Consider the following 72,089-nt stretch of genomic DNA (forward strand, 5'->3'; position numbering starts at 1 on the left):
ACTATGTTATTTAGGGTCTTATGTTAGTAATTGTGTGCCTCAGAAATTATTATACATTACTTTCAACCCAAAGCCTTAAAATCGACACTTTTCTACAAGATTCTACAAGGTACTTCCTCATTGAAGAGAGCAGTGCGCGAGGTGCTAAAATGCAGGAGCTTATGACGTCATAAGCTCTATATAACCTTTGTACACGCGCGCAACCCGCCCGTCCGTTCTTTGCCCCACAGTGCTCGCTCAGTGTCTGTCTGTCTCCCTCCCACTCTGTGTGCTGTGTGTCAAGCTCTCTCTCTCTTTCTCAGCATAGCGCTCGACACACAGCCTGGTGACGCGAGGTTACTCACACACACACACACAGTAGCGCTGTGCACTCGCAGAGCAGAGATCTCTTCCTCTCAGTACGCTATGCGCGGAGCAACGCGCGAACACACACACACACACACACACACACACACACACCCCCCATCTATCTTTCCTTCGGTCTCCTCCGAGAGAGAGAGGGAGAGAGGGAAATTTCCCTGCTGCAGATGGGACACGCCCACGCAGTCCGCGGGAGAAAATACACTCTAAAAACTAATTGATTCTCATGACTTTTGCCATGACTGTCGAACCTAAATTTATATACTTTGCAACGTTCATCATCGTTCAAATTTGGCTGGTGGCTTATTAACATAGGGTCCTGTGATGTGATGATCTCAAAATGCTAAATAATAAAGAAATATTTCTGGTTTCCAGGGACTTTAAGGACCTCTTCGGGGGAGAGGGGAGAGAAGGAGGTAAGCCCTGTAGCAGGGGTCAGAGAATTGGAGTCGGGAGTATTGCAGCTATTGACTGAAGAGCTGATGTCATCTACCTTCTTAGCAAAGAACGTTACAAAATCATCAGCAGAGAGGGAGGATGGTGGGGGGAGGTGAGGGAGGGTTGAGGAGAGAGGAGAAGGTGGAAAATAGTTTGCTGGGGTTGGAGGCAGAGGACTGGATTTCATAAATGAAGAAGGAGGTAATCCATGACATTACATGTATCTGACGGACAATGAATATTTGCAACTCTTGGTGGCTGCAAACAGAAGTGCACCTCCAATATGAAAATGAGAATTTCCCCCATCTCAATATAGTGTCACGTCCCTGCCAGGTGACGGGCGGTGTATAGGCAAAGCAGGGAATTACATCTGTATCAGTAGGATTTCAATGAAGATGCTTTTTTGTGTGGAGATGACCTCTGGTATGCACAGGCTGCATAACAAGATGGTCTGCTGGGACATAATGGCATGCTTGCAATGTGATGAGCATGCATGTGTGTTTTCCTCCATGGAAAAGTAGCCTACGACTGAATCACTATACAAAACCTATTTGTGCAGTGGCGTATGACTCCCTTGCCAGAGAGGAGGGCATCTGAATAGGCTAGGATAGAGAATCCCCCCCCCCCGTGGGGGATTGTTTGGGAGTCGAGACTCGTTGGTGGTGGACTGGGGAGGTGGGAGGGGCGAAACGACAGCTTCAGAGGACAGCTTCAGAGGAGATGATGAACAGCCGTGATGCCAGCTGCTGCTATGATCCGCCAGAGAGGGAGAACCCTTGCTATATGTACTAGGATGAACTGACATCATAACTGATGTCATACTTAAACTTGACTGACGTCACGGGCTGATCAGGTTATGCGAATATGGCGGCCTTCTGATTGAAATTTGGTATGAAACCTCACATGTAGGAATGGTGCAGTGAATCTGTAGTTTATACACTACTCACGACACACCAGTAGAGTTGTGTAGCAAAACAGTAGTGTTTTCAGTAGTACTCAAGCAGTGAATTTTGCTACTTGGTGTTAAAAATCTCGTGAAAAATCTGTTAAAACACTACTGCTTCACTACACAGGCATTTAAATAGTAATCATGTAGAGGTTTTACTACTTGCTCATATAGTGAATATGCAGTCACAACACTACAGCAACACTACAATATGTTAAATAGTAATCATGTAGAGGTTCTACTACTTGCTTGTATATTGAATATGTAGTCACAACCCTACAGCAATACTACACATTCCTGTATTTTAAAGCAGGACTAAACCTCACAGATTTCTGGCAGAACGACATGCTGCTTGATTTGAAATAAACTATGGAAAACCAAGAAATTAACGTCTCCTCTTGTCTCACTATACTCTTTGGCTGTGCTCAGGCAGGGCTGGTGACTGCGCCCGTTTTACTCGCATATGCGACTAAAAATAGAACAGTGCGAATTGTAAAATGCCTTTTGGGGCATGTGTGCGAGTACAGAATTCGACCTTCAATATATATGTTTTTTTTTTCAGAGCCTTAAAAATCAAAATCAGAACGGCATTAAAGTTGAGAGCCTGTGTCCCAGTTCACTTGAACGCAACACAGCGTTGCCTTGAACCAATGGCGACTGGTGAAAAAAAGCTCGTGATATCTCGTCAGCGGAAAAACAAGCAGCTTGCAGCTTGCTCCCAGTGCGCCACAGAAAAAATGTCTAATCGTCCTCATACGTCCAAAGTGTGGGAGCATTTCACGCACAATAATGTGAAGTGCAAAATCTGCTAAATAAGCTGAACTCGCTTATCATGGCAGAACGAGTATGATGCACGAGCATCTCAAAAGGAAGCACGTTGTGGCGAATGCAGATGAAGGCTAATTAGCTTGTTAGCTCACAGGCAACCGCAACGTTAAGTTTGAGCTGCTAACGTTAGCTATTGGCTAACGATATTAACGTTAAAAGCCTGCTGTAACGTTGTCATCATAGCAACGTTAAGCTCATGTGTTGCTGACGGGAATATCAGAATCAGAATCAGAATCAGAGTTTAATACATGTCCCAGAAGGGCACTTTGGTTCACATCAGACAGTAGTGGATAATTACAACATCATTACTAGTTTGAGATTAGTAATAACGGCACACTTCAGAATTGAGATACATTATTACTAGTTTTAAAGTAATAAAGGCGCACTTCAATATTATACAATACATAAACATTTGTTGCATTATGTACAGATTCCAAAGGACCATCTACTGCCCTCAGCCGGGTCGCCACGTGCGCAGCGCCACCGTTGCATTAGCTCCTCAAACAACGCAAGTGGCTCGCTGTGATCAGCGCCAGATGGATGTATATCGGAGGGAGAGGGAGAGGGGGTGGGGGGGGGGTGGATATGCAAGAGCTGAACAAGGCGGGGGGTTTGGGGGGGGAAGAGCTCAGTTGCAGACGAAAATATCAGGAGAGCTGCGTCCTTGGCAGTAGAGAGTCCAGATTAGGATGAAATGTTTTGGTTGCCTGGAATTCCTTTCCGTCACACAGACCAGGGTCACACAGACCAGAAAGTCAACAGCAGGTGTCAAGTCTCTGATTCCCAACATTAGTTCATATTCTCCTTATTGCAGATCAGTGGAATGTCTCTGATATATCCAGATATAATCCATTTTTCACAGTTCAAATTCACAGTTCAAATTCACTGACCACCCATCTCAATTTTCATGACGTCACAGCCTAGGGTCAATCGCTGTTGTCTTCCCGTGTCCCGCGGCGAAAGCAAGATCCGTCTGGGCAGAGGGTGGGGGTTCCCCGGACCCCAAAAAGTTTAGTTGATTTGCGTTGAGATACCAGCTTAGTAAATCCAATAAATCCATATTTGTCATTTCGAGTAGACGAATGCAAGTTTGCTCTGGGAGTTGTTGCAGGCAGGGGGAAAGAAGGGAGATAAGGGAGAGCGAGAAATAAAGCGACTGCCCTGTTCAAGTGCTGGATGCAAGTAGAATACTGGAAACCTCATTTTACTCCGCAGTTTGCACTCTACTTACGACATTTAAAAATGTGCTTGATGCCTGAGAAGACTGAAACAATTTATTTTTGTTGATATTTTGGTTGTGTTGCCCCCGTGGCCCTAGGGGTGGCCAGGAGGGTGTGGTGCGGATAAATCCTGTCCTGTAGTTATAAAACCAGAGAGACACGTTGTTTGGCTTGTTTCAGCTTTGCCGCAGGATTTATTCTACCAACGGTACACAATATGTTTTTTTCACAGTATCATTTTCTTGATCATGACTTTAAACTAATGACATTGACAAATGACTTCAGACTTTACTTCAGACTTTGACTTTGACTTCAGAGATATAACTATGAATGCTCTATAACAGTTCAAAACACACAATGTGAATACTTGTCACTTTTCCATTCAATAAACCATTCGGTCTTATACTCATGAAAATACATTCAGTATTAATATAAACATTGTATCAAAAATGAATATCTATAATCTGTAATGTCTGTAATAGTTTCTATTTATATTTTGAAATGTCCCTTTAAATAAAATATCAAAAATAATAAAGTACTTAGCAGTAAACTCTTCCATTAGATTCAATATAAAATAACATTCACACTATAAACAGAATACAAAAAGTGCAGCAATCCTGTCATCCCAACTAAACCCATAATGCATCCATCACAGTAACTTGTTAAAAGTACGGAATGCTCCTTTAATGAGCAAAGTCTCATTGTGCACTTCAGCAATGGTGTGTGAAACCTAACAGCTACTGTAGCAGCATCTCTAGCATGTAGCTCAGCACTAACTCCTCAGGTCCGCTTAGCTTAGCACATTAGCATTCAGTTCCTGACCAGACACAAACACAACACAGTCCCCACTACCACTACTTCGACTGGAACTGACACACTACCAAGACAAGCAACATGCTTAGCTACGAAATAACGTTGTGCTTTACATTTATGGAGGAATCTAAACCCACCTGTAGTTATAAAACCAGAGAGACACGTTGTTTGGCTTGTTTCAGCTTTGCCGCAGGATTTATTCTACGGCGATGTCTCCGTGTAGTTTTGATTACCTCTCAAGCGCTAGGCGCCCTCTAGTGACCTAATGAGTTATGTAAGCTAGATGACAGAAAGTAAAATGAAATGACAATGAAATGACATTTTCTTTGCTTATCAAACAAACAAAAATTAAGGGGTGTCTGTTTTTATCTTCACATTCTAATAATGCAAATAACATTAACTTTACACTCTATGCATTGTTTGATCTCTTTTTAACCCATTTTATACTACTATTTATACTACTACTATAAGCTATAATTACGTTTTTACCCCATTACACACTCCCCCGTTTTCTTTTTGAATGTCTCCTGACATTTGTCTGTCTTTTAGAGGTGGTCTTTCAATATACGTGTGTATAGAAGTTGTATGGATAAGGGTGGGGAATCTGGGGATATATTGGGTATGGGAATGGAAACATGTTATGAAGACTAGGGGCAGGCTGGTTGGGCAGTAGCATGTTCACCCCTGCATTCCATTGCTGAAATGACGGTTGTCCCAGTGTGCTGTAGGTGAACCTCTCTTTAGGCCTTGCCGCCCGCTGCGATCTCCTAAGCCCTTCTGCCTCACCTCGGCTCTCCTCTGCCTCAACTCGGTTTTCTTCCGCCTCAACTCGGTTTTCCTCCACTTCTTGAACTCCATTCTGAGTCTCTCCCTCGTCCTGAGCGTTCTCCGCTTGATCGTTCTCCGCTTCCATCCGGACAGGGAAGAATTCATTGGCTGAGGCCCGGAGCCGTGGCTGGGTTGGAGGATTCTGCAGGTTCCGGCTGTGTTTTGGCTGTTGAGATCTTGTCACCATTCTGTAGCATGGGATCTGGAAGTTATGGTCGTATGTAAACTCCTCTTCTTCAGAGCTGTCTGTAGATGGATCATTGACTTCTGGAACTGTATGTTTCTGTTTTCTAGGCTTTGGCTCTTTTCTGCAGTGTTCTGTGGGAAGGTCCTCTTCCAGGGGCAGTTCATTCACTGGCATGAGCAGATTTCTGTGGAGCACACGCAGAGTTTTGGGGCCTTTTTCGGACTGCACCTTGTAGACGGGTCCTTCTCCAACTCTCTCCACAACTCGGTGTACTACTTGCTCCCAGTAGGCACGCAACTTCCCTGGACCGCCTCTCTCCGACAGATTTCTTACCAGTACACGGTCACCTGGCTGAAGAGCAATGCCCCTGACACCTCTGTCGTATTGTTTCTTGCCTTTTAATGAGGACTTCTCACTGTTGTTGGCAGCTATTTCGTATGCAGAGCGCATTCTCTTTGCCCATTTCTGTGCATATGTTTGTCTGTCAAATGTTCCAGACTCTCTCTTGGGTGGGAACAGTAGGTCGACAGGTAACCGTGGACTTCGGCCATACAGAAGGAAAAACGGCGAGAAGCCAGTTGCATCATGTCTCGTGCAATTATAGGCATGCACGACGTGAGACAGGTGATCCTTCCACTGACTCTTTTTATCCTCTGCTAGAGTCCGAAGCATCTGTAGAAGAGTCCGGTTCAGCCTCTCTACGGGGTTGCCTTGAGGGTGATAATGCGTAGTCCGAGAATGAGCGATTCCAGCAAGTTGTTGTAGCCTACTGAACATGTTGTTCTCGAACTCCCTTCCCTGATCGTGGTATCACGATCAGGGAAGGGAGGGTATCCAAAGCGAGGAATGAAGTCCTGAAATATCTTATCAGCTGCTGTCTTGCCAGATTTATTCCTCGTTGGATACGCCTGAGCGAAGCGGGTGAAGTGGTCGACAATAACCAAGATGTACTCATAGCCCTGGCTCTGCTCCAGATGGAGATAGTCGATGCAGAGCAGTTCAAATGGAGCACTGGTGGTTATGTGTCCCATCGGGGCTCTCTGTGGCACATTCGGGCGTTTCTGTTTGATACAAGTGCATCTTTTGGTCACATAGTCCTCTATGTCATCCTGCATGTAGGGCCAATAGAACCTCTCTCGGGCCAGATGGGTGACCTTATCTGCACCTACATGGCCCATGTCATTGTGCAGGGTCTTCAGCACCTTGAGTTTCAGTTTTTCAGGGAGGACTAACTGTCTATGTTGTTCAGTCTGTCGATACAGAATCCCGTCCTCCACGATCAGCTTGTTCCACTCATAGAGTAGTCTTCTTGTCTGTCTTTCCATGTGTCGTTTGTCTTGTTCATTTGGAGTCCAGTTTCTTAGTTTTAAAGATATGATCTCTTTAATAGCTGGATCCTCCTGTTGAGCTGTTGCAATGTTTTCAGGAGTGACACAGGAAACACTGTTCAGTGGTACAGCGTCTTCACCCCCACTTTCGAGCTGCAATGCTGCTACCCAAGGCACGTCATTTTCCTGTGCTGCCTTGCTGCCATTCCATACTGCAGACACAACATCAGGCGTCATGGACTCAGTATGCTCTCTCATTCCTTCCTGCAGACTCAGAGGATACCTTGACAGTGTGTCTGCATCTGTGTTCATCTTTCCGGGCCTGTACTTTATATCAAAGTGAAAGTCAGCCAATTCACCGACCCATCTGTGCCCGACAGCATTGAGTCTGGCTGTGCTGAGAACATACGTTAGCGGATTGTTGTCCGTGTACACTGTAAAGGTTGGTGCGTAGTACAGGTAGTCTCGGAATTTGTCACAGATTGCCCACTTGAGTGCCAAGAACTCTAATTTTCCGGAGTGGAGATGGTAATTTCTCTCGGCAGGTGTTAGAGTTCTGGAGCCATAGGCGATCACACGCAGCTTGTTGTCTTGCCGTTGGTACAACACGGCACCAAGGCCCTCATTGGACGCATCGGTATGCAACACGAATGGGAGGTCAAAATTAGGAAAGGCCAAGATGGGAGGGTGAATCAGCATATCCACCAGTTTTTCCACCACACTCTGGTGCTCTGCTCTCCAGGTGATGGGCGTTTTGGTCGAAAGCTGTCCTCTGTCTCCTTTCTTGGCTCTACCTCTGTTTGTCTGAGGTTTGATGTTATTTTTGTCAGTCTCAGCAGGTTTATGTAGGAGCTCAAACAAGGGCCTCGCCAGCCGGGAAAAATCTTGGATATATGAGCGGTAATATCCAAGAAACCCCAGCAGCGAGTGGAGCTCTCCGACTGTGCGGGGTGTTCTTTCTTTCAAGGCCACAACGGCTTTCAAGTCCTCTGGATCGAGCTTGACCCCTTCTCCTGACACTAGACGGCCAAGGTAGCGAACCTCTTTCTTGAATAACTCGCACTTTGCTGGACGGAGTTTTATTCCGTGTGTTCTCATGCGACAGAGCACTTGTCTGAGATGTTTCAGGTGGTCTTCAAAGGTGACAGAGTAACAGAGCACGTCATCGAGGTAGGGTGCACAGCATTCATCTCTGATGTCTTCTAACACGCCCTCCATACATCGCTGAAATGCTGCAGGTGCGTTGGTTAATCCAAATGGAATCCGTATCCATTCATATAACCCCCACGGTGTACTGAAGGCTGTCAGGTGTCTGGACTCTTTGCTCACGAACCCTTGATGATACGCGCTTCCTTGATCAAGTATGGAGAACCATGTGTTGCCCCCCAAACTGTCAAGCAAGTTTTGGATTCGTGGCAGTGGATGACGATCTGGGATGGTTTTCTGGTTGAGACCTCTGAAATCCACGCACAGACGCAAACTCTGGTCTTTCTTTCTGACACATACAACCGGTGAGGAGTAGGATGAGACAGATTTACGGATCCAACCTCGGTCCAGGAGATTTTTCACATACTCTTTAACCTCCTTATACAAGGGCTTTGGTATGGAATTGTAGGATTTCTGAACGGGGTTGTTATCTACAACATTGATCTTTAGCTGTAAGTTGGCGATACAGCCAATGTCCCCGTCCTCTCTTGCAAAAACATCTGACTCGTCATGTAACATCTGGCGCACAGCCTCCTGTTGCTGCTCATCAAGATGTTCCAAAGTGACAGGAGGGTACCATTTTTCATTTGGGTGTGACTTTGTTGAGCTATCAACATCAGGTATCTCATCTGCACCACTAGATTGTCTAATCTGGGCGGAGCACAGTTGAGTGTCACTGGTAGCAGTGTTTGGTGACTGCTGGGGATTTGAACCAAATTGTACTGGCTTAGTGTCCATGATTTCCTCTATACAGCCTAAGATAGATCTTTGGGGCAGGAAAATGTCATGTTTTGTGGGATTGTGGACTGGGATCCTCACTGCTTTGGAGAAACCTGTGGGAACATCCACGAGTGCAGGAAACATGTCTAGTCCCTCTGGCAGAACACCCCACATGTCCGGTTCAAATACCATTGTCCCTCCCGCTGGCCAGGACCTGATATGACATTTCACTTGACAGATTTGACCACTTGGAATGGTGAGCCCTTTTTTTCCAACTTTGACGGTGATGCTCAAAGACTCCGTTTTGGTGCTCAAATACTCGGTTGGAGTCTCACTGACAACTGAGACGAGCGTTTCAGCTGTGTTTGGCTTGAGTTTCATTGTCTCTGCTAGTAAGTCACTTAAACTGACACTCCCTGGGTCTTCGAGACTTTCCAAGATGATCTCCTCGATCACGTTGAACCCAAGCAATAAGCCACTTACACAGCGCTGACTCACAAGCATGGGTGCCTGTATGGCTAAGCGTCCATATTTTGCACTTTTGATCTCGACCAGTATCTCTACCCACCCTTCAAAAGGTAGGTCAGTCCCATTTGCAGCAGTAACTCGGAGTGGGTTATCTGGAAGGAGATTGTCCAAGGACTGAATTGTCACATGTGGTAGGTGTGTTTCAATCCATGACTTTTCAAGGATGGTTACCTGTGCTCCACTATCGAGTAGCATATCAGTCTTCACACCATTAAGATAACATGCATCTCCTACCAATCAGTTTTGCCACACGACTTCCTCTTCTTACTCTAGGTTTTGTTGATGTTTTGCTACTGGTTAGAGTTTCATTTTCCAGACATGCTACTATGACAGGGGACTCTGGTTCGTTTGAGGTCACTGGTGGTCCCCCCCCCCAGCGGCCTCCTCCAGTTTCCCGAGGGCTTGCTCTTGAGTAGGCAGCCAACAGCTCTGTGACCCTCTTGGCCACACTTAAAGCAGTGGATGCAGCTGACAATCCCTTCGGCTATGCATTTCTGGCATCTCCCCTTAGGCACTAGTGTTGGTTGTACATGTGTTGGTTGGATGAGTCGTACAGGCTCTGGGCCGCTTACAGCAGGGTTGAGGGCTTTTTCCAGACTTTTCGTGAGGGCTGAGACTTGAGCTGTGAGTTCGTGGATAGCCATACGGTTGGCTGAAACTTCTGCTTGGGTCTGCAGAGCACTGGCTGGGGTCTCAGCTGGAGTCTGGGGTGTTTTTTGTTTCCCTCCCTGTTGTGTGGCATTAACTGTGACAGTTTTGTTTTTATTAGTCTGACCAAGGCATGTCTGTCTCTCAACCTCCTCACTGACTGACCGTGTCATTATCTCTAAGATGAAATCTTCAGTGACGCTCATGTTGACTATGTGAGGTTTAAGGTCTCGCCTTACGTAAGTGTACTTTTCGTTTAAGCCCTGATACAATGAGTGAAGGAACACTCCTTGGACTAATTTACTGTCATACTGAAACTCAGATTCGCTCTGCTGTGAAGCGAACAGGACACGCTGTTTTAACCCCATTAAACGGTACATGAACTGGTGTGGCATTTCTTTATCCTGTTGTTTCGCATGGCTAAGCTCCTGAAACAATTCGGCACTACTTTTATCTCTTAAGTGTGCTCTGAGAAACCGTTTAAGCTCGGCTACAGTCAATCCATCTTTGGTACTTAGCATGTCTTTAAATGTACCGGGTTTAATTATCTTTATGACAGTGCGAATCACTTCTGCATCTGTAAAATTCTCAGCTAACCCCTCGTCGATCTGTTTACACAGGGTGTTATAGCTTACATCCGAATCCGCATCAGAAATCTGCCCACAGTGTAACTTAAACTCTCGACGTGGTAGTAAGGCAGTAGCATCTCTCAACTTGATCACATCCGTGACTTCAGCTATCTGGTTAGCTTTTGGTGATGTCAGATTTATTGCCTCACTCACTACAGAGTCTCCAACAACTGACTCATCCTCTGCTACAACTGACTTAGCCCCTGCTCCCAACACATGCACCTCTTCATCAGAAGGTTGTGGTTGCAGATCCCTGATGAAGTCGTTGAGGGAGAGCATGCGACCCATGCCTTCGTCATCTTGACTTGCCACTTTGTCACTCCTCAGAGCATCCATGATGAAGTCAAAGAGTTCCATCTCTGTCGCATCTTCTCCGGGCACTTCTTCTTCTGCCACATCCTCCATGGCAGCTGCGAGCTTGTGAAGGGCATCTGTGTTGGCTGAGCGGGTCAGTTAGAGGAGCTGTTGCTGGATCCCTCTGCGCAGGGCTTTTAGGGCAGACATCTCCGGATCTCTGAAGTCTGTCGTCTCACTCGTTGGTTTAGGAACTGATGATCAGGTTCAGCTGTGGCGATTAGCATTGGAAGCTAATCCCGGACGAGCCCCCAAAATGTTGCCCCCGTGGCCCTAGGGGTGGCCAGGAGGGTGTGGTGCGGATAAATCCTGTCCTGTAGTTATAAAACCAGAGAGACACGTTGTTTGGCTTGTTTCAGCTTTGCCGCAGGATTTATTCTACCAACGGTACACAATATGTTTTTTTCACAGTATCATTTTCTTGATCATGACTTTAAACTAATGACATTGACAAATGACTTCAGACTTTACTTCAGACTTTGACTTTGACTTCAGAGATATAACTATGAATGCTCTATAACAGTTCAAAACACACAATGTGAATACTTGTCACTTTTCCATTCAATAAACCATTCGGTCTTATACTCATGAAAATACATTCAGTATTAATATAAACATTGTATCAAAAATGAATATCTATAATCTGTAATGTCTGTAATAGTTTCTATTTATATTTTGAAATGTCCCTTTAAATAAAATATCAAAAATAATAAAGTACTTAGCAGTAAACTCTTCCATTAGATTCAATATAAAATAACATTCACACTATAAACAGAATACAAAAAGTGCAGCAATCCTGTCATCCCAACTAAACCCATAATGCATCCATCACAGTAACTTGTTAAAAGTACGGAATGCTCCTTTAATGAGCAAAGTCTCATTGTGCACTTCAGCAATGGTGTGTGAAACCTAACAGCTACTGTAGCAGCATCTCTAGCATGTAGCTCAGCACTAACTCCTCAGGTCCGCTTAGCTTAGCACATTAGCATTCAGTTCCTGACCAGACACAAACACAACACAGTCCCCACTACCACTACTTCGACTGGAACTGACACACTACCAAGACAAGCAACATGCTTAGCTACGAAATAACGTTGTGCTTTACATTTATGGAGGAATCTAAACCCACCTGTAGTTATAAAACCAGAGAGACACGTTGTTTGGCTTGTTTCAGCTTTGCCGCAGGATTTATTCTACGGCGATGTCTCCGTGTAGTTTTGATTACCTCTCAAGCGCTAGGCGCCCTCTAGTGACCTAATGAGTTATGTAAGCTAGTTGACAGAAAGTAAAATGAAATGACAATGAAATGACATTTCCTTTGCTTATCAAACAAACAAAAATTAAGGGGTGTCTGTTTTTATCTTCACATTCTAATAATGCAAATAACATTAACTTTACACTCTATGCATTGTTTGATCTATTTTTAACCCATTTTATACTTAAGCAATATAGCATGAGAGCCAGTGTGTTGTGCCAAATATATCCCCCTGATCAGCTGTTATCCCACGAGGCCGCAGGCCGAGTGGGATAACTGCTGAGCAGGGGGATATATGCCACAACACACGCAGCTCGAGTGCTATATTGCTTTTATAAAACGGTTTCCAAGTATGATAATATAATAATAATAATAATACTATAAGTCCGACTCCGACTGGCATGTCATTCTGATAGAGTCAGTTGAAACACTACTGTAAGGCGGGACCGCAAGAACGTGCGGGTGATTTGATTGGATCGTTCTGGAGACTGAAGTTGACATTGGCCAATCCTGGCGCTTGCTGAGAAGCTGAGAGCTTTCTGGAAACCCCGACAGGCAGCTCGAGCGCAGCGTTGCATTCTCAGCGCTTGCTGAGAAGCTGGGTGCTTTCTGCAAAGCCCGACACCAACTAACGTTACGGGGTTAAATGCGGGGTTAAATGCGGGGTTAACAGCCTTTCTTTTGCAAAGAAGACATTAGCCCGCATCTATTCTTGTACAAAACATCATTTTCTGCGAAGTATTAGTAAAGTTATAAGCGAAGATCGATTCACAAGGATCTGACAGCTGTCTCCGCCATTTGTTTTTTTTTTAAACCAAAGGCTTTTAGTAAGAGAGTTGCCATGGCAACCAATAACCGAGTCCAATAACCCATGGCCATGGGTTATTGGACTCGGTTATTGGATTTATACAATGGCTGTGAACCAATCAGATTGCTTGATTTGAGAGAGCCGTTTTATAATACTATTTATACTACTACTATAAGCTATAATTACGTTTTTACCCCATTACAGTTGCATACATAGTGAATAGTTTTTGGTTCCATTTCCATTCCACTTAGTAGTGCCCTAATTTTATTTTGCATTATTCATTCAATGGATAGTACATATTTCATTGCACTATACGAGGGCCCTATCGTTGCAATCGGCGTAGAAACTGCGTTTAAGGCCTAGCGCTAGGCCGCCTAGCGCAGTAAGTGGGTGTGGACCAGCGCACTCGCTATCTTGGTATCGGCGCTACACGCAGCCTCAACCATTATAACCACGCCTTTTAAGCGTAAAATTATGCATAGTCCGCTCATTGGAGAATTGCAGTAAAGAGTCACACGCTTGCCTTTTAAGCTCCAATTCCTGGACAAATCCGGTAAAACCAGACAAAGCCAAGCGCTCTGCCCCCCCCCCCTCCCTTCATCCAGTCTGTCTGTCTCCATATATAGGCTATTATTCCATATTATTATGCTTCTCAAACCAATCTAACTGCAGTTTAAATACTGCAAGCATGTAAATACCCTACACTAAAGCAAGATCAAAGTGAAAAGAATGTTCTAAATGCATCAGCTAGAAAAAAATATATATATATATAATATATATAATATATTAGATTGGTGAAAGTTTGTCCAGAAAGATATCATTTTCTCTCGCCTGCTGCAGGAAGGATGATGCACATAAATATACCCTACATTATGTAAAGTCATTGCATAAATGTGTTTTTATTGTAAAACTAAATGTGAAGTAGGGCCAAGTTATTGGAGCGGACATCACAGTATAGCAGATGACAGTAGAAGCGCGTTCCGCTGTCACTTTTCTAAATCACGTTAAATCGACAAGAGATATATATAGGCCCAGGAGGACATATATGTTTCACATAGGGTGGTGTTTTCATTTCGATGTTTTATTTGGTTCAATATTGAAATGTTCTACAATTGCAGGTTGTGTTACCATTACACATTATTTAGATCTACCTTTATATAGGTTTTCGGCTCATTTGGTTGCTATTTAGTAGCGAAATGGAGTACCACAATGCATGCTGGGACATGCCAGGCAGTGAACTTACAACTTATTTTTCCTATGGGAAGTGTGTTGTGTCTGTCTGAGCGAGGGAGTCAGAGAGAGAGAGTCGTATTGTGCCTGTCAGACTGAGGAGGAGAGAGGGAGAGCGTGACACAGAGAAGGGTGACAGAGGGGAGCCAGAGGGGAGTGCTCCACGCAACCAGCGCACTGAATAGGCCTGGTTTTCAAAAGCGCAAAGCGCTAAATTTACGCCAGGTGGGAAGATATCATTAGGCCGATATTTAACGGCGAAACGCCCATTCCTGCCCATTCAGGGAGTGCGCCACGCCCATTCGGCCTAAAGCGCATTTGGCAGCGTAAAGCCATATTGATATCTTCCCGAGGCAGGCGCAAGGCACGCTTTTTAGCGCCGAAGGCCCGTTTTAGCGCCGAAGGCCTGTGGGAGAATAGGGGCCTATATGTTTTCAATTTCAATGTGTACTATTTTGCAGTTTTGCAATTTGCACTATATTACATTTATTACATGCAAGTACATTGATGCCAGAAATAAATATTCTGCTACATGCTCTAAACTTTAAAGTTCATGAAAATATTATTTTTGAGTGAATTATCATCTTAATTGTCTTTATTTTTATTTGGCACATGCTTAAAACAACTTGAAGCTAAATTCAGAAGCTGATGATAGCTAAATCAGAGCGATTGAGTAATTGTGCAATATGGTGACTAGTCAACTATCAAAATAATCGTTTGTGGCAGCCCTAATTTAAAGAGAGAGAGAGTAGTCATAGTGCCCACCCAGTGCCCACGGAAGTCCACAATGCTTGCGAGCCTGCGAGGTAATAACGTAGGCTACTAGCCTACTTTTTTATGAAAGACTTGGATGCGCAACACCAAACTTTTCAGGGGCAAGCTCCTGAAATGGACCAAGTGATGCTCGTAAGAATAGTGCTGCTCTGTTTATTCTCAACAGAAAAACTCCATGGCTCCGCCTACCTGCATCTAGCTCTTTCTCTCCCCCCCTCCCTCACGTGTCGGGGAGGGCAAGCTACAGCTGCATGTAAATGGAAATATTAGTGGATTATTAATTTAGTTGGAATATTGTCATTTTCCGAATATGGGCAAAAAGCGGAATATTATGTGCATGTAAACGTAGTCACTGAAGCCACATGTATTCTCCTCTCTAGATTACGCTCTCTGCACTCTCTCTGCAGCCCGCACACGTCTACAGTAGGATTTATTATTTTATTTTATTTGTATTCTCTCTGCACTCTTGTTCTACAGGTTTGTGAATTTAATTTGAGGAATGTAACTTGCCGTTTTGAAAATATACCTCAGTTGCACATGAATTCACTTTAAAACGTAGTGTACGTTTCATATTCAAATAAATCAGAGGTGTAGTGCTATCTAGAGAAGTGGGGGAACGCACACGCACAGGTCCCAACAAACCCCCCCCCCCCCCCCCCCCGCCGCGCACGCACACGCTAACGTTCATGTAGCCTATTCATTAATTAATCGTTCGGGCAATCGCTTATATCAACGAATTAAACGAGAAAACTCACGGATTCCTCAAGTGCTGCAAACCACTGTCACTGACACACGACTTCAGCAGTCAGTTATCAACACAAACCACTAAACAATCTCTCAACCAGCGATCACACAAGTTGCACAAGGCATTGATGATGCGTGATTAACGCTAACTTTTGATTCAACCGTGTTGAAAAGAAACACGCTTTTAGCATTGTTTCTTCATGCTTGTAAACGTACCTTTTTAGCAGCTGGTCCGAAAAATGAAAGGATGTTTGGCTGCCTTTTTCATCTTTACTTGTTATAGTGAGGTGGTACTGGGGGAAAAAAATATATTTTGATGCTGAAAAATCCAGTAGCCTAGCTGTTTCAGTATAGCTTTTATTAAACCGAGGTTTCCCCCGCGCTGTAGCTAGTTAAGGTGGAATGTGTCCTTTTCCTTCAAGCCGTGAGTTGATGCTGTGTGAATCATTCAGCCCACCTTAAATATAGTTAAGGTGGAATGTTTCTTCTTTCTTCAAGCCGCGAGTTGATGCTGTGTGAATAATTCAGCCCACCTTAAATATAGGACGAATGACAACGTTGCCAAGTTTCACTCGTTTTATTGGGTCGACATGCACACACACACTGACACACACAAAACACCCGTTGGAGAAGTATGGGAACGCCGTTCCCACGCGTTACACCGGGACTACACCTATGAAATAAATGTTGTTTAAAAATGTCTCCAAATATCCCTTTATTAAGGAGAAACGCATTATTTAATACATTTTTTATCATGCCCCTAAAATTCTTTGTGTGCTCCTAGTTTCCTAGTCCTTCTGAAAATGCTAAGTGACCAGCCCTGTGCTCAGGTCAGGAATTTTTTTCCGGAAATCGACGCCATGACAGTTTGATCACCGCCTAAAAAATAAGTTATATGAGAGCTACAAAATCTTTATAAATATCAACAACTAGCCAACGGTGGTGGCCTGTATGGAAACAGCGTTGCTCAAAATGGTTGAAAGTTATATCAAAAATAAAACCCAGGAAAAAAACTGGAAAATAGGCGATTGTAATCAATTAACAGGTGATTAACAGGTCAAGTGACACAAACAGCTAAAGAGCTGTGTGTATTGTAGCGCCATATTGGTAGGAAAATGCTTGTGACATCATGGGAATAGGCTTGGAGTTGTGAGGAGCCAGGAAAGGGTACGTCAGGTTGTACCACATTTTGTGCAGTTTTGAGGGCAAAAAAGAAAGCAGTGTTCAATCCATAGAGGGCACTTATGCAGCTGAAAATGATACAAATGGTACAATGGTTACAGTTTGGTCTCAAATGTGGAAATATTGACCAGAATTCTTCACACACCACCCCCAAAGTCATATATATTGGTTAAAAGCTGAAAAAAAGTGTTTTGGGGTTTAGTCCTGCTTTAAGTAGTGATCAAGTTGAGGTTCTATTACTTGGGCAGGACTAACGAGGCCAGATTGACGGCAGGTGTGGAGGGAAACAGCACAGTAGGAAATTACAAGACCAAACTAGACAGAGTTCACAACAACTGCAAAGGTAGCGTCACCGACACCATGCACAGACACTTTTTTGCCAATATTCTGTCAACATTCTGCACTTTCATAAGGTATTTGGACCTTTTATCATGCACATGAAACTTTACACATAGACTGTCAGATATCTGCAAATAAAAGCGACTTGCGGCAGGCAGTTGACAATTAACCCCTTGAATAGCCCGCAACGAAGGAGGAAGTATGTCACTCGCGTCCCCCAACTAGCTGTCCGGGTTTGGGGATATGCGTCGGTGCATGGCGTCGGCTCCGTTAAATGTTTCTTTTTCAATGTTGTAAACTAAATAGAGATGTCAAGCAGAGCAGTTTCAAAACACCCAAATACAACAAATCCAACTGTGACAGCGACAACATAATAACTGTAAGTAGAAGGCATTTTCCTAAACCACAATCAAGTCTAGCATGGCGTGTTAGCTAGTTAAAGCTAATGTTAGCCTGTTAGCCTGTGTTCACTTCATCAAATGAACTTACTTTATACACAATCAGATATGAGGGTGTGTAGGGTGGTTGTGGTTGACTCTGTGTGTGAGTGGAGGTCAGAATGTTGTTCAACTTATTTGCAGAGTGAAAGTAATGTGAGGCCAAGGCATCTGGTGCTTAGGAGGTCAAGTGCACCACCACCACCAGCAAACTGCAGGCGCTTGCTGGTAAGAATAAACTATTATTTTTCAAATCTTGTCTCATGAGGTTGGTCTGTTTGTAAATTCCCACATGTGATGTGTAAATAGGACTATATTCAATGTAATAAATGGATTTGAAATCAAGCTTGTTTAGGCTCATTCTTGTTTGATAAGAATAATTTATATGCACGATAATATAGCATGATACTGAATAGGCAATAGTGATTCAAAAGGGTTTGTGTAGAAATGAAAAGAAATGCAATAGTGATCAGTAGTGATAAAACACTACACATACAGAAAGATGTAGTAATTCCATAGGGATTGTGAAGGCATACAGTAGTAAATATGTAAGCATTGTGTAGTAATTAAATAAAACATGTGAAGGGATGAGTAGTGTTTATATAGTCATTTCCCAAAAGCCAAATAGTGAGACAGAAGTAATTAAGTAGTAATCATGCAGTGATTTAAATAGTCATTATGTAGTAATTGTCAGTAGTGAAAGGTCCTAATTCTCTACTCATTACTACTGAAATCACTAGATAAATCACTGCACATCTCAATAGCAATCAAGTAGTGGAACAGTAGGTTTTCTGTAGATATTGTATAGTAGTGATGATGAGTAATGATTCAGTAGTACTTTGTCATGAGGGTTAAATGTGATACTTGATCACTTTCAGGAACAGCAAGAGCTGGGAGGGATTCAGTGTCTTGCTCAAGGAAACTTCAGCACGGTGCAGAGGGTTTGTACACCACCCCTGCTGCCCTTGTGTGTATTTGTGTATGCTGCCGAGTGAAGGCTTGAGTTTACTGTAGCTGTCTCCAAGGTCAGTCAGTGTGGAGGCTCAGGGGCATACCATCTATGCTGCAACACCCTGGGTTCAAATCAGTCAGTGTGGAGGCTCAGGGCATACCATCTAACTACAACACCCTGGGTTCAAATCCAGCCAAGGGCCTGTGTCACATGTCCTCCTCCTGTCTCTCTTCACTGTGAGCTCTCTCATAAAGCCAAAGTGCCATAAGCAAAATCTGTAAAAATACAACTCTCAAGGTAATCATTCGACAGTAGCCTCGACAATTGACCATCTATCAACCAACACAGCTTGTTGCATTAATTCAGAAAGTTTAAATGTTCATTATAGTACGCTTTGTAAATATTAACCTTCTATAACACAAAACTGGACGATCAAACTAAGCATAGGGAGCTGTATGTGCTACCTAATATAGTATAGTATTACAACTGCACATTGGCATATGGAATCAATAGCCCATTATAAGGAATATCGATAGAACAAGGCAACCATTGGTGATGTGCTGTGGTGAGTAATTCCAGTATTCATTTAGCGGACAAATGGTTTTGCACAGCTATCACCACTTAAAATGTGAGGAAATTGACTCGAGCGACGACAACAAAAACAATTGAGTTAAGCACAAAAGCATTTTCTTCTTTGTACCAGAAGAAAGGTTGTCCCTCCTCTTCTGAATGTATTAATGTAATAAAACAATCTCAGCTGTATGAGCCCATCAATTTGACACATTATTGCCTTGTAGGGAGGAAAACAATTGTGGAATCACTATCTGTATCGCTGTGATAATACCAAGACGAGACATTATCCAGAATGAGTACCACTGTCATCACCCACCATAAATCCCGTTCCACATGGCTGGCAGAGGGCGGCCACGACCAGAACTATGGCTCCCTCCTGACACATCAAGCATATGGTGAATAATTCAATTAGGAATAAAGAGTTCCTTAACACATGTAAACGTAAAACTGGCGCACATCCACTTTATCCTCCTCTAAGGGTGGCAGGTGTGTGGTTATGATTGCATCAGCTTTAATTATGGATTTAATTAGAGAAAGAGATTGAGTTTGTGAGCCGGCACCAGGACAAAAGAGAGAGAGGCTGGAAATCACTATCACTCTTGTTGCCAAGCGCAATAAAAGTAGAGTACAGGAATATGACTAGGGGACACTGGCATAGAGACATAGCAACAATTTACGGAGCTCCTCAGGGCCACATGATACCGGGAGAATGCGAACTGAGGGGCAGTGCGCAATGGGCATTTTTCATAGATGACTGGATTATGAACGAGGTAGTGTGAGCCTGCTGCATTGGCGGCAAAGTACCAGCAGAGGGCCGACTTAGGTCCGACAGAGTGCGATTTATGAGGGCAAAAATAGTTTGTGAAGAAATCTGCCCATGGGCCGATATTTGTGCGAAGTTATCAATTCCATGGCCGATGTACGATGTCAAACTGACATCTGATCGATGTGTGTGTGCTATCTGGGTACCGTGTGGCTTTTGCAAACGTTTATTCTTCAGTAAACATCTTTAAAACTGGATTGCATCTTGTCATTCGTGTTGGACTTTAGTGGTTGTGCCGTGCCTGCAGCTCACTGGTGGCGTATCTTTTTTCTTTTTTGGTGACTCAGAACGAATGCCACTACAGTTGTTTTTTTCTTTTCCTGTGTCTGAGCCTGTTTGTCTGTTTTGTTTTGTTTGTGTATTATATATATATATTTTAAATACAATATTGGGGGGGGGACTTACAATACTGACATATTGTTGTGGCGTGGGCCTTGCTAGTGAACAGGGACTCACAGAGAGGGAACAGCCTGCAGCATAATAGGCTGTTTGACATTGTTTTAGTAGCATGATTAACTCATTGAGTGCCAAGGACGTCGATCGACGTCAAAGTAAATAGTGACGTAGAGTGCCAAGGACGTCGATCGACGTCAAATGCGTTTTTTGACGGTGGGACGTGGATCAAAGCCTCACGCATCTCCTGTACCAATATGGGAGCTATTGAAGGTGTATAACCTATTTTACGGACTCATTAGGTGGCGACAGTGCTCTCCAGATTAGAGAAAGGTCCGGAAAACAGCTGGAAAAACCCCCGTGATCAAAGAGAAACCACTCATGCTGCAGCCAGAGCCATATAGATTGCTCTGTCTGCAGCTGACGGCTGCGAACAGCAGTCAATCCGCGCACACAACTGAGCCCCCCCTCTGCCTCTGTCTGTCTGTCTGCATAGTTTATCCACACGATTAGCCGCCAGAAAGGCAGCACCCGACGCCGAAGGGCCAAACCTTCCCCTGCAGTCCGGTTTGGCATTTCCGTATCGCGCTGGGAACAAAAACGGAGCACTCCGAAAATAGAGTGGGTGCGTGTTGGCTGTGTGTTAGTGTGGGGAGGAGTTTGCAGCTGAGGGGGGGAGGGGGGGAGAGGGGGGTGGGGCACGCAGGGCATCCCACAACTACACCACGTCACTACATCAGAAAATATTATCTTCAGACTCAGTGAATGTGCTTGAAATGCTTCATTTCACAAAAGGCGGAATATCTCAGCTAATAATTTGAAACGCCTGTATTTGCTCAAAGCGACCTATCATCTCCGGCTCATAACTAAAGAACAGAAAATGGTATCAATAAACTTTTTTTTTGCTGATGATACAATAGAGCCAGCTCGTTCTTTGTGCGTGTTCGGTGTTTACATAGTAATATCACACAATATTCTGTGGGCCTCGAGAAATCACTGAAAACGCTCTGAAAACTCTGGCACTGGGAGCGTCCGTTCTCCAAAAGTGGCTGGCACTCAATGAGTTAATAGGGGTGCTCCAAAAAATCGATTCTGAAAGGATCGCGATTCTTAATGCCACGATTCCTGGATCGATTCCAAACTCCCAAGAATCGATTCTTAAAATCGTATTTTTTTTTTCTTTTCTTTTTTTACAGTGCACCTGAACGCAACATGCGAGATACCGGCTGAATAAGTGTCCAAATGTTCATGTCATTTGTGTACTGTACTGCCACGGTGCCACCACCTCTTGCACTTAAGAACTATGGTTAATGTATTCCGCCCAAAATCTATAAATCCTTCTCAAAGTCTACAGATCCCCCCCAGCCTATAAATCCATCTTATCTGAAGAACATAAGGGGGGAATTCCCCCCTAGTTTGCTAAATGAATTTAGGCCCTGACTGTAATACAGAAGTTGAATTTGAAGTTCAGCATTAATACATTTGTCATTTTTTGTCTTAATTGAGAATCGATTCTAGATTCTGGAATCGAGAATCATTGGAATCGAGAATCGTTGGAATCGAGAATCGATTCTGGAATCGGATCGTGACCCCAGGAATCGGAATCGGATCGGATCGTGGCTTAGCCGGATTGGAGCACCCCTAATGATAAATGCAATCGGTCAGAACTTGAACTGACTATTCTAACATGATGTTATTTTGTCCGCATTGCGTTGGCTAAGCCCACATTGCTGTGAGTGACCTAGGTCCACATCTATTATCATAATATTATTAAAATTATTAGGATAATGGTTCCCTTGATAAGGATGTGTCAAAAGGGTGCACAACACGTGTAGCTAACTGTGCTAAAATGTATGCCTGCTTGAGGAGGGAGGATCATTTCCAACAACAGCCACAAAGTTGTCCTATATTTCTTTTTCAATGCAAATCATATTGTCTGTAACTCAGCAAGAACAGCTGCCCCAACAAGTGATAGGCATAGAGCAGGGACTGCATGTAGAAAGTAGAGGTGAGAATTATAGAAATTATAGATTGAAGCAATAAGGTATGAAGAGCCATCAGTATATCACCATTATATCACGGCTAGTGTCTCATCCATCCCCCCAGCCACTACACAGTACCACCCCTCGAACCCTGACTCTCTATGACCTTTCCTGTCCCTATAGCTGTGGCCCCTTTCCCCTAGCCCTTCCCCTTTCCTTACAACACCCCCTCCCTCCACCCAGATACAGCTAGCCACTCCCCATACCCACCCCTCGAACCCCAACTATCTACGACCTTCATATCCCTAGCTACGCCCTCTTTTCCCTAGCCCCGTCCCCTCCCTTAGCTCGACCCGGATTGGATCCGCTTCAAAATGTAATGGGTTTCCTTGGTCCACCAAGTTTCATGAAAATTGGACAAGTCGTTTTTCCATAATCCTCCTAACAAACAAACAAACAAACAGACAAAGGGACAAACGGCACCGAAAACACAACCTCCTTTGCAGAGGTAATGAACTAAGTATTTGCGTCCTTATCTGACAAATACAATTTCATTCTGGTGGCATGAAATAATGTATTCTCCTGCTCACCTGTGATGCTTCGACTTCATAAGCTTACCGTATGTATTTGTGATGTCGGCGATTAAATAAAAGTTCACACATGAAGTGTGCGTGGTGCCAATTATAGTGCACAGCAACTGGTAAGAATAATTTGACAGTCTATTTGCCAACCACTCGTCAATCTTGATGTTATTAATGGGATTTTTGCAGCATATTATGTAGCCAAATAATGACTTCTGAGCACCCTATGAAGCCAGCAAATCCTGCCCCACCCCCTGCCAAATGGTGTAACCTTTCATCCTGCTGCAGCCCAGCGTGTAATTTTACCCACAATTCCCCTGGCTGGGCATTAACTGATTTCGACTGATGTTTTTTGAGCTACATACATCAAACCAGCCTCAAATCAGAATCCTGCTATGAGTTATCAAACCAGCCTCAAATCAGAATCCTGCTACGAGTTATCAAACCAGCCTCAAATCAGAATCCTGCTATGAGTTATCAAACCAGCCTCAAATCAGAATCCTGCTATGAGTTATCAAACCAGCCTCAAATCAGAATCCTGCTATGAGTTATCAAACCAGCCTCAAATCAGAATCCTGCTACGAGTTATCAAACCAGCCTCAAATCAGAATCCTGCTACGATTTATCAAACCAGTCTCAAATCAGAATCCTGCTATGAGTTATCAAACCAGCCTCAAATCAGAATCCTGCTATGAGTTATCAAACCAGCCTCAAATCAGAATACTGGTACCAAGTCTAAAGAATACTGTAGTTATCAAACCAGCCTCAAATCATAATCCTGCTACCAAGTCTAAAGAATAGAGTTATCAAACCAGCCTCAAATCAGAATACTGGTACCAAGTCTAAAGAATAGTTATCAAACCAGCCTCAAATCATAATCCTGTTACCAAGTCTAAAAAATAGTTATCAAACCAGCCTCAAATCAGAATCCTGCTACCAAGTCTAAAGAATAGAGTTATCAAACCAGCCTCAAATCATAATCCTGCTACCAAGTCTAAAGAATAGAGTTATCAAACCAGCCTCAAATCAGAATACTGGTACCAAGTCTAAAGAATAGTTATCAAACCAGCCTCAAATCATAATCCTGCTACCAAGTCTAAAAAATAGTTATCAAACCAGCCTCAAATCAGAATCCTGCTACCGAGTCTAAAGAATAGAGTTATCAAACCAGCCTCAAATCAGAATCCTGCTATGAGTTATCAAACCAGCCTCAAATCAGAATCCTGCTACGAGTTGTCAAACCAGCCTCAAATCAGAATCCTGCTATCAGTTATCAAACCAGCCTCAAATCAGAATCCTGCTACGAGTTGTCAAACCAGCCTCAAATCAGAATCCTGCTACCAAGTCTAAAGAATAGAGTTATCAAACCAGCCTCAAATCAGAATACTGGTAGCAAGTCTAAAGAATAGTTATCAAACCAGCCTCAAATCATAATCCTGCTACCAAGTCTAAAAAATAGTTATCAAACCAGCCTCAAATCAGAATCCTGCTACCAAGTCTAAAGAATAGAGTTATCAAACCAGCCTCAAATCATAATCCTGCTACCAAGTCTAAAGAATAGAGTTATCAAACCAGCCTCAAATCAGAATACTGGTACCAAGTCTAAAGAATAGTTATCAAACCAGCCTCAAATCATAATCCTGCTACCAAGTCTAAAAAATAGTTATCAAACCAGCCTCAAATCAGAATCCTGCTACCAAGTCTAAAGAATAGAGTTATCAAACCAGCCTCAAATCAGAATCCTGCTATGAGTTATCAAACCAGCCTCAAATCAGAATCCTGCTACGAGTTGTCAAACCAGCCTCAAATCAGAATCCTGCTATCAGTTATCAAACCAGCCTCAAATCAGAATCCTGCTACGAGTTGTCAAACCAGCCTCAAATCAGAATCCTGCTATCAGTTATCAAACCAGCCTCAAATCAGAATCCTGCTACGATTTGTCAAACCAGCCTCAAATCAGAATCCTGCTATGAGTTATCAAACCAGCCTCAAATCAGAATTCTGCTATGAGTTGTCAAACCAGCCTCAAATCAGAATCCTGCTATGAGTTATCAAACCAGCCTCAAATCATAATCCTGCTACCAAGTCTAAATAATAGTTATCAAACCAGCCTCAAATCATAATCCTGCTACCAAGTCTAAAGAATAGAGTTATCAAACCAGCCTCAAATCAGAATCCTGCTATGAGTTGTCAAACCAGCCTCAAATCAGAATCCTGCTATGAGTTATCAAACCAGCCTCAAATCATAATCCTGCTACCAAGTCTAAATAATAGTTATCAAACCAGCCTCAAATCATAATCCTGCTACCAAGTCTAAAGAATAGTTATCAAACCAGCCTCAAATCAGAATCCTGCTATGAGTTATCAAACTAGCCTCAAATCAGAATCCTGCTACGAGTTATCAAACCAGCCTCAAATCAGAATCCTGCTATGAGTTATCAAACCAGCCTCAAATCAGAATCCTGCTACGAGTTATCAAACCAGCCTCAAATCAGAATCCTGCTACGAGTTGTCAAACCAGCCTCAAATCAGAATCCTGCTATGAGTTATCAAACCAGCCTCAAATCAGAATCCTGCTATGAGTTATCAAACCAGCCTCAAATCAGAATCCTGCTACGAGTTGTCAAACCAGCCTCAAATCAGAATCCTGCTATGAGTTATCAAACCAGCCTCAAATCAGAATCCTGCTATGAGTTATCAAACCAGCCTCAAATCAGAATACTGGTACGAGTTATCAAACCAGCCTCAAATCAGAATCCTGCTACGAGTTGTCAAACCAGCCTCAAATCAGAATCCTGCTATGAGTTATCAAACCAGCCTCAAATCAGAATCCTGCTATGAGTTATCAAACCAGCCTCAAATCAGAATCCTGCTACGAGTTGTCAAACCAGCCTCAAATCAGAATCCTGCTATGAGTTATCAAACCAGCCTCAAATCAGAATCCTGCTATGAGTTATCAAACCAGCCTCAAATCAGAATACTGGTACGAAGTCTAAAGAATAGTTATCAAACCAGCCTCAAATCATAATCCTGCTACCAAGTCTAAAGAATAGTTATCAAACCAGCCTCAAATCACAATCCTGCTACCAAGTTTAAAGAATAGAGTTATCAAACCAGCCTCAAATCATAATCCTGCTACCAAGTCTAAAGAATAGTTATGAAACCAGCCTCAAATCATAATCCTGCTACCAAGTCTAAAGAATAGAGTTATCAAACCAGCCTCAAATCATAATCCTGCTACCAAGTCTAAAGAATAGTTATGAAACCAGCCTCAAATCATAATCCTGCTACCAAGTCTAAAGAATAGTTATGAAACCAGCCTCAAATCATAATCCTGCTACCAAGTCTAAAGAATAGAGTTAACAAACCAGCCTCAAATCATGATCCTGCTACCAAGTCTAAAGAATAGTTATCAAACCAGCCTCAAATCATAATCCTGCTACCAAGTCTAAAGAATATAGTTATCAAACCAGCCTCAAATCATAATCCTGCTACCAAGTCTAAAGAATAGAGTTATCAAACCAGCCTCAAATCATAATCCTGCTACCAAGTCTAAAGAATAGAGTTATCAAACCAGCCTCAAATCATAATCATGGGGACTTGTGACCTACACATTTAGGCGGTGTCTCGTCATAGACACGTGGTCAATGGGACAGCATGGGGGAAATCCTCCCGTTCTCCCCATTCAGCATAGTTAGCATTTAGCTGCTAGGCCAGCCCAGGCAGACAGGATCGTGGATTCAATCACCACAGTAAACACACATCTGAACAGGCATCTATGTACCTGCTTTTGAATGCCCAATGTAGTGTAAAGCCCATTGAGATATATGGGGGTTTTCCCCCACCATCTAGTCCCGCACGGCAGCCATAGTAACATTTTGTGGGCATTCCCACCAAGGGTGCAGCCCAGGTCCCATTTAGTGAAGCCGCTGCATGTTAGATCGCCGCACTGCGGCAGGTGCCAGTATAGGTCACAAGGCCGCCTCCCCCATGTTAGTGGATGGGAAAATGAACCAAATTAAACAATTATGGCTCTATTCTCCCCCTGGCCTTAGGCGCTAAACTGGCGTTAAACGCAAAAAACGCCTGCCTACCCGTGACTCGGGAAGATATCGTCATGTTTTTACGCCCGAAATGCGCTTCACGCTGGGGACATACCGGACGCGAAACTTGCACCTCCGCGCAGAAGTCGCTTAAAGTGTCCACACAGAGAGCGCAGCTCACTTTGCGTGCTCTGCTCGTCCGCTATATATTTTGCCCCAGATCTCCTGTCTTCGTTATCATGGCCAAGTAAATGACGACATAAATATCTAAAGTAATATGTTTGGGATAACAGTTAATGGCTACCTTCGTTATAAAATGCAATTGCATCATATTTGTCTGTTCTCCTCCCGTTTTCCCAGTGCGTGCTGTTGTAGAGAGAAGGCGAGTCCTAGCTCTCTACTTGTTGCTCCGCAGGCAACGAGCCCCTAGAAGCCGCTCCCCCTCTCCCACTGCTCTTTCTCTCTTTTCACACTTCCAAAGGGGCAATCAACAACGTAAATAAACATTATTTTACTTTGAAATTGGTTTTATTTGACGAATGTCCGGTTTCGGAGTTCCTGTCTGCCCTTATCTGATCTGTTCAGCTTGACAGAGTCGCTCACGGGTGCAGACGGCCGCGCAGGAAAATAGAACTCCAGGCTGGCCTGAACGGCCCTGAGCGGCCGCTGAGCTGAGCTGAGCGGCGCGCTGCGCGCAATTCGGTGTGGACTGACAGATCTGTTAACATGGTGTCCTAATGAAAACTGGCTGCGCACAAGGTCGCAAATGGTCGTCCCGCGCAGCTTACGTGCAGGAGACGCGTGCGGTGTCTTTTCACCGTTAGGCTGAAGAGGCATGGCGAAGTGCCAGAATAGGCCAGAATGGGCGTGTCGGCCTTAAAGGGATAGTTCGGTTTGTTTGAAGTTGGGTCCTATCAGCTAGTCACATACACTAACGTAATTCGGTACAGTGGTCTGGAAGCGAGGCGCAGTGTCTAACGAGATCCGGCACCCAGAGGAGCAGCCTCGCGCAGCCTCACCAGCATTTTCTCTCGCAGTACTGGGGGTCAACAACTAAAACGTAATTTAGCCACCAAAAAACAACGCCCACCTAAACAAATCGATATCAGTGTACATGCACGCTCTATTTGAGAATTTATCAGCGCTTTACTTTTCCGCCAAACAGTCATTTCATTCGGCACTACTTTTTCTCCCAAACCTATCACTACCGTATTCCTCCGCTCAACTCCTGCACAGAGCCGCGGTGCTGGATCACTCCGCAATCAGAATCCTGCTACGAGTTGTCAAACCAGCCTCAAATCAGAATCCTGCTATGAGTTATCAAACCAGCCTCAAATCAGAATCCTGCTATGAGTTATCAAACCAGCCTCAAATCACTCCGCAGATCCGCTGGGATCAGGCTAATTTTTCCTGTTTGTTGTTCAAGAAGACACAGCAAGTACGATAGCCTACACGAATGAAAATATGAGTGATTTTGATAGCGACGATGAGGCCATGGGGGCAAGAGGATACCTCTATGAACCAGAGTATACCGAGGAGGAACTTTTGCAGAGAGACATTGAACGGGCAGAAAGAGAAAGACAAGCTGATGTGGAAACAGCTGACCAAGATGAGGGGCCCGAAGAAAGAGAACGATTGCAATCTACCTGGTGGTGCAGATGTGGAAACTGTGAGGCCATGCCCACAGAGCCAGAGAGCTACTGCTGCTATGAGTGGAACCTGGTAGCAACGCAACTTGCCGATCTTTCAGAAGCAGAGGATCCTCCAGATACACTCTGCATCACCAACCACCCAGAGTATGCTGCCCTACTGAATCCCGGTGTCTTGCGGACTTTTTTCACCATTCCAAAGATAAATTGGGGGAAACGTCCCAGAGCAGAGGGGCCAGATGATGAGTTGTCTCCAAAGTAAGTCTTTTCTCCTTGTTCTAGGCCTGCCTATTTTGTTACTGGCAAGGCTACATCTCACCACCTCCAGCTGATATGAAACGTTACAATATAGACTACAATAGCCTATTTGGCCGACATGTTCCCACCCTAAACTTCTACACGTATTGTGGGAGCACAGCACATATCAGTCGAGTAATTCATATAATTTGATTGTTTTGTCATCCATATATATCACACTGTTATGACGATACTGTATATCGCATATAAATTATACATATATATCCCATATATTATGTGAAATCACACCACATTGTAGGAGGCATATGGGAAACCGTCCTATTATGTAGCCTAAACTTTTTATGACACAATAATGACAGTGGTATACTGTATATTATTTTTTGTAATAACAACTGTAAATATATAATAAATCATATAATTTGATTGTTTTGTCATCTATATATCACACTGTTCTTACGATACTGTATATCGCAAATAAATTAGACATATGTATCCCATATGTTATGGGAAATAACACCACATTGTAGGAGGCATATGGGAAACCATCCTATTATGTAGCCTAATATTTTTTTGACACTATGACAGTGGTATACTGCATATTATTTTTTGCAATAACAACCGTAAAACATTTCTGTTTGTTTTTATTCTGTTTCAGGCAATTCAGGCTGGTTGCTTACCGGGTAGTGCTGGAGTGGGCCCTGAGAGGAGAGCAGCTTGGAAAAGGCAACAGAGCGGTGTTACCATCATGTGTTGTGGATACAATTCGAAATGCATATCCATCCCCCAATGGACAGTACATTGGCTTCAAAGAAAACCAAGATGCACTGGATCTTTTTTAATTTTTGGACATCAATCAATCATGACATAGAAAACTTTTTCTCTGGTGCGACCAACCAAACATGTAAAGCAACAAGATGTAAATAAAGTGAAACTTGATGTGATCAAATCTGGATTTATTTATCAAATAACACTCATGCAACAGTGACCAAATATATGACTCTTAGGGGGATCAGTTTCATACATTTTATGTGAAAAAACACACATCTAAAAGCTAAAATGTGGTGTTCGAGAGGACCATGGGACAAAATGTTATCATGGGGGGGCTGAGGTCTGATTTGTTTCAGTGTAGGAGTCCTTGGTGTGAATGTCTTTTTTACATGCTGGAGGTAACAGGACAGTAGGTAGGCTCCAGAGGTGGATGGGCCGACTCTGGGTTGGGGGAGGGGGTGTTGAGGACTTGATAGTACAAACTGTAAATGCGATGATAATCTGAGATTTTGGGTCGGGGTTAGATACAGCCTCTTGACTGGTGTCTTCTTGGGGGTGGATTCTCTTGGGACAGAAAACATTTGCTGTTCTTCCTGCATTGGGCCCGGTGATGTACATGCCTGTGAAAGTAATATTGCGCATAAATAACGTGAAAACGTGCCGATTTCGTCATGCATTTAGACAAAAGAGAAGAAAAAAAATGCGATAGTAGCCTACAAGCATATTGTGATTCCTATTTCATATCTCACCTGTGGTCTAGGTACAGCATCGCTCTTCAGAAAGTGCTTGTCCTTCTTATCTGCTATGGGTTGTTGATAATCCTCTTCAGAAAAATGTGCACTGCAAACGCGAAGTTCTGCCAAACTTTCGGGAGGAGTGCTGATGTCTCTATTCAGTGCAACAAGCCACAACTGTGTAATACTTTGGTTCTTCAAAGGAATACGGTGAAACCGATAACCAGACCAGGATCTTTGTCTGTTTGAACAGCCAGGAAATACACAAACACGCACCATCGTTGAATTATTGATGGGAAAAATACTCCAGACGTGCTGTCGCGATGTAACTACTTTGTGAACTGAGATAACCTGTGATCTGTGGAGTGATCCAGCACCGCGGCTCTGTGCAGGAGTTGAGCGGAGGAATACGGTAGTGATAGGTTTGGGAGAAAAAGTAGTGCCGAATGAAATGACTGTTTGGCGGAAAAGTAAAGCGCTGATAAATTCTCAAATAGAGCGTGCATGTACACTGATATCGATTTGTTTAGGTGGGCGTTGTTTTTTGGTGGCTAAATTACGTTTTAGTTGTTGACCCCCAGTACTGCGAGAGAAAATGCTGGTGAGGCTGCGCGAGGCTGCTCCTCTGGGTGCCGGATCTCGTTAGACACTGCGCCTCGCTTCCAGACCACTGTACCGAATTACGTTAGTGTATGTGACTAGCTGATAGGACCCAACTTCAAACAAACCGAACTATCCCTTTAAATACCAGCCTGCGATCTTCCCAACTGTTAATTTTGCGGTTAACGCTTTTCAAAACCAGGCCTTATTCAGTGCACCGGCTCCCCTAACGCCACACACAGACATTCATTTGCATCTCTCCCAGCATGCATTGCAGCTTAATACATTTTGACAAGAAAAGGCAACAAATCAGCCTAAGTAGGCTACGTGGTAGATAGAAATAACATTTATGTTAACACAACATGCAATTCTAGAACATTTCAATATTGGACAAAATAAAACATAAAAATCAAAACACAACCCTATGGGAAACATACATGTAATCCAGGTCGTATATATATCCACAAACGCTACGGATTAGCCTCCTGAAAAGCTGTATAAAGATCGGCGCGGCCTGGAGTCCTTCAGGCTAGAGCGAGGTGCTCGCCGCAGGCGAATGACGTGCAGCGCACAGGCCTCCTTGAGGCATCCTCTCTGTCCATGGTACGCCATGATGGTACGGCATAGTAGGATTGCCTTTTGGAGGGTCTGGTGAGACGAAGGAAGAGCGCGGCCGGGAGAAACCCACAGAGCCTTAGCCCTCCATGCACCGAAGGGTCTTTCAATGCTGCGGTGTAGCACTAGCTCTATTGCAGCGGAGTGGGCATGATCAACCCTTCCGCGGGCAACGCTGCAGACAGAGTAGGAAGGCTGATCCGTGAGCGGCTGCTTCTGGGACGAGGGTCGGGGTCTTAATCGGCCTCGGCTGGGTCTACTGGGCGAGGGTGTATGATGTTCGATAGACCCGAAACACCTTACGACCCCAGGTAACATCACTGATGACGCGTCCCAGCGCATGCTGAAGCATTGTATTTTGAACCGTATGAGTATGGCTCCCATGGCCAGTGACACTTAGGAATAGTCTAGGTGACAACCAAGTATAGATTGGTGACAAGCTGGAGAGACAGTTGACGGCCGGAGAGACGGCACCCGGTACGGCATGGGTAAGCACCCCAGCCTGGCTCTCTCGTGAGGGAGAAATCCACAAACGCTACGGCTGTATAAAGATCGGCGCGGCCTGGGGTCCTTCAGGCTAGAGCGAGGTGCTCGCCGCAGGCGAATGACGTGCAGCGCACAGGCCTCCTTGAGGCATCCTCTCTGTCCATGGTACGCCATGATGGTACGGCATAGTAGGATTGCCTTTTGGAGGGTCTGGTGAGACGAAGGAGGAGCGCGGCCGGGAGAAACCCACAGAGCCTTAGCCCTCCATGCACCGAAGGGTCTTTCAATGCTGCGGTGTAGCACTAGCTCTATTGCAGCGGAGTGGGCATGATCAACCCTTCCGCAGGCAACGCTGCAGACAGAGTAGGAAGGCTGATCCGTGAGCGGCTGCTTCTGGGACGAGGGTCGGGGTCTTAATCGGCCTCGGCTGGGTCTACTGGGCGAGGGTGTATGATGTTCGATAGACCCGAAACACCTTACGACCCCAGGTAACATCACTGATGACGCGTCCCAGCGCATGCTGAAGCATTGTATTTTGAACCGTCGCAAATACACCATATTATACGAGGGATCAGACGAGCAGCATTTTGGTAAACAAACCGCGTCACTGGGTGGCAACGGCAATGAAACCCTATGGAGCCCAAGTGGCGCGAGGCTTGAGTGTGTGACTCTAGCCGGCTAACTCTGTTTACATTTTAAAAACTGCGACAGTTCACACAACACGACATGCATATATTATACATCAAACTCTTGAGCTACTTCTGCTCTCACTCAGAATGTCAAAATATTACACGATGTCATGTATAGTTTTTGAGATATTAACGTTTGTTTGGCACAACTTATACTATTAACTGCCGCGGGGTTCCGCATTTCTGGGTGGCAAGTGACGTCACGCTGATTCATCCTATAGTCGAGTGACAACCGTAACACGGTTGTACTGTGATGTCCGCTCCAACAAGATTTAGCTTACTTGACACATACTTTTTCAATAAAAACACATTTATGCCATGACTTTACATAGGCTATATTTATGTTGCATCATTTAGCCTGTGCTGTGATGTGCAGGAGCAGCAGGTAGCCTACAAGTTATAAAACTAAGCCTGCCCTGAATGAGCCGAGTGGGGGTGCTTGTTCACTATTGTGAAAGTTATGTGTTTACAACATATAAAGATCATGGAAGTGGATGGTATCAGGAATGTCACCGATAGTTAACGTTCTATATTGTACAGGGAGACCATCAGCCCTGCTGAACAGATCTGTATTTGCCTGTAGGTTGAATCGTTTTATTCAGGCTATGATCTGTGATGCGCTGAGATATCCAAATTGGCATGAAGAGATGACAGCATGCAGCCGCAACCGGACTGGAGTATCTCGGTGGATCGGGAACTTGGAAGGGGAGAATGTGATTGGTTTACTGGAGACGACCAATCCAACACTTGTGAATAATTCTACGCTTAACTCATTCATGGCCAGTTTAGGACTGCCAATATTTAGCACAGGCCAAATAGTGTTGTGACGTTCGCGAACGACCCGAATCTATTGAACGGCTCTTTGCTATGAACGAAGGGAACCGAGTCCTACTTGAGAGCCGTTCGTTTTAATGTTGTGCCCAAATTTCACTGCCTGCCGCTCCCCAGCACACACACAGGTTAGACCTCCCTCCCTCCCTCTGAGCAGGGAGCATGGGGCAGGGAGGATAGGTCGGGTGCACTCGTTAGGCGCATGCTGTAGCTGGCCTGGGTGGGCGGACTCAGCTTAATATCAAAACCGGAGTGACTCTGCCGACTTTCTGGGTAGCGAAGTGTTGCATGTGTTGCAGCCAACTTTCAGCTTAGTCAGTAAATTCACTGACTAAATAAGCAGATGATATGGTGTCACCTTGTGTAATGTTTACAATGCAGTTTATTGACATTAGGTCTGGAAATACTGTATGAGTAATTGAATGCTGCTGCAGTCCACTGATGCAAAATGAAATAGTGGTGGGTCTAATCAAATCTGATCCAAATCATACCATATCATTATATTAGTGATTTCTCAGAGAAACAGTAGTGCACGCCCCATTAAAAAAAAAGGAACGAGGAGCCGCTATTTTGAACGGCTCTCAGAAAGGAACAGAGCCATAAGATCCGGCTCCCTTCAAAGAGCCGTAATTCCCATCACTAAGGCCAAAGATTTTCATAATTGTTGGTCATCTTTCAAGACCCACAGTAAATTATCTATTAGCACCAAAGTGATTTGCAATACCTCAAAATGAAGATGTACGTCTCTGGGTTCACCAGGGAAAAAAAAGTGAGCTTTTAGCATGTTCTGTACTCTACTTATAGCCATTTATATACACCCTGTTTTCACCAAAAAGGTCTCTCTGAGAAGAGAAACAGCAGAAAAGGCCATTTTTGTAAAGGACACAATCTCAGGCAGAACTCGCTCTCAATTCTTTTATTTTGAACTGTATTGACATCAGACATGTAAATATTATTCGTTATGACACAAATGACAAAAAAAAAAAATATATATATATATATATATATACATGAAGTGCTTTTTTTACATTCAACAATACAGTTTACTCAGTGTGAGTGAGTGTGCAGACAGACACACAGACAGACAGACAGACAGACAGACACACAGACACACACACACACACACACACACACACACACACACAGAGAGAGTTCTGTCCACAGCTGCTGCTGGATCGCACCTCCTTCCCAGGGAACACTATTGATCGCCCCGCAAATTAGCATAGGAGGGGAACACCAAACTGGTCTGAGATCAGCGTCTAGCCTCCTCTGCCTCTGCATCGTTTTCCTCCTCTCGTTCGGGCTGGGACGAATGCTGCGACACAGGAACGGGTCCGGCTTGGCTTTGGGACCAGGCGCTGGAACCGGATCGATCATGTTCGTCACGGGTTTGACTACCGCGAACAACTCAATCCAGGTTCGCCCTGCAGCAAGGCGACCAGCGCAGCGCGCCGAGGGCCGTTTCAATGGGTTTCTCCTCTCTGCAACAGCAGGCAGCGTTTCTCCGTTTTCTCCTCCTCTTCCATTTCAAAACAACAGCTGCGTAGTTGTTTGATAACGTGTTGTCGGCTTGTCTTTGAGGCCAGGGACCTGATACCATGTCACAGGCTGGGGAAGTCTTTGAACTACGCGCTGCACTAATAAAAACAAAAACACGTCAAACACGTCATTGGCTGGGAGGGCAATTCCTGATAACACGTTAAAGACGTCTTTGGCCATGAATGAGTTAAAAAGGCGTGGTTAAATGGTTAGTGCCGCGGATTCTGCTGTTTAGAATTAGCGCCAAGGAAAAATTAGGGAATGCGCCTGACCACGCCCACTAATAGCGCCGGGCCAAGCCATAAACGCAAATTTAAGGCCAGGGGGAAGATAGAGCCCTTAAAGTACACATCAGAATTTTTTTTTCCAAAGGTAGTTTGTATCATTTTAGATAGTTCTTATCACGCTAATGCACATGGGCATTATCTTTCAATAATCTTTATGACTAAAAGGCTAAAAGTAATCTCATGTGTAAGAAATGACTGTTCTACAGTCATTTCTTGCAGCCCTGGGGCCGCATTGGCCGCATTTTGCCCATGTGTGCTCTAGAGATGCGACCCTAGAAATGCGCCCCTCTAGAGATGCGGCCCTAGAAATGTGGCCCCATGGCCGGACTCAAAGAAAAACGACCCCAAAACTCAATAAAAGGCAGAAGTATGTTAATAAATCTCATCCGCTACAGCCATTGGATTTGTATCACTATTATATCAGGAGATTAACAAGAAATTACCAATCACAATGGGAGAGAGGGTTAAAAATAGGGAGACTCCCGCGAAAATCAGGAGTGTTGGCAGGTATAATCTCCAAAGTGTGGCCCTTCGCTTACTTGATGTAAGTCAGTATGGCCCTCAGGAAGAAAGAAAAAAAGGCCACCCCTGCGCTAATGCCTGTGCATGTGGTCATTTTTCTGATCAGTTTGTTTTTAAGTTATTTGATGATATAAAAAGGGATGATTGACAGCTGTGGCAGCCAGTCTCAAGCCGTCACTGGCTGGACAGACTGTTCACGTTATAGACCTAGTTTACATAGACCAGACGCTGCTTCATACTCCATAGACTGTAGTGTATATATTATCAATGGACCGCAATAAAAAGGACATTGTTTTGAGAAAGGTGCGCGAGGAAGTAACGTTGGTTGGGGACTGAAGTGGTAAGTTCAGAAAATATGTGTTTTATTACTCCCGCTACTGTTATCGGTTCTTTTAATACATGGTTTGAAGGTGCTGCCTAGCTAGCTTAGCTTGTAGCGCTAGACTTTCTTTGTCGGCATACAAAAAAACAAAGGAACGACCGATAACATTGGCTGGAATAACGAAATACACATATTTTCAGAACTTACCAGGTTGTCCAACTGCCTGCGTATGCCAGGAAATGTGTTTCATAACGTTATAAATCATGGGTATAAAATGAGGCCCACAAAGGCTAACAGAGCTAACGTTAGTTAAAAAGCCCCCCATACAGAGGCAGCACACACCCAGCCATTAGCTCATGGGTTAGCTTAGCCTTTCGAGTCACAAAAACAGACACTGGAGGTTTTATTTGGGGTAAAGCATGAGAGTTTTGTATGGATATCTCAGGGAAGTGCTTTGACTGTGAGGATGTTGTTCACAAGCTCCTCTCGTAGCTGTTGTAAGGATATACAGAAGAGACCAGGCAGCCTGGCTAACGTTAGTTATCCCCAAACTCGGAGGCATCACTTGGCTCGGCAGCCCTAACCAGTAAACAACATAGCCTAAAGCTTCAAGTTTAGATTTCATCTGTTAAACCAACATTTGTTCCAAAGGGAAAATCATAACGTTAATCAAAATCCTACAACAATAGCCTATCAACAATAGCTAATCAACACAGAGCTGCAAAGATCAGTTCATCGGATAATGTGCCCCGTATGACGATTTAAGTTGCCCAGAGCAGCCCGGAGGTCTGGCTCGTCTGGCTGCTAGGAGCTCAATCTCCAACAATGAAAATCAGATTTCTGTACAGGCGTCATTCTGGTAAACTGACCTCATATTGGGAATCTCCATGGTTACTTTTGGCGAGACAAAAACTATTAGAACTTAAAGTGCCATATTTACAGAGCTAGAGAGGATTGACTGTATATAAATACACAACGCACTGTGCGCAAATCTAGAAGCAGCAGCTCTATAAGAAAGTTCAGAGGGGCGGGGACCTCACAGAGGTTCTAACTCAACGGAGCTACTGCGCAGAATTGGGTTCCCAACAAATCAGACGATTTTGGCATCAAGAGAGGATACTGCGATCAAATGGACACACACGGCCTCCACCTTTATTATAGCTCAGTGGTTCACTTCCCACACAGACCGACTGTATCTATACTGGGACCGATCACCAGGGTGGACATCTAAGGCTTCACTTAGAGAGCCCATATCCTATCCATTCTATACAGTCAATGGTACGTACAGTAAGTAGTGACCACATTTTGATTGTGTGTTACATTTCTGTGATGTGAAGCTAGCAACTATACTTTTTGCACCAACTACCATAGTTCTAAATAATTAATGGTGATGTGTGTGTGTGTGTGTGTGTGTGTGTGTGTGTGTGTGTGTGTGTGTGTGTGTGTGTGCGTGCGTGCGTGCGTGCGTGCGTGCGTGCGTGCGTGCGTGTGAAAATAAAAGCTAATAATTGGCTGGAGGCGAGCCGAAGCTTCTTGCTCACAGGTAGGAGGTGGATAATGAAAAGGAAAACAGCGGTGCACTCGGGTGGTGCTGCTGTACTTCCTCATAAAAAACACCTCAATGCGATAATGAACTCTCGAAGTGTGTGAGACTTTCTAACGAAGAACTACCCATCATTTCTTGGGTCCAGCCATGCTGAACAACTTTAATCCGCCTCCCATACCCATACAGTCAATGTGTTAGCACACACATTAGCATTGCAGGCTTCTTCTTTTAGACTTTGGAACATCCGTGAAGAGGGGTGGATAAAAACAGCTTGGACTAATCCCAATACCCAAGACAACAACAAAATAATTAATTGTGCCTAATTTGCAGCTGTCTAAATAGAGATTGGATTTTGTTTAATGCTAAACAAGCCAGTCCAGGAAATAAACACATTCCTAATTTAAAATGCTCCCCAATGTGTTTCTGTGCTTCTCTCTCCTCTCTCTGCAAGAAATATATGCAAATGAGAGCGTTTAGGTTTCATTCCCTGCACTGAGAGTAAATGGTGGAAGATCCCCGAGAGGGTTTCCAGTCTTAAGCGAGGCGGCTGCATTCTCTCTCTTCAAAGCCCGGGCCCTGAGCTGCCGCACTGCTCTGCCTTCTCTGTGAACTTGTTCCGAGGGCAGAGGTTAGGATGACTTTATGAACTCTGTTATGGATCGGGGCTGAACAGTGGCCTGAGTCCGCATAAGGTTCCCTCGCTTACATATTGTCTCGTTACATATTGCCCCCCGCCCGTGTTCAGTCAAATGTGAAGCTTGTGAGGAGAGCTGGTGAGATGCGGAGAGGCTCAACAGCTGCTGCCGCTGCTTGCCTGAAAGCAGGAGGGCAAAAAGATGAGAAGAGAAGATCGGAACCTTCTGATCAACGTGGAGCAAAAGGCAGAACTGGGAGAACTAGAGCATGGCAGTCTCGCTTGACAGGATCAAGATGATTTGCATGATCTCTTTATGGAGAGGTATACATGATGTCATTTGATTGACACCTTTAAATGGCATTTTCCATTATCTCTTATGATGAAATACCCCACTGAGGCAACGGATGTGAATGCGGTTTTCATAATGCTGTTCCAAAAGCATTTGACTGGTCATTGTTAAAGGTGCTACTTGTAGCCTTTTTTAACATGAACGTATCATTGGTAAATGAATTGTAATACTAATAATTAATTGTTGGTTTAAATAGGCTACATGAGCCCATGGTCACTAAGGTTCCACATTTCCTTAAACCCCATTGAATTTCCAGTAAAGGCTGAAACATACTTCTGCGTCCGCCTCAACTTGGAGCTGTGCCGGCGGCAGCTGGTCCTATACTCGAACGTCAGCTTGACGAGGGGTTGCAGGGAAGTCCTCAGCAAAATGAGTACATTGTGTGATTTCACTATAGGATTTCAATGACTTAGCCCAAGGAGAAAATGTAGTGCATATACTTGGTAATAGGGTTCCCTCTCTCCTGTTATCTCCCCATCTACAGTATATTATACCTATAATATAGGCTATTATAGACTTTTTTGTTTGTTTGCAAACAACGATTGCGTATTTTCGTGGGTGGAGCCGAACTGGTTGGGAGTGCCTTTGGGAAGAGTCCTGTCCAGGAAGGTGATCACCACAGACGGTGGGAGGCCCTTGGAGCCAAGGGCACCAGGGCGCCCACATCAATTTTCTGATACTCATGGCAGTTTCTCTCTCTCTGAAAACTTGCTCCTATCCCTCCAGGGACACCACGTTCTGGTGTTCCTATCCCTCCAGGGACACCACGTCCTGGTGTTCGGACAACACAACAACAGTGGCATACATAAACCGCCAAGGTGATCTGCGCTCACTGAAGTTGCACATGTGCACATGTTGGCTCGCAAACTGATCCTTTAGAGCAGTACATATTTCCTCTCCCTGAGGGCTACGCACGTACCGGGGATCCTGAACACAGGTGCAGACCTGAATGATGTCCAGGGGCCGGCCGATTTACAAGGAGTGGCATCTCCATAGCCGTGCGCGAGTTGGCAACCATTTTCAAAATAAAACGTCAGTATGAATGAAGTTTGGCAACATTCAGAATTAAGCTACACTGCGACCAACTTCAGTTACATGTTCATAACGTTACTGCTGCGAGGAGCCGATGGCTGTACCCGGTCGGCATTTAACGTTAGTTACAAAAAGCACGTCGACAGTGTTTTCTCACTGCCAGTAGCCTACAGTAGGGTTTGACAGATAGCACATTCAGCGCTCCCGGTCCTCGCTGCTCGTTAAAGATTTCCAATAGGCGTTATTCTGATAAACTGGTCACATATATGTTACATTCTCACCCGACAAATATTAAAACTTTAAAACAGTTTGGGGGTTTTTTTAGCTCGAAAAAAGCTTTTTGGCAAGTCTAAATGACTGCGGAAGGCGTACTCTACTTCCGTGTTTAAAACCGGAAAGCCGATTACGAAATGACGTCATGCAGAAGCGTCCTTGTATGGGCAAAGAATAAGGTGATCACACTGCCACCTAGCGACCTGGCATGTACATTACGGCATTTTAAAAATTCAACAGCGCTCATGTAAACAGGGAGAAGGTGTGAAGGAAAAGGTGTGAAGGAAACGCTATTGTGTCGTTTCTTCCAGAAACTGTCCTCGTGTAAAGGGCCCCTTATGGCCCATTTCCACCGCTGGTATCAACGCGGCCCCGCCCAGCTCGTCTCGCTTTTTTGTCTCATTCCACCGATCAAAAACGTGGACAGCCCGGGTTGAGTCGGTGTTGAGTCGTGCTGCTTTTGGTCCCTGCTCTGTTGAGGTTCTAGCGCTGTGAACCCCGGGTTCATACGGTGACGTGAAAACACTGCAGACGACTGATTGGTCAGGCAGAATCGTGTTTACTCTATCTACTGACTGTCAATGCATACCAGTTTAATGGGGCTTACCTTCTCTTCTGTTATGTTATTTCCATCAGTCTTTTGTGTTGCTGCCTTCGCCTCTGGTGAAATAAAATCGATCTCCTTACTCAGCTTTAATGGCGGTGGTTTTCAATTGTTTTGAGAGAGAAAAAGTCCGCTGCTCAGGAAGCTCCTGTAGTTGTGTGCAGTGTCGGCTGCGCTAGGCCGCAGGCGCGGGTAAGTGAAGCCGCGGTCTTGCCTGGTGAGAGGCCGCCGGGGTAGAGGCTTCACTCTGTAGCGCAACCCCCGTCCCTCGCGCAGCGCATGCTTGTGAGTTTGACTAACAACAAAGTGATATCCATTCTCCTGGCCGATTGTCACATTTGCCCATGTACACTGTAGGTCATTTAGAGGTAGCCTAGGTAAACCCAGCCCCCACGTGACCTGCTCTCTCAGTTCCCAGTCACATAGCGTCTAGAGGTTGAGCCATTCAAATCGATTTCTGGGGCGATTGAAAGACCCGCGCAGACCCGCAGCCAATGAGTGACGGCGTGACTGCCAACATCAGTCCTGCCGTGATCGGCCAATCAGAGAGTGCGTCTTTGTCAATGACGTGTAACAGCTGCAGCGGCTTAGCACTACCTAGCCGTTAGCATTTGGCCTCTCTAAAGCATAGCTCCTGAGCTAGCTACTAGCTATATGGCTATGCAACTACGTTGAGGAAATTCAAGTGAAAACAGCTGTTAATGTTAATGTGGGAATCATGGTGTTGCAGATCGGTGGGGAGAATGATAAAGATGAGGATTTACATGGACGCTGTGAGCTTGTGTATGCAAATCCAGAGAACTTGATGAAAACAAAGTGACAAAATATCCTGGCATCGGGTACACAAAAATTAACGTTATTAAATGCTGTAACGTTAACGGTAATTCTCATGTGTATTGTTTATTTAGCCTACTCAATCTCTCAGCCCATTTTGAGGCTGAACCAAATGACCAGTCCGGCTGCAATGATTGATTTGTGAGGTTAATGGCAGCCAACAGAACTTCATATTGTTTCCATACTGGATTTTAGCGGACCATACAAGCCGGGGCTTCAGAGATGATCACCTGGACACATTTTACGGCGAAATTATCTGATAAACTTGTCTGTGCAGCTCTGTGGTGATCAGCTAATGTCTTCATAGCATTGTGATTATGATTTAATGCATTATGGAAGATAAACGCTGGTTTAACATAATTAAAATAATTCCCTACCAAACATGTAAAGTGACGCTTCTGGGCAGTAGACCATTTGGGCATAACATTATGTAATGTGACATGAGATCACCACATTTCAATAAATATAACGTTTTTGCACATTTGAATGCTGCTGGTCGTTTGTTTAATGCTGTATATATTGGATATTTAAAGCTGATACACAACACAATTGTGTTTAGGTAATTCCGCAAAGCTCAGTTAAAAATATAACATGTAACACTTGACACAATCAAATGTAACTTTTTCACAGCAATACTGTACAGTCCAGCCCACCATGTGAGCTAATTGTTTGAATTAGATCGAAATATATTTGCATGGTGTAGCATGTAATGCAGTCTGTTAAGATACTGTAGCTAGATACTCTGTGACACAGAAAGGCAGACAAGCTAGCAGCAGGGATCTTGTCACACTGATTCCAGATAAACCCGTCTGTCTAGCCAGCTATACAATATTACTGTAATACCACAAGCTAAAGGCAGCATATGCCAATGGAAGGCTGGGTAGCATTATCTAACGTCATCCAGGCTACAGTAACATTAGGCTATTATAGTTATGAAACGCTGATTCAAACGTTACAATAAGACACAATAGGAGCCAGTTACCCTACTGTAGGTAGAGAGAGTAATTTCAGACCACCAGATATCACCATATTTAATTTCAATAAATATAAAGCATTCATTGATTGAAGCAGAGTGCTGGTCGGTTAAGTTTCTCTGTAGTCATGTATTCTGCTCCAATCTTCGGTTCGTAGTTTGTGTTCACTCGACATCAACAATCTTTATACATGATAATATACAACAAGGCTATCTTTGTTGACAATGTTTATTGACAAAAGCATTAAAACAAGCAAATATAACAATATTCTTCAAAGCAAATCTCTCATGTCAGCATTTGGCTTGTGTGTTATTGCAATATCCTATGTTGAATACATACATTGTAGTGTTGAAGTGTGCAGTGTCATGGGCGTCATAACTCACATTGATTGTTTTTAAGTGTAATCATAATAACTCATAAGCAGCAGCAGCATGCAGTGTGGTGACTGCGCATTTGGTTAAGTTTCACATTAAATAACTAGCGGCTGCAGCACAGGTCTTAAGGCGACACTGTTTTGTAGCGGTGGACAACAGGGAGAACAGCAATGGAGCCTGACGCTGGAGATCTGACTCCATCCGGTCAAACGAGAAGGCCTTCAAGTCCTGAGGCGAACAGCGCCGGAGGATGAAGTCTGCAGACTGGCAAAGGCTCTTGCATTCAGTGTCCAGCATAACAAGCACGCCTTCCTTTATTTTCTCCATCAGTCCATCGTGTTTCCTCATCAGGTTGGCAGCAGCTGACCAGTTGCCCTTCTCCACAATACCTGCGGCTGATGTAGGGCATGGCACTCTGGTCTGTTTGGAAGGGTATTGAATTAATACCTGAAAAAATAAACAGAGAGGACGTCAGTACTTACAGTGCAAGTTGTGATCAAATAAACAGATCATGACAGGAGTTCATAGCTGGTCTGCGGCTAGCTAGCTAGCAACGTAGCCATCGATTAAAACAGCGTTACATTTATGATCTTTTAGTGATGTTGGTAGACACACTTAACAGTATAGATCCCCAGCTTGTACAAGCTGGGGCTTCTCATCACCTGGACACATTTTACGGCGAAATTATCTGATAAACTGGCTGCGCATAACATTACTTATTTGCGGGAGTGCACGGGGGAAGTGTAGATTAATCGTGCAGCACTAGTACATTAGGTTACAAGTACATACCTCAGTCAGACTCTGGCAAATCCGACATGATTTGCTATCCTGTTGGTGTAGTTTCACACCAACCCTCTCCAGGCATAGAAATACCCCCTTCTCGAGTGGTTTGCAGCTGCCCAACTTGCCTTTAGAACGAAGGTTTCTCTTACACAACCTGCAAAAATCGTTCACATTGGTGGTAGCCATCGCGCTGCTGTTGTGGTCGCTAGCAGTAGCCTAGTTGAATGAAAGTGTAGTTAGCTCGCGTGCTAACAACAAAGGTCGCAGAGTGATGACGCCATCTGTTGCACTGCGCATGTGCTCTGTGCACTAAGCTGGTTGGATGACGGTTGGGTGATGGAGTGGTCTATCGGGGGGGGGGGGGCGCAACAACCGCTAGAAATCGATTACCATAGGTGGGGGACCAGACCCTTGTGACTGTAAGCAGGGTGAGCCTGAGAGCAGGTCACTGGGGGCTGGGTTTACCCAGGCTAATTTAGAGGCACCAGTATTTCATAAACAGTTTAAAAGTTCTGTGTATGGATTTAATTTTAACGTTATAAGTTATAGCCTACTTCGGTTATGGGCGGAGGGCAGATATGCGGTCGCTATGATGACCAGGTGTGGGCGGGGGTGGGCGGGGGCAGATTGAGTAGCGGTGGAAACAAAACATCCATCGGGTCGAAACAAATAGAGCCGAGTGGTGACGGGCTGTGCAGGGCTGTAAAATGTGGTGGAAATGAGCCAATAGTCACGCTATGGGAGGGCCACAGTGGACCTATTTGCGAGGAGGGAGAACACTCCATGCCAGTCTTTTTGTAAAGCGTCTTTGAGTCCTTGAAAAGCGCTATAGAAAACCCATGTTTATTATTTTTATTAATGTTCTTCTCAATAAGCAGCATGGATGCGCCCCTGGGCAGAGATGCACTAGCGCACGCCTGACCGCACAAGCTGATTTATGCATTCCCCCCACTATCACTGATTCCTCCCACTCCGTCCAGAGTCAAAGAGAATGGGCACACACTCATTCTGATCATATCTGATGCTGTGGAGGCTCTCCATGCACAGCAACCTGCTGTCTCAGGGAGGGGGACGGTGTTCCACCCATATACAGAGAGCCTAGCTTTCTGGGCCTGGCCCCTGAGTGGCTAGATCTTCCCCCTAGGGTTCTTGCCACTATCCGCAACCAAAGGGCTCCTTCCACCACCTTATAAGGTCGCAGGTGGAAGCTGTCCCAAAATTGTTGCCAAAAAAAATGGTCACAATCCTTATCTTGGTTCTGAGAAAGCCATTGCGGTTTTTTCTTCAGAACTTAATTGATAAGGGCAGTGCCTTTTCCACATTAAAGGTCTACCTGGCAGCCTTATCGGCTGGCCATTTGGGTTTTGCAGGTAAAGCGGTCGAGCAGAATGATCTGGTGCGCGCTTTTATGAGGGGGGCCCGCAGGGACCTCCCTATGTCCAAGACCCCGGTGCCTTCATGACCCTGGTGCCTTCATGACCCTGGTGCCTTCATGACCCTGGTGCCTTCATGGGATTTGGCTGTGGTCCTACAGGGGCTTAAGGGCCCCCCATTTGAACCACCACAGGAGGCGATCTTAAAACACCTCTCTTTTAAGACAGTGTTGTTACTGATGGATGGATGAGGGATAGAAAGGTGACTATGATCTCTAACCCGGCCTTTATGCCTAAGGTTATGGACTAGGGCTGCTGCGATTTGCGATTAAATCGTAAATTGAAGGGAGTGATCGTCAATTGGCTTTTCTACAGCGACATTTAAGGTGATTTGAACTAATTCTCTATCATAAGACGTTATAAAAAAATCTCTAGAAGCTGCGCCCTGCTGTACACGAGATGTTTCTGGTAGAGCTCTGTTAAAATCAGCACGAGTGAGGGGGAAAGCATCTGCTCTCTACGTCTCCCTCTCCAGTTTCCTTGCAGCACCGTCAAGTCAGCCAGAATGTAAAAGTATGTCTTCGGCCGCGAGCTTTCACGTTAACCTTAATATACATTTTGAGTAATGCGTTAGACTAGTTTCACTCCCTATGTAATCGCCAATGGAGGGAGGTGGCTTCAGAACGCATGGGGTCAGTCTCGAGTCTTTTCTCCTATAAATGCATAATCTACATTTATTCTTCTTCTACAGGCTGCATTCAATAATATATTATGATCAATTGTTTTTTTCCCTCGAAATTATTAATGCCATTAAATAGGAATAGGTCTCTTTGTCAAAAATAATAATAAATATAGCCGCAAGCAGCGATGACGGGGTCCAAGCATGGTCAGTAAGTGTGTAGTGGTCAGTAACGGTGTTAGGGTCAGTCAGGGTGTTGTGGTCACTAAGGGCGTTGTGGTCAGCCAGGGGGCTGTGGTCAGTCAGGGCGTTGTGGTCAGTCAGGGCGTTGGGGTCAGTCAGGGCATTGGGGTCAGTAGGGTGTTGTGGTCAGTAAGGGCATTGCTGTCAGTAAGGGTGTTGTGGTCAGTAAGGGCGTAGTCGTCAGTCAGGGCGTTGTGGTCAGTCAGGGTGTTGTGGTCACTAAGGGCGTTGTGGTCAGAAATAGCGTTGTGGTCAGTCAGGGTGTTGTGGTTAGTAATGGCATTGTGGTCAGTAGGGTGTTGTGGTCAGTAAGGGCATTACGGTCAGTCAGGGTGTTGTGGTCAGTAAGGGCGTTGTGGTCAGTAAGGCTGTAGTCATCAGTCAGGGCGTTGTGGTCATTCAGGGTGTTGTGGTCACTAAGGGCGTTGTGGTCAGAAATAGCGTTGTGGTCAGGGTGTTGTGGTCAGTCAGGGTGTTGTGGTTAGTAATGGCATTGTGGTCAGTAGGGTGTTGTGGTCAGTAAGGGCATTATGGTCAGTCAGGGTGTTGTGGTCAGTAAGGGCGTTGTGGTCAGTAAGGGCATTGTGGTCAGTCAGGGTGTTGTCGTCAGTCAGGGCGTTGTGGTCACTAAGGGTGTTGTGGCCAGGTCAGTATGGGTGTTGTGGTCAGTATGGGCATTGTGGTCAGTCAGGGGTGTTGTGGTCAGTAAGGGTGTTGTGGTCAGTAAGGACCTTGTATATACATATATAATGTACATGTATATATATATATTTATAAAATGGCTCTCTCAAATCAAGCAATCTGATTGGTTCACAGCCATTGTATAATTCCAGTAACCGAGTTCAATAACCCATGGCCATGGGTTATTGGTTGCCATGGCAACTCTCTTACTAAGAGAGTAATAATAAGGCTTACCTCAAATGACAACGTAGAAAAAAAAATGGCGGAGACAGCTGTCAGATCCTTGTGAATCGATCTTCGCTTATAACTTTACTAATACTTCGCAGAAAATGATGTTTTGTACAAGAATAGATGCGGGCTAATGTCTTCTTTGCAAAAGAAAGGCTGTTAACCCCGCATTTAACCCCGCATTTAACCCCGTAACGTTAGTTGGTGTCGGGGTTTGCAGAAAGCATTCAGCTTCTCAGCAAGCGCTGAGAATGCAATGCTGCGCTGGAGCTGCCTGTCAGGGTTTTCAGAAAGCTCTCAGCTACTCAGCAAGCGCCAGGATTGGCCAATGTCAACTTCAGTCTCCAGAACGATCCAATCAAATCACCCGCATGTTCTTGCGGTCCCGCCTTACAGTAGTGTTTCAACTGACTCTATCAGAATGACATGCCAGTCGGAGTCGGACTTATAGTATTATTATTATTATTATATTATCATACTTGGAAACCGTTTTATAAAAGCAATATAGCACTCGAGCTGCGTGTGTTGTGGAATATATCCCCCTGCTCAGCAGTTATCCCATAACAGCTGATCAGGGGGATATATTCTTCACAACACACTGGCTCTCATGCTATATTGCTTAAATATACACACACACACACACACACACACACACACACATATACAGTATATATATATATATATATATATATATATATATATATATATATATATATATATATATATATATACATATATATATATATATACATATATATACAAAAAACTTTTTTGGAGTGTCATGAATGAGCTAAATTAACAGTTAAATTTACCGGACTTCTTTCTACGGATTGATATGACTGGACTTGGTCCTCCACAGTGATCAGAACGGCGTGCAACTGTCTGCTACTACTACTAGCAGCCATCTGCTACTATAGAAATAACAGAGCGCAGAATGTTGTGATTGACCAATCAGAATTGACTATTCAACAAAGCCATGCAATAAACACTCACAGCAAACGGTTTACTCCTCAAATTGTCTCAAACATTGTTGAAAAGTTAATTTAAGATAAACAGGGGATTTAGCCAGGAACAAACAGGTCCACAGACATACTGTAGAGGGATATAATATCCCTTATTTATTGTTTCATGTCGAAGTGGCATTGTAGCTTTAACTCTGCTGGTGTCTGTGTTCCTAGTTATAGCCTTAGGTCTGTGTCAGGTGGGTGTGCCTCAGAGGGTAAAAGACGGGTTAAATCTCTTCACCTGTTGTCAGGGGAAAATACAGCGATGAGCTCAATGCTGGCTGAGAATGAGGAATTTATTACCACTGTTTCAAGTCCCGTATCAAGACGACGGGATCTGAAGAAGTTTTTAATGAAGAGGAGTGCTGGAGCGATGATGAAAACCAAGAGCAATTGAGGGAAGGAGTCAATAGGGTGGTGAGCAAAACAGTGTGGGGAGAAAATGAAGCTCTGTTCCACGGGGATTAAGCAGAAAGATAGCAAAAGCACAGATTGCTTTCTGTCCGATCTGTCCATGATATCAGGTTTGATCAGGAATTAGTTGGCAGGAGTCAAGTCGGTGGAAAAAATGACAGAACAGGAGTCAAATGTTGACTCAAGAGTAACAAGATTCCTGGAGTGTGTAGTGCTAAATATACATTTAAGAACAGCAAAAGAGAAGCACCGCATTGAGTGCATGTCAGTTCGTTGACCTATGAGAGAACAGGCAATGTAGCATCATCATTAAAATACATTTGCCAGAGAGAGACAGACTGGACATCAGAATGTTTTCATATATATTGTAGCGTATCGGGTAATTACGTGTATTGGGGTGTTTCCGTGCTTGGCTAGGAACTGATATGTGTGGGTGTGTTCTTAGGGGGAAGGGGATATATGTGACCAGCGGGCAGCGGCCGGGGCGGAGGCCAGTCAGGCCATGTGGGCGAGCTGACCGGGTGGTTGCAGAGCTAGCAGCGAAGCTAGCTGCTAGGAGCTATATTGTGAAGACAAGAATAAAAAGCCTGTACCAACTTCAAGTCTCCAGTTCCTTGGACAAATACTCACTTCGTTACATTGGTGTCAGCAAGTAAAGCGGTAACGCCTCTGATTCGGCCGAGAGGGGAGAGGGTGAGAAGGAACGGCAAAAGAGACTGGGTGGTGCGGCTTTTTGGCTCTAGATCTAGCGCTAGTAAGTTAGCTACCAAGGGTGCTAACTGCTAACTGCTAGCTGCTAAAACCACGTGCGATGGTGCGCGGAGAATGGCCATCGGTGAACGGGAGGAAAGGAGAGCTGACGGCGGGGATCAGCTCGATGCTGGCGGGCATGGAGGCCCGTGTGTTGAGAGAGGTCGGACGGCTGGTGGAAGAGACTCCTGCCTGGGCAGTAGAGGTGATGCGGGCGCTGCGAGAAGTCATGCAGCGGGTGGACTTGATGAGCGCGGAGGTAATGCAGCGGGAAGAGCGGCCGGAGGAGCCACGGAAGAGACTGTGTTGGACCTGCAGAGAGCCGGGCCACGTGGCGAGGTGGTGCCGAGGCGGTCCCGGGAGACGGACCGGGTATGCGGGACAACGACATGGACAGCAGGGAGCCTGCTGGGCATGCGGCGAGATTGGACACCTGGCTAGAGAGTGTCAAAAGGCTGTCGGAGATCGGGGGACAGCGGGAGAAGAGAGACGTGCAGGCGGCGGACAGGTGAGACTCTGCTGGACTTGCCAGTCGCCGGAGCACTTGGCCAGGGACTGCACTGAGAGTGTGGAGGCCGGAGGTGAGACGCAGGCTGGGAAGAGCGTGAGCAGCCGGGGAGAAGAGAACGTGGTGACGGATAAGAGAACGGTGCTGCAGGGGAACAGCCAGAGGGAAGAGAGGGACATCGTCTGCAGCGTTGTTACAGTCGGGAGAGCGACACTCGTGTCTCCGGGTGAGCGAGGGGGGTTACCGCCGGGGGAACCGGCCCAGCCTAACCGCTATACACCCCCTAACGTTGCACTGCGGAGAGCCGAGGGGAAGATCGACGCCGGTGGTGTTCGCTCTGCTGTCCTCAACCCTGGAGGAGGGGGACGGAAAAACGAGCGGAGAGCCGAGGGGAAGATCGACGCCGGTGGTGTTCGCTCTGCTGTCCTCAACCCTGGAGGAGGGGGACGGAAAAACGAGCGAGTGCGAGGCCGGGAGGACGACGCCAGGGTCATCTGGAGAGTCGACGGGCGCGAGTGGAGACCGGAGGACGAGGATGTCGATCCGGTGCTCGTTCGTGCGTTTGGCTACTGGGACAAACAAAAGGGGGGCTTGTGTTTAAAAGAAAAAGAAAGTTAAGGAAAATGTGGGGGGCTTGTGTTTAATTGAGATGTGGGGGTTATTGTTGAATGGGAAATGTGGGTTGAATTTAAATGTGTGAAAAAGAAAGGAAATAATGAAAAACTAGACATTATGGAGTGCCTAATGGGAAACTAGACATTATGGGGGTACCTAATGGAAAACTAGACATTACGGAGTACCTAATGAAAACTGGACATTATGACGGGGGTGCTGAAAAGAAAAGACTGTTTGTTGGGGAATTAGAATTTGATGTGGTGATGGGATGGGAAAAAAATATTGTGTTGGGTGTGTTTTGGTACAGGGGGATGTGTGTGGGTTGTGCATGTCGCGTGGAAGCGACATTAAATTTGTGTGGGGGAAATGTAGCGTATCGGGTAATTACGTGTATTGGGGTGTTTCCATGCTTGGCTAGGAACTGATATGTGTGGGTGTGTTCCTAGGGGGAAGGGGATATATGTGACCAGCGGGCAGCGGCCGGGGCGGAGGCCAGTCAGGCCATGTGGGCGAGCTGACCGGGTGGTTGTAGAGCTAGCAGCGAAGCTAGCTGCTAGGAGCTATATTGTGAAGACAAGAATAAAAAGCCTGTACCAACTTCAAGTCTCCAGTTCCTTGGACAAATACTCACTTTGTTACAATATATTTTTGTCTGTGTGAATGTTTTCATCACTTTTATCATTTTTTATTAAGTCGAACTGAATGTTTTTTTATATCATATATACAGTATATATATATATATATATATATATATATATATATATATATATATATATATATATTACTTTTTTTTTTTATAAAGTCGGTCTGAATGTTTTTATGATTTTTATAATAGTTTCTAACATTTTTATCATTGGTTCTACATTTTTTATCATTGGTTTTTATCATTGAATAAACTAAAAACTAAATCAAACGCTTACTGTGTGGTTTTGTGGTAAAAGTGTCTCTCCTCTTGACTTTGACTGGCTAGTGTGGCTCTCATGGAGAAAATAGTGGGGATCACTGCCTTAAAAGATGGAATGAATTGGGAGGAAATGACAGTGGAGCTAATTCAGGGAGTTAGTTATGCAAAGGCTGCTAAAAGAGCCGACCTTTGACATATGGAACAAAGGGAGCAACATGATCAGGAAAGGCAGTGCTGTGGACCCACAGAGAGCCTCATATTGATCGAGTTAGATTTGTAATGCTACTAGCATTGGATGTAAAGGCAGGGAATTGTGGATCTAGAGTAGGATGAAAGGAGTGTCCGGCCTAGGATATTCAGGATCCATACCTTTTAAAGGTAAATAAATACTACACGTTTGATTGAGTCCTATTGAGTTTAGTTCATTTAGAATTGAGTTGAAGATGGAGACCAGCTGTCCATTTTATGCACTGTCCAATTGGTGGCAGTAATGTAACATTCTGAATGCCAGTTGCCACACAGCTCCAGAGGAGGGGAAGAGTCCTGAGCTGTGTTATGGACCTTAAAGCAATGCTTTGCAGGTGCTGTTTACACTCTGTGTGCATAGCAGAATACAGTACGTGATATTTACACCATTCAGGTGCATTTACTTGTATTTATGTGAATAGCAACTAATCTACATTAGGGGTGGGGGAAAAAATCGATACACCATAGTATCGCGATATTTTGCCTGACGATATTGTATCGATATTTGGACACCAAGTATCGATATTTATTTTATTTTATTTTATTTTATTTTTTGCAGGCCATGCCATGCCAGGCCACCGGGCATCTGCCCAAAGTGCCCGATGTTGCAGTCCGCGCCTGCAGTGGCGTATTGAGTCCAGAGAAGCTTACTGTAACTCATTGAGTGCCAGCCACTTTTGGAGAACGGACGCTCCCAGTGCCAGAGTTTCAAAGCGTTTTCAGTGATTTCTCGAGGCCCACAGAATATTGTGTGATATTACTATGTAAACACCGAACACGCACAAAGAACGATGAGACTCTATTGTATCAGCAGCAAAAAAAAGTTTATTGATATCATTTTCCTTTCTTTAGTTATCAGCCGGAGAAGATAGGTCAAAAACAGCAAAAACAGGCGTTTCCATCTAGAAAGCTGAGATATTGAGCCTTTTGTGAAATTAAGCATTTCAAGCAAATCACTGACTCTGAAACTAATATTTTCTGACCTGAAACATCTGAACAGTAATTTCCTTCAACATAACAGCACCCCCACCCCCCTCAACTCCAAACTCCTCCTCCGTGGGTGTGTCTCTGGTGGCTTTGCTCGCTCTGCTGCTTGTCAGGCGAGTCTCTGCTGCTTGCGGATCCACGGTCGGATGGCCGCCGCTCGTCTGGGGAGTCTGGATCGGGCTCGCTCGTTTCTGGGGTTTCGGTTGTGAGCTGGGATGAAGCTGCGTCCGATTCTGGGCTTTCTGGGCTTTCTGCTGCGCGTTTCAAAGTGTGCTGCACCCAGAGTCTATTTTCGGAGCCCCCCACCGTTGTGCGCCGGCTCCCAGCGGGACAGCGAAAAGCCAAACCATTCAATGGTTTCATCACGGCTTTTTCTACTGTTTTTACTCAACTTTCTCTAATCTGGAGAGCACTGTCGCCACCTAATGGTTCGGTAAAATAGGTTATACACATTCAACATGCCCCAAAATTTTACAGGAGATGTATTAGGCATTGATCCACGTCCCACCGTCAAAAAACGCAATTGACGAACATACTCGTCCTTGGCACTCTACGTTACTAAACGAATTGACGAACATACTCGTCCTTGGCACTCAATGAGTTAATAATGTAGCCTACATGTGGGGCAAAAACAAAACAAAACTAAAAAACACTGCATGTTTTACTTCCGGTGAGGTCAAGGAAAAGGTAGGAAAAGGAGTTAGACAATATATCGAAATATCGCAATATTCAGTATATCGCAATATTCCATATATCGCAATATCGGCGATATCGCAATATCGCAATACTATCGTATCGTGACTCAAGTATCATTTTAGTATCGTATCGTGGGCATCTGGTGATTCCCACCCCTAATCCACGTGGTCGATAAAATGTCATCACTCAACTGGATTTGGGCAGCATCATATTGTGATGGTTAGATCTATGTCAATGTGACAAAGATGGAGGGCATGAGCCAGGGCCCCAAATTTGGGCCACCGGTGCCATCTTGGGAGATTAAATTTCATAGTGATCTTTGGCAAGGTATACACTTAGAAAATCTGCGATAGCATTGCAGTGGTGGCCTCCTAATGTACAGTATGTTGTCACTTGCTTTATAACCCCATGCAAAACACACTTTTCAAACCTATTAGTCAAGGGACTTGGAGATACAGTATATGAGGCTAAGTTCGTGCGAATCAAGTATAAAAGCACCGACAGTATGTTTGACAGCTTCCCGCTTGACACGGCCAGGGTGAAGAAGAAGCAGCTGATGCTCGAGAGCCAGGGATTTGACACCTCCCCGTTGTGGAACCGACGGTGGCCTCCCACCTCGGCTGCCAAAAGGGAGCTGGAGCGGCGACTGCCTGCTTCGCCCCTAAGCTTAGTGCCTTGCCTAACAAGTCTGTGCCCGTTTCCAGTCCAGCCTGGCACAGCGGATTTACTGTGCAAAGCGGACGCCACCTCGGCCAGGGTGCTCAATGTCACCACCATGCTGGGCGTCCACCAGATCAAGCTCTGTGCCCAGTTTGAGTTGACGAAGGATGCAGCTACATTGCGTGAAATTCAGCAATGCACTGGATTGTCCCTCTGCATGCAACAAACAACAAACATGGCTGTGTCCAAAACCCAAGGGCTCCTACAGGTGTAATCACTGCACACATGTAATACAGACCCAGATATGTATGGATTTTGCAACTCAGAAGGAGTTCACTATTAATCATTTCATTAACTGTAAAACCTATTTTGTTATTTACAGACTAGAACGTCCTATAGGTGCAAAGTGTTTTACATTGGAAGAACAAAAAGACAGTTACAGGACACGCTAGCAGAACACATGTATTATGCCATTGGCACAGATAATGTAAACTACTATGGTTAGACATTATCTAAACTACTCTATGGTTAGACATGATCTAAACTTCTCTATGGTGAGACATGATCTAAACTACTCTATGGTTAGACATGATCTGAGGTTCCATAGCAGCAAACAGCAATTACAGAGAAAACAACAAAAACATTACAGGCTTTTACCATTGATTTGACCATATTCCATCTTCCATCCGAAAAGGTGACAAACAAAGGAAACTTGTTCACCAACGTGAACAGCATAGAGCCCATGTTTTTAAGACATTGTGCTCAGACTCATTTTTCCTAATGAATAAACTTGTATCATCATTCCATGCTCATTTTCATATGCTGTGCCCTGCTTTCTCTGCCTTTGCTGTCCTGCACCGTTGCTAAGAGAAAGGCTTGACCTCATGAAAGTGGCCACTATTAACCATTCCACTTATCTACCACAGCTTTGTTTGCACTTAGAAATCACATTCAGTCTCTGTTGATTAACGGTGCACTTCCAGGTCTGTTTTCAGCCATGTGTTTCGTGGAGGAAGAATTTGAAATTAAATGCTGTCGACATGGGAACGTGGGTAGATACAAACTCTTGTTTGTAGAGCCTTGGTGATGGAGAGATTCCCTGTGATAGGCCAGCGCAGTTCAATAGCAAAGCAAGTGAGGCCACTCTTCAAACACACTCTGCCTGACTGGATATGTTAAAATCACTGCAGTGTAGTTATCCATGTACGCTGACAGATTGACAGCTTTTTTCCCAGCACAATTGATTTTCCCAAATCCCTCTCGTTTTCATTCCTGCCACTTTTCTCTTTGCACTGAATGTTAAAGTAGACCTCACAGCTCCATAGGATTTGGGAATGTTAAAGTAGACCTCTCATCTTCATAGGATTTGGGAAAGACAGTCAAAGCAGGACATTGAACTTCTCATGGAACGTCAAGGGGTTAGGCCACATTATAAAAAGAGAAAAAGTCTTCAGGCACCTCAGATCCTTATCTGCCGATGTGGTCTTCCTGCAGGAGACCCACATCGCAGCAACACAGCAGCACAGGCTGAGGTGCAGCTGGATATCGCAGGTTTTTCAGGCACCATTCTCCTCGCACGCCCGTGGCGTGGCGATTCTTTTTAAGAAAAATATTTCATTTAAGCTTACCTCAATGACCGCGGACCCGTTTGGCAGGTAGGTTTTAGTCATCGGCACCATTCATTCAATTCCATTGACCCTACTCAACATTTACGGTCAAAATATATATATATATATTTTTTTTTCAAGGAAGTTTTTAATTTACTCCCTGACGCAAATAATTCAAATATAATAATCGGTGGTGACCTGAATTGTTACCTAGACCCATACTTAGATATACTATCCTCGCGCGCACCCCCAAACATCTCATCGGTGCAGGACAGGTCCTGAACAATCTGATTAAGTCCAGGAATTTAGTGGACATCTGGAGGGTTCCACACCCCACTGACAAAGATTATTCGTTCTACTCACATGTTCACAAATCCTACAGCAGAATAGACTACTTTCTAATAGATTCTCAGTTAATCTCCCATGTCACCAATACGAAATACCACAACATATTGATCTCTGACCATAGCCCCATGACGATGTCCCTAAGTCTCTCTCTTCCAAAACACACCTACTCTTGGCGTTTCAACCCCTCCTTACTCGTGGAAGAAAAATTCATAGAATATCTTACCACCAAATTAAAGCATTTTATGGAATTTAATGACAGCGGGGAAGTATCAGACTCCATACTATGGGAAACATTAAAGGTTGTCATTCGCGGGGACATAATCTCATATGAATAGGCTGCCAAGAAATAGAGAGAAAGGCGACTATTGGAGATTGAAAATGCTCTTCCCACCCTTGAGGCTGCATACCAGGTCTCAAAATGCTCTGAAGATTATAACAAGATATTGAAACTAAAATATGAATATAACTGCATCCTGGGTAGTCAAATAAACACTCTCTTTTTAAAACTGAGACAAAAGCAATTTGAACTGGGAGATAAGCCCGAGAGACTCCTGGCGCTGCAGCTTAAGGGCGCTCAGGCCTCCAGATCAATCCTCTCCATTAAATCGAAGAGTGGCACCCTGCTGACTGACCATAAGGAGATAAACAACTCCTTAACCCTTTTTCTTGTCTAGCACTCTACTAAATATAGTTTTGAAGCTCATAGGTAGGGTGATAAGCATGTACTTTTGACATATTTTGAGTCCTGCCGTCCACAAAGCTTCAGTTTTTGCTTAGATCGACCTGTCCGCCGGCCAGGGCCGGTCAGTGCGCGAGCTCCGTTTGAAGTCGGCAATGGTTTAAACATACAAGTTGAGACTTTTTATAGAAACATGCAGACGTTTTATGAATACTTGTAAGCCTGTCTCTAATTCGGCATACACATACTTCAATAAGAAGCACACATTCCAAGTATATTTAAATATTTCGCCAATGATTCACACACAGTCCAATACACAGTGGACGGCGGTAGTTTAGCAGCAGAGCGAACCACTTGATTTTAGATGGGTAATTATTTCCGATGTATCTTGCGCATTCTGTTGCTGGCCGAGTTGTATATTGTCATGGTGTCTTTGTGTCATTAATAAACAAGATTGATTGTTATTTTTCTATAATTTTTTTGGTACTGCTATTTTACATTGAAGTCAACGGCGAGAGTCTTGTGTTTTCCCACCACTCTGCACTCTGGCTGCCTTCCATGTGGGCATAACGGCATGTGTGATGTATGTGTGTCTCTAAGAACAGGTGCGCTCCGGTATAACAAATAGCGCTACAACCCTGCGAATACGAGAAAGGAGCCAACGGGAGTAATCCATGTGGGTAGGCTATTGTGGATGTCCTCCAGAGCCCAACCCCAGACACACTGGGAGAACTAGAGCATAAGTTTGACCAAATGGGGAGAAACCATTTGTGGGGGGTGGGGGGATATAAAACATAGGCTACATAGCGAAACACAATGCAAACAAATGCAAAACCGAAAAGAAAAGAAAAAATGACATGCCCTCCCCCTCCTGTCTCAAAATACCTTGCCCTCCCCAGTACTCAAAATAAAATCAAAAAGCCACCCTTTTTTACCCCCCCCACCCCACCCCACCTAATATCGGACAGTCCTATAGTGAAACGTGTGAAAGTGTGTCTTACGGTTTTAATGATAACCGTGATAAAATTCCTTATGATAACCGTACGCTTTGAAAAACATGGTAAGTAACTGTCCATCATCAACCAAAGTTGGCAACCGTCTCCGAGATGCAGACGCGCAGCCTTGGAGAAATGATTTCAGTGAGTATATCAATCCTTTTTGGGTCTGAGTTTTGAATAGCTATAAAACTTGGTGAAATTATTTCTGTGAGTGTATTAGTACTTTTTGAACATTTTCATCGCATTTTAACAATAATGATAATACTGATAACCGTGAGAATTTTGGTCACTATAATCGTGATATGAAATTTTCATATCGTTTCATCTCTATTCCCAGCCCATCAAAAACGCATGGGGTCATTGTGTGTGACCACCGACTTGGTCCAGTAGCGAGTTGTGGGAGCCTTGAATGGCATTGCAAAACAGAAAGCTTTGTCATGAAGTGAAAGGAAGTTGAAGCTTTTCCAGCAGATGACATAGAATATGAGCACTTCACAGACTATGAAATGCACCGAGGCCTGGCACTCATCTCTGAGCGACTCATCTCTTCAGTTCACTGCTTCCTTGCACTTCTTAAGCTGCACCACAACTCTTTGTCTTGACACTTAAAGGAGAACTTCACCGAAAAACAATGTTTATTTTGCACATGATCTCACACGTCCGAAAACTGTAAACCGTTTTGGAGGCATTAATTTAGTTTGACAGTTCATTCAAGAACACTCTCGTCATAGGTTTAACCATTTATTGCATAAATGGAAATAGTTATGTTTGGCGTTGAAGGCTCCGCTCTTTACAGAAGATGCTCCTCCCCGAACAGGCCCAGCAGCATGCTACACCGAGCAGGGAGGGCCGCAAAAGTCCCCCATGGGGATAGAAGATTCCAGAAAAATGTAAAGCCATAGTGCGTTCAGAGACGGAGCCTAAGCAAGACATGGAAACATGTTCACTTTTTGAGACAGCGCTAGAATATATGATTGGCCTTTGAGCCAAGCAGACTGAGCAATAAAGGTGGAGGCTGGGGTGGTGGAGGCAAATCATTGCCAGCAGCAGCAGTGTGAGGCAGCATGGGTGGAGCAGATCAGAGTGAGAGAGGAGGCCGTATTTAAACGGACCGCCTTATTGTGAGAATGGCTGTGGTTGGTGAATGAATGATCCAATCAGCGGCTGACAGCTGGATACAGCTGGGGCATAGCGTATGACTTCTGTGTCTCAAATGAACTAATGCGAGGCTTCATTTATAGGAATGAGTCTAGAAGTAGCATGTTGGATCCTCAGGGGAAAAGGCTATGGGGTTTTAGAATGGGGAATTCGGTTATATGCATGAAATAAGGTCTACTCTGTGGTTAACCAAAGTTTATGGGAGTGGTAATTTGTGTTCAGCAGGATAATCTTCACAAACGTGCACCACTTTTATGAATTTTGAAACGTAAATGTTTTTTTAAGCTATTTTCAGAAAATGTCAAGTTTCAGTGTGTCACATTTGGAGGTTCTTCTAGTTTCCAGTTTCCACACATGATGTCACTGAGCCAGAAACATTGCTACAGTACAACCTGCTTTAGGAGCGTGGTTGAAACTATATCTCAGGGTCAAAAGCGCAATCTTATGAAAAACAACATACAAAGTAAGTAATAATAATGAAGAACTGTGTGGATAGCGTTCTGGCTTTCACTTAGCCTACTACAGAACCGTGCAAGATGCAGTCACCAAACTTTACAGGTGTGTAGTTGACCTCAAAATGATGGTCAAGTTCAAAAATGGGCGTGATCCGAGCAAGGGGGCCGGCCTCCCCACCAGAGTTGGGGTCTGTTACTCAAAAAAGTAATGTATTACACATTACACATTACTTTCAAAAAAAGTAATGCCTTACTTTACTTGATTACTCCCTGGAGAAAGTCATTTGTTACACTACTCGTTACATTACTTTTGCGTTACTCCGTAACATCGCCTGAGATGCATTGTCACATAATTTGCCAGTTAAAAATACATTAAACCTTACATATGCCCATATATTAGCACAAATCTCTATCGTAATAAGGTAGGTTGCAAAACCTTTCCTGTCTGATGGTGGCTGTGTGTTCCCTGACATCTGTATTTTGCTCAATATGTTTCTGAAAAATGGCGATTTCATTCTACTGTTGAAACTGGCAACATTTCCTCTACTATGTACGAGGCAACAAGCCTGTCCATCTCTGATTTTGATGTTACCTGGTGAAACGCAAGCTTTTGCTGCTTGCTTGGGGTCAAGGCAGGCGACTCAGCTTGGCTCTGCAACCAGCTTTGTGTTAGCATGTTTCCACTGCAGATGCTTTGAGAGGTTTGATGTTGTACAGTAGCTAGCTGCTTCTGTCCAGGGCAACGTTTGCAGTGTCACATTCTTGTCCTTCCGCGCAACAAATTCGAAGTAATGTGCGTATCTCTACCCCTCAAAAGTTGTTGTAGATGGCGCGCTTGCAATCCAATTATTGGCGCATACCGCACTGCGCCCACTTCACTATAAGACGTTGTATTTGCGAGGGGTATGTGGGTTTCTCTTATGGTTTACATTTCATTTCATTTTATTTTGTCCAATATTCAGATAGGCTATTCTAGAATTGCATGTTGTGTTAAAATAAATATTATTATTTCTATCTAACAGGTTTTAGCCTGATTTAATTGTAAAACAGAGTGTAAAAAGTTATGCAAAGCCTTCTGGGAAATTTAACCTGTGGAAGAGGAAAGTGGATGGAGTTCCCAGCATGCCCTGGGGTACTGTGTTTTTGTGTCAATTGTTTGTTTGTCAATGTGTTTTGGAGGTTAAAATGATTTCTTGTTCTATATGCATGATGTTAGTTATCTGCAAAGTTATGTGTCGACTAATAGTGCTGTTCTGCATGCTAATACAAAGTTGAAATATTGGAACCATGGGTGATTCTGCTGTGCAGTTAAGTGACCCCGTCTGATGGGGCACAGGATCTGCTATTACAACGGAGATCTTTTCTCTCTATACTTATCTTGCTAGTACGCAAGCGTTTGATTAGTAACTGTAATGTGATTACTGAACTTAGGGACAGTAGTGCCTTACACTACTTGTTACTGACAAAAGTAATGTGATTACAGACTTTGTAACGCGTTACCCCCAACACTGCTCCCCACATTGCCCCCCCCAAACACACACACTTTCTTTATGCCCCTAGCTCACATTTGTTGGTAACGCTTTATATTAAAGGAGAATTTTGGTTTTTTTTAACCTGGATCCATCTCCTGCCATTAATTATGAATTGTCCACTCACCCGGCGATCCCCGCGGCGTATCTGGGCGTCCTAGCGTTGTTTTGAGATCAATAGTGTCCAAGTCAGTCGTAAAGTGGAGTTGATTTGGGGCCAAGTGTGAGCCTGTATTTCCTGCATCTAAATAGCTATTTTTCTTCCCTTTTTCGCCAAATATCGCCATAATCTGATCCGTCAACATCCAGCAGAGTGTTATTTCCCCCCAGGCTGTTTCCTAGAGTCGCACAGGGATCAAATTACCTCAAACGTGATCTCTGTCACCAAGTCTCGTGAAGTCCCGCGGTACTTTCCTGCTGGCTGGCCAACTACAGGTACACGCTTTGCGGTGGTGGTTTTAGCGTAACCTATGTGGGGTTTGGCGTAACCTATGTGGGATTCGAAATAACGAAGGTTATGCGTTATGATGCGTTAGCGCCCGTTTTGCGCTGGAATAGCGCCGCGCAAAGCCCTAATTGTGGGCGTGTCGGTCCCCTGCGCTTCACGTCATCTCGGCGGAAACCTCCATAGGCGTGTTTATGCCCATAACAGGATTCACAAGGTGAGATCACTCCCCTTCAGGGTTCGAGTTATAGTCAGATAGCTATGGGGTCCCCCTAAATCGGTGGCCCCCGGAGGGGGTCGCCGAAAAAAAATTGGGCCGTTTTTTCCTCAAATTGTGGCCGTTTGAAGCCAGATTTAGAGGAATATCTAATTTTAAATTAACATTCAGTTTAGACTGTTGTATGATGTTATTATTCAGTCTTACACTTGCATCTGATAAAATACAACAATTTAATTTTACAAATGAGACAAAATTGCTTAACTTAAATTAACATTTATTTAACTCTGTCTCTGCACTTATAAATCAAAAACTACAAAAATAAATACATAATGCTCATACAATTTGCTTTCCGAGCAGTTCTCTGCACTCAGCAAGAAACGCTATCTAAAAACAACAACAAGAAGAAAACAGATGAATGGGGCAGCCATCCCCTACGCTACCGTTGCATAGCAACAACAGACCGGAAGTTACCAGAGTAGGCTAACCTTACGAACAAACCCCTTGTGCACAGGTAATCAAGAACTTGTGAATGAAAAACAAATTGCAACAAACAGCAGCATATTTCAGCAGATACAGTAGCAGCATCTTGTTAGAACAAAAACAACTGTAGGCGTAATACTTACAAAATGAAAAATCTCAGACTCCTCTCCTCTCCTCTCATCATCAGACCATAACGTTAGCTTACCTACTAGCTAGTAGCAACCTAGCTGTTGCACTAACAGGTCGTTGTCCCTTGTCTGAAGTCGTTCTTTGTTTCTTTCTGAAACCGAAGCTATCCAGGCTTGTACACCCCGTTGGCAGCTTCAGCCTTTTCTTCAGTGGCATGATAACGCTATACTAAAGATTAATAAGATCTTGTTGGCTCAGGCGGCTGTTTACATCACGTGATGGTTGCATGTTGTGGCTTCTTCTCCCTGCAACTCGGTTGTAGCAGTAGAACACGCGCTCATGGGCGGCACATGGTGGCTTGGAGGTGAAATGCAGCCTATTTCACACAACAATTCAAACGGTTGTTTTGGGAAAACTGAAAACATGTTTCTTATTTAGCCTATTTATCTAGTTAACATAAATAATAATAATTCTTCCATCGAAAAATGTGTTATTTGGAACACAAAAAAGGAAAAAATAAATAAAAATAAAAAAGTTATATTTGTGGGGGTCCCACAGGTGTTCTGGACTATGGGGTCCCAGACTCTAGCTATGGGGTCCAAGACCCCATAGGTCCCCCCATAACTCGAACCCTGCTCCCCTTAAAAGCCACAGCGTCACCGCCATCACATCTGTCACAGCAGCTTCTTTCTTGCTCAGTGCAAGCAGAGTGACAGAGTGAGAGAGAGAGAGAAAAGAGAGGGAGAGAGTCAGAGAGAGAGAGAGGGGGGAGAGAACAAGACAGGGAGAGAGAGAGAGAGATGTGAGGCTGTCATGCATAGAAATAACGTCCTCATGCCCACCTGTGAATCACCTATGTATTATTGTAATTTCACATTCTGAAAAAGGGCTGCTGCCCAAACGTCTGTGTGGTAATAAAAGTATTCAACTTTGAGTGCTGTCCTCCTTTCTTGATGGCTGTCATGAATAGTTCTCATCTCAACGATCCTAAACAAAAAAATAATCCGACCTAGCCCAACCCGCTTGAGATGCAGACCGAGCTCAACTCGCCCGCCGTTGTCACGTATACTCAGCCCGACCAAAACAAAGTTATTAGACATAGTAGGACATTATAAAAAAAGTGTGCAATTAATGCTGCCGTGGCTCAAATAATGGGAACGGTATGTCTGTGTTACTGCCATAAATGTTTTTCAGCTTTCATGCTGTTATATGGACGGACGTATGCTTATCCCTTTTCGGCTCTCTCTCCTGCATCTCCGCTGCGGGGCTACTGCATGCGTAATTACGCAGCGTTCTGAGAGCCGTGATCAGTGATGCTGCTCTATTTGAAGTTTAATTTCGTTCCACCAGCACACATTATTAATCAGCTATTTTTTTATTAATTTCTATTAATATACATGTATATACATTGAATCCCACCAATATTTAGTCCATCATTTTCCCCTTGGTGCACATATGACAGACATGCTTCCGTCACTGTCTGCTTAATGGCGAGAGGGACTTCAGCTGTAGGCTACTCGTGACTAGGGCTGGGTATTGGTTCAAATTTCAAGAATCGATTCGATTCAAAATTTTTGGGCTGGGTCATGAAGCCTCTGCTTACTATTCTATGATCTTGGCGGTCTCAGATTCAAGCACAATGTCCCTTAAACTGACTTGGGAAACTGATTTAAAGGTATCATTTACAGAGGTTGAATGGGGAAGAATTCTTGAAAATGGAAAGAAAATGTCAAGGGAATTGAGAACGAGATTGATCCAATTCAAAATTATAAACAGAATCTACTGGACACCATCCAGGCTGCATAGGGTGGGTCTGGTGGACAGCTCGGAGTGTTGGAGGTGTAAAGAAGAAGGCGGCACTCTGGTGCACATGCTTTGGGAATGTCCAAAAGTCCAGGAGTTTTGGTTAGCCATTCATGGTCTTGTGGAAAAAATTGTTGGCCTCGATATTCCGTTTACCCCCAGTCTATTTATTTTGGGTGATCCCGCAACATTGAGTGATTTGACTCCACCACTCGCTAATTGGATCCAGACGGCTTTAATGTTAGGACGAAGATTATTGGTTAAGGAGTGGAAGACTTCCGGTTTGGTGAGCATGTGAGTGAGAGGTGGCGTCTCGGGTTCTCCTGCCCGCTTATGCTTAAAACCTACTATTTCGTGCCCTATGCAAAGTTTGAATGTTGAATTAAGAATGGCTATCGTTTAACTACTTATCAAACGACATGCCAGCAAAGAAAGCTCCACCCGTAGAAACTGCTGCGCTTCAGAACATAGAAGTTGTCGACTCTGGCGTTATCAGCATGCTGGCAGACTTAAGGATCGATATAATGACTAGCTTCGCATCAATGGAAGCGAAGCTAGATAAAATACAGTCTTCGGTGACAGAGCATGGACAACGTATCGACTCCCTTGAATCGAATGTCGACCTCCAAGACCAGCGTATTACTAAGCTGGAACAAAGGTGCGACGCCCTGGCTGAGAGCAACATGAGGCTGATGGCGAAAACGGCGGACCTGGAGGGACGTAGCCGTCGCAACAATATTAGAATCGTCGGCCTCCCCGAATCCATTGAGGGACCTCGACCTACTGAATTCTTCTCGGAGCTCCTAGTGGAATTGCTGGGGGACCAGACCCTCACCTCCCCTCCGGAGCTGGACCGAGCACATCGAGTGCTTACTGCTAGGCCGCCAAACGGAGCGAGACCGCGGCCTGTAATAATCAGAATACATCGATATCAAATCAAGGACCGGATCATCAGAGAGGCTCGTAAGCAACGTGGCAAAATACAATATCGAGGAGCAGCTGTGCACATCTTTGAAGATTACACCCCTGAAGTGCTTGAACAGCGCGTAAGGTATCGAAATATCATGGCGAAGCTGTATGGCCTTGGTCTCAAGCCGTCCTTGCTATATCCAGCGCGGCTACAGTTCACACTTCAAAATGGAACCAAGAAACGGTTCATATCGCCAGAGGAGGCCGAAACCTTCGCAGTCAGTTATCGACAAGATTGAGGTCCTGTCTTCTTGTTTCCCTTTTTGTTTCTTTGAGTGGTTTGTTACTGGGACGGAGGAGCTATCTAGCCTAGCCACGGCCATCAACTTGAGACGAGCTAACGGAGCTAACCGCTACATTAGCCAGCACCATTCCACCACTCTGTTTGTGTTACTTCACTTCTCTGGAAACAAACTATAGCGTGCCTCCCGGGACCACACTCCGGTGCGGCCACATTTCTTCACTTCTCTACCTAAACGGGTCGGACTTCACAAAGCTTGACGTTTTCTACAACCTAGGCCTTGACTCTCGATATGGCCTACTTCGGACATGGTTCAGGCTAACTATGATGCTAACTAGTTGGCTAACACAGGACTACACAGTACTGGCCCTCTATCATAGGACATAAGGACATCAACCAAGAGGATTTTTCATTACTTCTAAAGCGGGACTGAGAGTGGTAAATCAGTCCACAGTGACAGTGATTTGGATTTTTTTTTTTTTTTTTTTCCTCTCTTTCTTTCTTTGTTCCATTCTGTTTAATTTTCATATCACACTGAGAGCAGACTATTATTGAATAGGCCAGTATAATAGTTTCAGTTAATAATAGTTTAATAAAACCACTGTTGAACGGAAAATCTTTTTGGCCGTGGGTATGGGCGGGGGGGTAAAAGGCTGAAAACATTATAGGTACATAGTCTGTGATGCCAATGTAGGGGGGTATAAGTGTGTGTGTGTGCGAGTATGTGGGTGTGCGCCTACATGTAACCCGGTCAGCCATAATGTTAAATCTTGACACTCATGAAATGATTCAGTCCTCTAGTTGACTGATCCAGTTTACCTCTATTGGGGCCAGGGTATGAGTGCGGATGTGTGTGTTCTATAGGCTGGCCAATCAAAGTGATCTACCTCTATCAGTGTTAATGTGGGTCGTGGTACATGCGTGGATATGTGGGTTTTACATGCTGGCCGAGCTACAAACTATACACTAGAAAAAGAGAAATGGGAGGGGGGTGTGTTTGTGTGCGTGTGTGTGTGTGGGTGTGTGTGCTGTGTGTGTGTGTGTGTGTGTGTGTGTGTGGGCGTGTGTGTGTGTGGGTGTGTGCAGCCTACAGGCTGGCTGATTAACCTACCTCTGTCAGAATGATCAATTTTTCTTATTTTTCTTTTTTCCTTTTCTTATTAATGCTGATGTATGTGAGGGTATATTCGATTGTATGTGGATGTAGGGAAGTCACATGCCAACTGACTGACCTCCCTCTATCAATAGGACTTACCTCTATACCGATGTGTGCCTTGGTATGGGAAACTCATGCATATACCTGTGCAAACACCAGAGCGAGCACAGGGATGTAGATGTGTACCTACGGGGGTGTGTGTATCTTTTAGTGTGTATGCTTGTTGTTGTTGTGTTTTTTTTTTTTTTTTTTTTTTTTTTTTTTCCTTTCTTTTGTGTGTGTGTGTGTGTGTGTGTGTGTGTGTGTGTGTGTGTGTGTGTGTGTGTGTGTGTGTGTGTGTGTGTGTGTGTGTGTGTGTGTGTGTGTGAGTGTGTGTGTGTGTGTGTGTGTTTTCTTTATTTTTATTTTTTACTCTTACCTCCCTATTGTCTTGACAGGTTGTTCTGTCCTCTGGTCTATTTGGCATTGCTGGTGATACTGAGGATTACACATTCAATAACTGCTATGTTGTCCACAACTCTTACTCTGGTAAACTTTTGGGGCGAAACTTTGGAAGGGTAGTCCCTGGGACATGTCGGGAAAGATAGAAAGAATGCCGTCGTTGCAGAAAGGGAAGTTCAAGGTTTGTATGGGTTGGAGGGGGAGGGTTAGAGGGGGAGGGGGTAGGTGGAAGGGGTGGATGTCTTATGCTCATCCAATAGGGAAGGGGGGTGGGTCGTGGGTTTTTTTTGTTGTTATTTTATTTTTATTTTTATTTTTTCGTTTGAAAGTTTTACTTTGAAAATGCTGCTTGTTTTGTGTTTCACTGCTTTCAAGTATTTCACTTCTCTTATATGTTTCCTGCATCGTGAGTCTGGCCTGTGTTATCCGAGGTTTCCATGGACCATTCCATGGCAAGCGTGACAGAGGCTCCGGCTGGTGGTGGGCAGGCAGTGAGGATCATTTCACTTAGCCTAGGTAAACCCAGCCACCACGTGACCTGCTCTCTCAGTTCCCAGTCACTATCGTCTAGCGAACGGGCCATTCAAATCGATTTCCGCGGCGGTTGAAAGACTCCCGCAGACCCGCAGCCACCCCGCAGCCAATGAGTGACGGCGTGACTGCCAACATCAGTCCTGCCGTGATCGGCCAATCAGAGAGTGCGTCTTTGTCAATGACGTATAACAGCTGCAGCGGCTAGCCATTAGCTTTTGGTCTTTCCAAAGCATAGCTCCCGAGCTAGCTACTAGCTATGGCTATGAACAGCTACAGCTACGTATTGTTTTGTCGCCGTTAAATGCGCTAATGGAGGACCAGATACGCGAGGCTTCTAATCTGGGAATCAAGGCATTGCAGATCGGTGGGGTGAATGATAAAGACAAGGACATGGACGCTGCAAGCTTGTGTATGCAAGTCCAGAGGCCTTGATGAAGAAAAAGTGGCGAAATATGCTGGCACCGGCTACACGAAAATTAACGTTATTAAATGCTGTAACGTTAACGGTAATTCTCATGTGTATGGTTTATTTAGCCTACTCAATCTCTTCTGAGATTATAACGTTAACCTGTTAGGACGCTGTGAGCTTGTGTATATAAGTCCAGAGAACTTGATGAAAACAAAGTGACAAAATATCCTGGCATCGGGTACACGAAAATTAACGTTATTAAATGCTGTAACGTTAACTGTAATTCTCATGTGTATTGTTTATTTAGCCTACTCAATCTCTCAGCCCATGTTGATGCTGAACCAAATGACCAGTCCGGCTGCAATGGTTGATTTGTGAGGTTAATGGCAGCCAACAGAACTTCATATTCTTTCCATACTGTACTGCATGTTGTACTGTTCATACTCAAATTGTACTTTTTTGAATGGAACTGAATAAAAATGTTTTTGTTTGATACTCTTCTGTTGTATTGTCATGTGAGAATGAAAACAGCTATAGTAATAGTACTTCAAAACAGTGGTTCTCAAAATGTTTCCACATAAGGATCCTTAAACTGAATGTGATGCTAGGTCTGTTGATCAAAATAACACCTATATCGAAATCGGATTTTAGCGGACCATACAAGCCGGGGCTTCAGAGCTGATCACCTGGACACATTTTACGGCGAAATTATCTGATAAACTTGTCTGTGCAGCTCTGTGGTGATCAGCTAATGTCTTCATAGCATTGTGATTATGATTTAATGCATTATGGAAGATAAATGCTGGAAGGCTGGGTAGCATTAGCTAACGTCATCCTGGCTACTGTAACATTAGGCTATTATAGCTATGAAACGCTGATTCAAACGTTACAATAATAAGACACAATAGGAGCCAGTTACCCTACTGTAGATAGAGAGAGTAATTTTAGACCACCAGATATCACCATATTTATGTTATTAAATGCTGTAACGTTAACGGTAATTCTCATGTGTATGGTTTATTTATAAGCATTCATTGATTGAAGCAGAGTGCTGGTCGGTTAAGTTTCTCTGTAGTCATGTCCTCTGCTCCAATCTTCGGTTTCGTAGTTTCTTCTGTCTCTCGTCCAGCAGCTGCAGATGTCATCATTATCCACGTTATTAAAGATTATTTATAAAAAAAATCTCATTGTGTAAATATTTTGTGAACGCACCAATAGTTAGAGAAGGAAACCTCTCTTTGCATTTTATTTTGTTTTTTAATAAAAGTAGGCTACTTAATATCTCACGTGGCTTTGATTCATCATTGCAAATTTAGCCCAATTTGTATAAAATGCAGATGTGAACAGCTAGGTTTAATGACAAATATGGAATATCACCCAAGGAAATACCACGGTTTAATGCCAACAGATAAACCATACAGATTTGTTGTAATTGTGAACACAAAGGGAGCAAAGACATGGTTTTCAAGTATAACACAATGTACAACTTTTATTCAAAGACAGGATTGAAAAATATAGGTCACTTGTATTCACTTCAGACAAGACACTACGTTAAAGTCTGAAATTTACCTAGATTTGCTATACGAATTGACATTTCAGCTTGTCACCTGATGTCATTATTAATGGACAGTACAGTAGTAAAGATTTTGAAAATTTTGATTAATCAATCCAAGTCAGAAACACGTGTACAAATATTGAATGCAACAGTCTCGTTCTGGAGCGAACCCCTCAGCTGAATTCACGTTGGAATATGATATCAAGGCTTGATAGATTTGATTGTACTCATACAGCAGTGTGGAGCTTAACATCTAGCTAGGTTGCATCTGGAATATGATCTGGATTATGTATAATATACAGTATAACACTACGCTCACTATCATGACATTCACGTTAACGCTATAGCCTCCAAAAATCTACTGTAGCTAGCTAGCGTCAGCTACATCTGTAACCACGCTGAAATGCGAGTGCATTAACGTTATTTCTAGCTAGGTCAAACACACCTTACCGTTATGAGTGTGGCCGTTTTTGATTAACATTAAGTCCACGATCATTTCCGGGCTGCAGCAGAGTCGAGCCCCGGAGGCAGCCTGGAGCTCTGTGAGCTCCAGAGGGGGTGCGCGATGCACTGCTGCCTGCCCGACACCTGCACCCGACCTCGGGCTGCAGCAGAGTCGAGCCCCGGAGGCAGCCTGGAGCTCTGCGAGCTCCAGAGGGGTGCGCGATGCACTGCTGCTGCCCGACACCCTGCATGAGCTTGATTTGTTTTGAAGGTTTTGTCTGGTACTATTCAATATGATTTATGCAGATAAGACAGCGTGTCCCTGATAACTGTATAGATGATGACTGTTCTTCACAGCCACAAATATCTCTCCAGATCTGCGGCCATCTGCAGCAGGGATCGAGGTTTGGGTCCGTGTAGACAGTTGTCCTGTTCATTCCCTGACCACCGTCACAGGAGTCATTGGCAGAGGCGATGTTCTCTCTTCTTGGAAGCTCTAATAATATCAAACGTAGCAGTTACTGTATGTTACACGTGGCTAACGTTAGCTAGCTTCTGACATGTTTTTCTAGAATTCATTAGATCGTTAAATGCTCCCGTAATCTAGCTAACCCCCACACAGCCGATGAGGAAAAGTCAGTCATTTATCGAATGTCTTTCTTACCAAACACAATTACGCTAGTTTCTGAGATAATATATAGTGTGGCATATACCTGTGAATAACATATTCTTACCTGGAAATCACACATCGATCCGTAGGCCAGCTCTGAGTCTGTTTACATTTCGGGCGGAGGGGGGCTTGGTTGGTTGTAGCTGGTTGTAACCATTTGCGTGTTAGCAGTACTGAAATGAAAAGTGTTAGCTAATGCGCTAACAACAAAGGTCGCAGAGTGATGACGCCATCTGCTGCACTGCGCATGTGCTCTGTGCACTAAACTGGTTGGATGATGGTTGCGTAATGGAGCGGTCTATCGGGGGGGGCCCAACAACCGCAGGAAATCGTTTAACAATGGTGGGAATCCAGACCATAGTGACTGAGAACAGGTCTGAGAGCAGGTCACGTGGGGGATGGGTTTACCCAGGCTACATTTCACTGAACACTGGTGGGTTAAATGGTGCGGTAAAACGCACAAAAATCTTGACACATATTAACACATTGACTGCCAGCCGTTTTTTTTTGCTGTAGGTAGCTTCTGCCAAGCCGTTTTTTGAGGATTATGGCTCATTTTACAAGAGCCGAGGATTCGTTTCAGCTTGGAGTTTGTGAACATACAATATCTCAAAAGTACTAATAGAATGTGTACTTTCTCTGTCTAAAAGAGTTAGTTTGTAGAGTTAGTAGTTATGTAAGCATTAGCAGTTGAATACAGCATGGTTTTAGCGTCAGAAAGAATATTCAGAGATAAACGGCTTTTTGTGAAATTGGATGGAACAGTCACTTTAACCATTCATTTTTGGCTCTCTCTCTCTCTCTCTCCCTCCCCCTCTCGCTCTCTCTCTCTCTCTCCCTCCCTCTCGCTCTCCCTCCCTCTCTCTCTCTCTCTCTCTCTCTCTCTCTCCCTCCCTCTCGAGTTGCTTCAACTCCTCCCTCCGTGGGCGGACAAGCTTGTCACCAGTCAGTGCTTTGCTGCTCTCCTGTGCCTGCATGTCTGCACGGCCGCTGTTTGAGGAAGTCGGGATGGACTCGCTCGTTTGGAGTTTTGGTTGAGAGAAGCTTTTGCGATTCTGGTCATATTTATGCTGCGTGTTTCAAAGTGTGTTCCTCCACCTGTAATCTATCACCCGATCATAGTAGATCGGCTGAATCTATTATGTAAATTTGCAATCCCGCATCGCCAGCAATCAGCGCGAAAAGGAGAATGGCTGGGCTGAGAATGGCGTGACAAGTTAAAAAAATGCTTTCCTTCCTCTAGCCAGGAGAGCACTGTTGCCACTTAGTGGGTCGGTGGAATGGGTTGTAAACGTTCGGTGGCTCCAATAATTATATAAGAGATGTAAAAGGGTTAGATGCACAACCCACCGTCAAAAAAAAAAAATCGATGCCAAAAACGTGTAAACACGTTGTTGGCAGGGAACAGCTGGATTCTGAAAACGTGTTCATACGTTGTTGGCAGTGAATGTGTTAAGGACCAGAACGCTGACATAGCACTCATTCAGGAAACGCATTTATGTAACTCGGAACAGCGGAAACTTCATAGGCCCTGGATCGGACAGATTTTTCATTCAAGTTTTAATTTCAAGACAAGGGGCACTGCGATATTAATTAGGAAAAATGTAGATTTTGTTTCTAAAGATGTAGTTACTGATCCGAATGGTCGCTATGTCATCGTTTCTGGTACACTTTACCAGAAACCAGTGGTTTTAGTGTCTGTTTATGCCCCGAACTGGGACGACCAAAACTTTATGAAACTGTTGCTGGCTTCCATTCCATATCTGAATTCCCACTTACTCTTACTAGGAGGCGACATGAACTGTGTGACTGATACTCTCTTGGATAGGTCTAGTACGAAACCAGTGGCAACTACTAGAATGGCCCAGACTCTCTCTGCTTTTATGGATCAGTACGGCTACATTGACCCGTGGAGATTTCTACACCCATCTACAAGACAATATTCCTTCTTCTCCCATGCACATCGTTCATTTACA

Source organism: Poromitra crassiceps (genome assembly GCF_964638095.1).
Source record: "Poromitra crassiceps genome assembly, chromosome: 1".
Taxonomy (NCBI): domain Eukaryota; kingdom Metazoa; phylum Chordata; class Actinopteri; order Beryciformes; family Melamphaidae; genus Poromitra; species Poromitra crassiceps.